Below are 72,089 nucleotides of genomic sequence, written 5' to 3'. Positions count from 1 at the left end.
AAAAATATTTTCTTTTAATTTCTTCCAAATATCCAAAAAATATTTTTATTCTTTCAAAATTGGAAAGGAAATTCAAAATTCAAAAAATATGTCATTTTTTAGAAGCATTTCTTTCATTAAGAAGGGTCCAACTTCATTTTTGTAAAAGTAGCCCAATAGAGCAAAATTTTTGTTTTTGATTGTAAATAAGAAGGTGATGTCATTCTTGTCTAAAATAGTTGAATGTCCCCAAAAGGGCGCCGGAAGGCCGTTTTTGCAAGAACAACCACTTTAGTAGTTTTTTTTAGGTTTTGGCCATTTAGCAAACACAGCCTTAAAATCTTCTTCCCCAATGTGATGAAAGGTCGTATTTGCAAAGCCGGATTTTTTTATGAAATTTTTATAACCTTTTTCTTGAGTCCAAATGAGTCATAACCTTTTAAATTAAATCACCCTAATAAATGTGCAGGATGAGCACAGATGAAAATGAACCCTTTGCAGCTCTTGAAGAGATCCCCTTACAACTCCACATGTGGTGGAATGACCTAGGAAAAGGTAGCCGAGGAACTGTGATAAAAGTTTTGGGTGGTCTTGTCGGACTTTTTAACATCAAGCCAAGATTGGACGTGATTGAAGCCTTGATACCTTTTTGGGATCCGACTCGCAATGTGTTTCGCTTTTCTGATTTTGAGCTCACACCCACGCTAGAGGAAATTGCGGGTTACGCCGACCTTAGCGGAAACTTTAGAAGTCGGTACCCGGTGTCTCCGAGATCAGTATCTCCTCACAAGTTTCTGGATATGTTGAGTATTAGCCGGGATATTCAGGATGGGAATTTATCTGAAGGGTTTTGCACTTTCCAGTTCCTATACCAATGCTATGGCGATCCCCAAGGTTTTGAAGCACCAAATACTGGTTTGACCCATGCCAGAAATAAAGATAAATGGGAGGCAAGGCGGGGTTTGGTTTTTATAGTAGCATTCTTGGGTGTTATAATATGTCCGCGAAAAGACGGCAACATAGAATTGGGCCTCGTGGGAATGGTTGATGTCGCAATCAAGAAAGCTAATGGCACATTAGTACCCCTAATCTTATCTGAGATTTACCGAGCCTTGACCATTTGTCGAGAAGGGGGAAAATTCTTCCAAGGCTGCAACTTACTACTACAACTGTGGATACTGGAACATCTCTGCCACCGTGTCAGGTATATGAACTACGGCATGACCGGTTTGGATTGCATCAAAGAATTTGAAAGCCGAGTGGCGGGGGTTGAATTTCCAGAGGGTACCGAAGCTTGGTTTGCCCGTTTGAGTTCTTTAACTTCGGATAAAGTTGAGTGGACGTTTGGATGGCTCCCTGCCACCGAAGTCATATACATGTCAGCTAAAGTGTGCTACTTTCTCCTAATGGGCATCCGGAGCATTTAACCATATGCTCCTCACAGGGTTTTGCGCCAACTGGGAAGATTTCAAACCGTCCCCCATGACGAAGATTTGAGTATACATGTTGTCAAATTGGGCCCTAAGGCTGTATTTCTAGAAGGAGGAGTTCGCCAAGTTTGGAATGAGTGCAAATTTCTCGAACCCAAGACTATGGTGCGGGATCTAGCTAGAGGTGAGGTGGACCCCAATTATATGGTTTGGTTTGGCAAAAGATTTCAAATTCCTCGAGAGCCCGAGAGACCTGCTAAGAGACCTCATGTCCAACAATTCACTAACGACTCGCATGAGCAGTGGGGCTGGTTGACAAAAGAAGAAAGCTATAGGGCTAAGATAAGTAAATTAGAGTGACAAATCAGGGACCTCAAATTTGGCCACAGTATCCAAGCTGCCGCAGATGAAGGGGAAAAGAAAAAGCTAACTCAGGAAAATGAGGCTCTCAAAGCTCAAATCCATAAAATGAGAATGGCCCTAGAAACCCAGAAAGAAGCCGGGCAGATGAAAGGCTTATAAGCGGTCTGAGAAAGAAGGTACTTGAGTGTCAAGATGACCTAGAAAAATCTGAAGCTAGTCTAGCAAAAGCCCGAGCACAGTTGGCAGAGAATGCAGAAGGGCGGGCAGAGTTTGAGCGACAAATGAAAAGAAAATATGAGGGGACAATCGCCAACTTAAAGAGAAAGCTAATCACCCTTGAAAATGAGGCGGACAAACAGGCCATGAATTTTAAAGCCGATAGGGAACGTTGTTATGCTTTGATGGCCCAAATGGACAAAGATATCCAACAATTGCGGAATCAAAATCACCATGACACTCAAGTGTTGGAAGCCCGGAGTCAGCAAATTGGGCGTTTACTTCAGGAAAAGGGTATTGTCCGAGAGAGGGTTAGAGCCATTGCCGACTACATCGTCATGAAATGTCACGCATGTGAGGATATGACTCATACCACTTTCTTCGCTGCTGTAATGACATTTTTCATCCAGATAATGAATGATTTGAGGCGGCTTCAAGGGGATCTTGCACGTAGGCCCGTGAGACCGAATGATGTCCCACGAGCCCCAGTAGTCTAAGCATTGATGTATTCATGATTTTTCACTTATTGAGTCTGTATTTTGGAAATTATTTTTTTTAGGCTGTTGGTAGTTTTAAAATTCCAAGAAAATGAGCAGTTTGAAGTCTTTGTAATAGAAAGTTTAGGAGTTTATTAATGAAAATTTAAAAATTCCCAAAAAATTGTTTCTTTTTCGCACTTGTTTTCTTGAACTACGTAATGATCTGATTCACGCGGCGTCGTGATACGTAGGCAATCCTCATCGGATCCGGTCACGTTTTTAACTTCAAATAAAAAATAAAAAAAGTGGAAAGAAAAAGAAAATTGGAAAAAATAAGCAGAGCCGGGATGAAACATGCAGCCATTGCGAAACATGTAGAAGCATATTTAACTGTATAGGTGTATTACACCCCAACGTGCGATTTCCTATGTGTTAATTGCTTCAAACTAACTGGTTTGTTGTCTTCCAATTCAGAGGTTCTATAGAAAGGTGGTTGGTTTTGTGGTAGTCTGGCTTCACATTCATACTTCACAAGGTCAAAAGGAAGCGTTGAAATGTCTTAGGAAATTCCTCTGCCTACAGTTCCTATTCCAGAGGATAGTCTGATCTCGGCCGTCACAACTTCTGAGTCAGCAACGGCTGAGGAAAATAGAATTCTGCATCTCCGCATGATGGAAATGTGGGACGCCTGGGCCAATGGAAAAGAACCTCCAAGTGCGATCCCTGGATTCCCTGAGCTTTTCCCCAGGACAAGTGGGACCTCCAACATCCCCATAAGTTATCCAAATACCCCACTGAGTCTCGCCCCCAGGTTTTAGCTTCAAGCGCGGCTTCAAACATATTCACTGTACCACCTTGTTCAGCTACGACACAACCTGCTTTCCCCAGGCCTAACTTTGATTCATCTTCCTTCACATTTAAAGCACCATCTTTCCAAGTGGAACCTCCTCAGTTTCATACTTATACTTACCCTCAACCACCCCAATTTGAGTTTGTTGCGGGGCAAGAAAAGACCACCAAAACTCCCGAGCAAGAAGAGATTGTGAGGAAGATGAGGAGTATGGAACAGAGTCTCAAAAGCATACAAGGCTTGAGCGGACAGAAAAGTGTATCCTATGCTGATTTATGCATGTTCCCTCATGTGCACCTACCATTGGGATTCAAAACCCCAAAATTCGAGAAGTACGATGGGCATGGTGATCCTATTGCTCATCTCAAGAGATATTGCAATCAGCTATGAGGAGCCGGTGGAAAAGAAGAACTACTCATGGCCTATTTCGGAGAAAGTCTAGTTGGCATCACATCTGAGTGGTACATGGACTAGGATATATCATGCTGGCACATCTGGGACGATCTTGCTAGAGATTTCGTCAGGCAGTTCCAGTACAACATTGATATTGCTCCAGATAGGAACTCATTGACAAACTTGAAAAAGAAATCCTCAGAAAGCTTCCGAGAGTATGCAGTTAAATGGCGTGAGCAGGCATCCAGGGTAAAGCCTCCGATGGATGAAGTTGAAATGGTCACAGTTTTCCTTCAAGCTCAGGAAGCTGACTACTTCCAGAATATGATGTCCGCAATGGGTAAACCGTTCGCTGAAGCTATCAAGATTGGCGAAATGGTTGAAAATGGGCTAAAAACGGGTCGAATTCTAAGCCAATCTGCTATCAGAGCTATCTCCCAAGCCATTCAGGGTGGGTCTGGAGGAATAGCAAAGGGAAAGAAAAGGGAAGAAACATTCCTGGCAGCGTCGGGTACAAGGAGAAACTATACTCCCAGATCCCTTTTCTCAGAGAGGACCCCGCAACACTATTACCCTCACCAAGATTTAGCCTATACTATTCAGCCATACTTGGTCATGAATACTCAGCCTTATGTCCGGCCACAACAACAAGCCAACAGAAATCAAGCTCCATTTCCTAGAAACCAACCTCCTTACCAAACCCACTACAACCCCCGTCCTCCACAAAATAATTTCCGCCCTCATGAACCGCCCAAGAGACCGAATTTCACACCAATTGGCGAAACCTACTCCAGCTTGTTACCGAAGCTTGTTCAAATGGGTCTGCTACAGTCTGTTCCTCAAACCAGGCAAAACCCAGCATCACCCGCTTACAGAGCCGGTACCCGATGCGCCTATCACTTAGGGGCAAAAAGGCATGCCACGGATGATTGCTGGACTCCGAAGAGAGCCGTGGAGAACTTGATAGAACAAAGGAAGATAGTGTTGAAGGATGAAGAGGTTCCCAATGTGACCAACAACCCACTTCCAGCCCACAACAACGGGCCGGTAATTGGAATGATTTGTGAGGATGAGGAATTTGACCCAGCATTGAAGGCCATCATTGATATTGCTGACAAAGAAAAGAAACCAAAAGTTGCCTCGAAGCAAGATAAAGGGGAGAAAAAGAAAGAAACTACCCCTCCAAAGTCAGAGAAGAACATGGAAGTTGAGACCGGGGTAACGCCTCTCAAAGATGTTGTTCTCTACGTCCCTCAAGGTCGTAAAGAAAAGCAGATGACATTGAGTCCTCTGAGGAGATTCGAGCTGAACAAAACAACCCAGATGTATGTGCCTAAGGGGGTTTATGTGATGCGGGGTCCAATTAAACCATCAAGGCTGAATGAGCCCGTGGTTATTGGACGCGCGCCACAGAAGCCCATGAAAGATCCTACCGTTGTGCCTTGGAACTACAACAAAACGGTGGTGACCTATAAAGACAAAGAAATCCCAGGAAACGTTCAAGAAAATAACCCTGTTGAAAAGTATTCCAATTTGGAAGAGGTGAACAACACTACTAGAAAGCGCTTCCCACCTAAGAAGCCCGTAAGTGCCGAAAAAGCGGAGGCTTTCTTCGAGAACATGAAAATGGCAGATTATGAGGTGATTGACCAGCTTCAAAAATTTACCGAACAAGTCTCCTTGTTGGCTTTGTTGATGAACTCCGCCGAACATCAGAAGGTATTGATCCAGACCCTTAACGAAGATTATGTGCCTGTTGACATTTCCGTAGAGCAGTTGGAGAGAATGGCAGAAAAATTCTTCGCATCCAACCAGATGCCTTCAGCAAAAATGATTTACCCTCAGAAGGGGCCGCACATAACAAAGCCTTGCACCTAACAGTCAAATGCGAAGGGCACTACGTGAAAAGGGTGATGTTGGACGGAGGCTCTGGAGTAGACATTTTCCCACTTTCAACTCTACAGCGCATGGAAATTGGGACCGAAATAATCCGACCCAACAATGTCTGTGTACGTGCCTTCGATGGCATCAAAAGGGACACAATTGGAGAGGTCGATCTAATTCTGACCATCGGCCCAGTAGACTTTGAAGTAACCTTCCAGGTTCTAGACATGGACACATCATACAACTTTCTTTTGGGGAGGCCATGGATTCATGCAGTGAGGGCTGTACCCTCTACCCTTCATCAGATGGTGAAGTTCGAGCATAAGAACCAAGAGATCGTGGTCCACGGAGAAGATGAGCAATCAATTTATCGGGACCCATCAGTCCCATGTCTTGAAGCAAGAGAGGGGAGTGAGCACATAGTTTATCAGGCTTTTGAAATTGTGGTTGCAGACCAGTACAAAGAAGGAAAACCTTGCCCCCAACCTTTCCTTTCTAATTCATCAATCATGGTGGCCAAAGAAATGATCCGACATGGCTTCAAACTAGGGAAGGGACTTGGGAAATCATTGCAAGGGATAGTTGAACTTATCACCCAGCCCACCAGTGAAAAATTCTTCGGGGTAAGCTTCAGACCCACTCTAGCTGATATAAGATGGGCAAATGATAGAAAGAAGGATGATTGGGTCTTGCCTCAGCCGGTTCCGCATCTTTACAGAACGCTTGTCACGCCAAAATACCAGAAGAAAGAAGAAAATGAGGCCTTTACTGCCGAAGAGATTGAGGAGATCTATGGGGCAATGAGAAAGATACTATATGAAACCCACATGGTCCAACCAGGGGAGGGCTCAAGCACCGCTGAGGTGCTGTATATGGGTCCCAATGCCAAGCTGCAGAATTGGAAGGCTACGCCATTCCCAATCAGGCGGGAGTCCCGGTAGACTTGTCCTGCCACTTTTTCTGCATCACGAGTTATGTCAGGGTGTAACTCGAATGTTTTTCTTTAGTTTCTTGTCTTTTAATTACCAATGTGAACCCTGTTATCTTCAAAATTCAATGAAATGAAATTAATATTTCATCGTTCATCTCTCTTCATTCTTTCTGATTTTGTTACTTTTTTTTTATTTTTTCTTTCAGTTCTAATAATACGGCTTTAAATAACATGACATGCTTGCGGACTTCATGCCTAGATCCAAACACGCTGTCTAACTGTGAAATAATGAACCAAGAACCAGAATATGATGAAGAAGAGATTTTTAAGGAAATAAATCGAGAATTGGAACAATTTGAGAATAAACCTAAGCCAAACTTAAATGAAACCGAGCCAGTTAATTTGGGTAGCTCTGAAGAAGTCAAAGAAACCAAGATAAGCATTCATACAGATGAAAGAACCAGGGACGCATTGATCCAACTTTTGTTTGAATTCAAAGATGTGTTTGCTTGGTCATACAATGACATGCCAGGATTAAGTGTCGATCTAGTGGTCCATAAATTGCCAACCTACCCCGATTATTCCCCTATCCAGCAAAAATAGAGGAAGTTCAAAGTTGATATCAATGACAAGATTAAAGAAGAGGTCATCAAACAATTAAAGGCGGGGGTGATTCGAGTGGTCCGATACACCACATGGCTAGCTAATATAGTTCCTGTGCCAAAGAAAGATGGGAAAATCCGGGTGTGCGTTGACTACCGAGATCTTAACAAAGCAAGCCCCAAGGACAATTTCCCTTTGCCAAACATCCACATCCTTGTTGATAACTGCGCCAAACATGAAATACAGTCTTTTGTGGATTGTTACGTAGGATACCACCAGGTGTTGATGGATGAAGAAGATGCAGAAAAGACCGCTTTTACCACACCATGGGGCACTTACTGTTATAGAGTCATGCCATTTGGTCTGAAGAATGCCGGGGCAACCTACATGAGGGCCATGACTGCCATTTTTCATGATATGATGCACCAAGAGATAGAGGTGTATGTGGACGATGTAATCATCAAATCCAAAACCCAGGACGACCACGTTCGGGACTTGAGAAAATTCTTTGAGCGGTTGCTCAAATATGATTTGAAACTGAACCCAGCCAAAAGTGCATTTGGAGTACCATCCGGCAAACTCTTGGGATTCATAGTCAGTCGGAGGGACATCGAGTTAGATCCAACAAAGATAAAGTCTATTCGGGATTTGCCTCCTCCAAGAACCAAGAAAGATGTTATGAGTTTTTTGGGAAGATTGAATTACATCAGTCGTTTCATCGCTCAGTTGACCTCCACGTGCGAGCCCATATTTAAGTTGTTAAAGAAAGATGCGGCAATCAAATGGACATTTGAATGTCAAGAAGTTTTTGATAAAATCAAGGAATATCTGTCGAATCCGCCAGTCTTGGTCCCATCTGAGCCAGGGAGGCCTTTATTCTTGTACCTGACCGTCTTGGAAAATTGTTTTGGTTGTGTCCACGGGCAACATGCCGTGACCGGAAAGAAGGAGCAGGCCATTTACTATCTGAGCAAGAAGTTTACTAGTTATGATGCCAAGTACACTTTATTGGAAAGAACTTGTTGTGCTTTGACATGGGTCACTCAGAAACTGAGGCATTATTTGCAAGCTTACACCACCTACCTCATAACCAGGTTGGATCCTTTAAAGTACATATTTCAGAAACCAATGCCCACTGGGAGATTAGCGAAGTGGCAGATCTTGCTCACAGAGTTTGATATAGTCTATGTCACTCGCACGACAATGAAAGCCCAAGCGTTAGCAGATCATTTGGCTGAGAACCCGATTGATGATGAGTACCAACCTTTGAGAACTCATGCTTGGAAAATGTTCTTTGATGGGGCGGTAAACACAAAAGGTGTTGGAATTGAGGCAATTTTGATCTCACCCACTGGTCAGCACTATCCAGCCACAGTTCGGCTTTAGTTCTTTTGTACAAACAACACCACCGAGTATGAAGCTTGCATTATGGGTATAAACATGGAAATCGACCAAAATGTCGAAGAGTTGTTGATTTTGGGAGACTCAGATCTGATTATCCGGCAAGCCCAAGGAGAATGGGAAACCCGAGATGTTAAGCTTATCCTTTACAAAAAGCATGTGGAAGACCTCAGCAAGCGATTCAAGTCAATAGAGTTCAGGTACATTCCTCCTTATCACAACGAATTAGCCGACACACTTGCTACTTTGGCCTCAATGCTGCCATATCCCGGCAATGCTCACATAGATCCCTTGGAAATTCAAATCCGGGAAAGGCATGGTTATTGTAATACAATTGAAGCAACACCAAATACCCAACCATGGTACCATGACATCAAAAAGTTTCTGAAAACTAAAGAATACCCCGAGCAAGCCAGTAGAGACCAAAAGAGAACCATTAGGCGGCATGCGAGTGGTTTCTTTTTGAGTGGGGATGTCTTATACAAGAGAACTCCGGACCTCAATTTGGTAAGATGTGTTGACACAGAAGAGGCTGGAAGAATCATGCATGAGGTACACGCGGGAGTATATGGGCCCCACATGAATGGGTATGTTTTAGCAAAGAAAATCCTTCGAGCGGGTTATTACTGGATGACCATGGAAAAGGACTGTTTTAGTTTCGTTCGGAAGTGTCATCAGTGTCAGGTGCACGGTGATTTGATTCATGCACCTCCCACAGAACTGCATCCCATGTCTGCACCTTGGCCATTTGTTGCCTGGGGCATGGACGTCATTGGGCCAATCTAGCCAAAAGCCTCAAATGGACACAGATTCATACTAGTTGCCATTGAATACTTTACAAAATGGGTTGAAGCAATCACTCTCATGTCTGTCACCAAGAAAGCTGTGGTAGATTTCGTGCACTCCAATCTTATCTGTCGTTTTGGCATTCCTGCAACTATTATCACAGACAATGCTGCAAACTTGAATAGTCATTTGATGGGAGAGATATGTGAGCAATTCAAGATAATGCACCGGAACTCTACTCCTTATCGGCCTAAAGGCAATGGTGCCGTTGAAGCAGCAAACAAAAACATCAAAAAGATTTTGAGAAAGATGATTCAAAGTTCCAGGCAGTGGCATGAAAAGTTGTCGTTTGCATTGTTGGGATATCGCACTACTGTGCGCACATCAATTAGAGCCACCCCGTATCTTTTGGTTTATGGCACGGAAGCCGTAATACCCGCCGAGGTCGAAATCCCCTCTCTCCGAATCATTGTTGAAGCTGAAATTGAAGACAGTGAGTGGGTTAAAACCCGTCTGGAACAATTAACCTTGATCGATGAAAAACAAATGGCTGCGGTCTGCCACGGGCAGTTGTACCAACAAAGAATAGCTCGTGTCTATAACAAAAAAGTGCGACCTAGAAATTTTGAAGTGGGCCAACTCGTTTTAAGGCGTATTCTTCCCCATCACCAGGAAGCAAAAGGAAAATTCCCTCCTAATTGTAAGGGCCCATACGTCATCAGAAAGATATTGCCAAGAGGAGCATTGTATCTGGGCGATATCGAAGGAAATGATCCTAAAACAGCTGTAAATGCAGATGCGGTCAAAAGGTACTATGTCTAATCCTTCTGCAGCAATAACATTATCCAATTGGGATGACGAAGGCTTTCATTCTCGTTACCCCAAACACTCCAATCCTTTGCTAACCCTTTGAGTCGTTTACCTTTCTTTCAGTACCCTCTTTGGAACCTGAAAGTATTATTTATAAAAAATAACAAAAAAAGAAGAGAAAACAAAACAGAAAAAACAAAAGAAAAATCAAAAACAAAGTTTCCTGAACTACGTCTGACTTGATTCCGAAAGGATACGTAGGCAGCCTCTCTCTGGGGTTCAGTCACACCAAAATAAAAATCAAAATTCCTTCAAAAGTGAAACTGGGGCAGATGTTGTAATGGTCCCGCGGTAATTCCGTTTGAATGGTTCCAAAGTTGTAATTCGATCCAAATCATTTTTACCCAAATCCTTTCAAGTCCTTCCGATCAATCGGTGAGAATGTTCAAGGATCAGAGAATACAGCTACTTGGATCCGATGCAATAAAAATGAGAGAAATAAAATGAGAGAGTTTTATTGGTGAAAACTCACACGGGCACCATAAGGCAACGGTGAGCAAACAAATTGAAAATGAGAGAGCCTGTTTAGTGAATAACTCGTAAAAAGTGCTATCAGGCGACGGTGAGAAGAGAAATGAGAGAGGTCGATTGACGAAAACCTGCAAAGGGTGCCGTCGATCAAAAAAAAGACACCCCCACCATTGAAAGAGTCCTAGCCAGGTTTCTCGATTTGGAGATGTGGTTCACAATGAGTTGGATAGTTGTGCATATCGGGTATCCAGTCCAAGAAGCATGTCATGTCTATTGAAGTCTGCATGCACCCCAGATAAGTCCTTCTTTCCCCCAAAAAGGACGCTTCTCCTTAAATTCATTTTTTTTTCTTGTCCTTTCTTTACTTTTCCTTGAATCCCTTTCGGTCTAACTCTATTCCGAAACTAATACGAAGAAAAGGTGGCAAGATTGGTTTTACAGGGTTTTGATTAATAAAGCCAAGTCCAAAGAAAAGTACCCAGCCTCAGTGGGTCCATCAAGTCGATCCCAACTGGCCATGATAGCCGATGCTCTGAAATCAGAGTTATTGAAAATGAAAAGAAATCCAAAGTCAAAAGTCCCTAGATGCAGATTAAATGGAAAGGGTCAAAGCCTTATACGGTTGAGCCGTCATGATAAATTTTGAAAGTTGAGTTCCTCGATTTTAGGAGAGAGACCAATCTTTAGTAAAAGCCAGCAAGCGGCAGAGTTTCTCGCCAAAAGAGTTGGGCCGAGATCGAGTTGATCAAAAACAATGAAGTCCACAAAACCGACCACCGTTTCAAACTAACAATTGTTCTTTGTTTGAAAATTGAAACAGGTGTAATCCAAAGCAACAGTGCAAGAAGCAGATGCAACCAAAATGGAAAAGAAATGTGCAAGCGTTAGGAATAGTTTAGCAACAATAATCAATCCAAAAGGGAAGTCTTCCTCCAAATTCTTTCCTGCATTCTTTTTACTAAAAAAATGAATTGAAAGAAAATAGATAAAAAGAAAATAAAAAAAGGGGGTAGTTTAGAAGCCCTAAAATCAATCTTTCGTTTTTTTGCCGACATTAGGGCTCCAATCCCTAAGTTGAGATTTTAGACATAGGGCCTCCATTCCCTAGTCGCCTTTACCAATATTAGGGCTCCAATCCCTAAGTTGAGATTTTAGACATAGGGCCTCCATTCCCTAGTCGCCTTTACCAATATTAGGGCTCCAATCCCTAAGTTGATATTTTAGACGTAGGGCCTCCATTCCCTAGTCGCCTTTACCAATATTAGGGCTCCAATCCCTAAGTTGAGATTTTAGACATAGGGCCTCCATTCCCTAGTCGCCTTTACCAATATTAGGGCTCCAATCCCTAAGTTGAGATTTTAGACATATGGCCTCCATTCCCTAGTCACCTTTGCCAACATTAGGGCTCCAATCCCTAAGTTGAGATTTAGACATAGGGCCTCCATTCCCTAGTCGCCTTTTGCCAACATTAGGGCTCCAATCCCTGAGTTGAGATTTTAGACATAGGGCCTCCATTCCCTAGTCACCTTTGCCAACATTAGGGCTCCAATCCCTGAGTTGAGATTTTAGACATAGGGCCTCCATTCCCTAGTCGTCTTTAGCCGACATTAGGGCTCCAATCCCTGAGTTGAGCGATTTTCTTTTAGCCGACATTAGGGCTCCAATCCCTGAGTTGAGAGACTTTCTTTTAGCCGACATTAGGGCTCCAATCCTTGAGTTGAGCAATTTTCTTTTAGCCGACACTGGGGCTCCAATCCCTGAGTAGAGCGATTTTCCTTTAGCCGACATTAGGGCTCCAATCCTTGAGTTGAGCAAGTTTTCTTTTAGCTGACATTAGGGCTCCAATCCCTGAGTTGAGCAATTTTCTTTTAGCCGACATTAGGGCTCCAATCCCTGAGTTGAGCAAGTTTCCTTTAGCCGACATTAGGGATTCAATCCCTGACTTGAGCAATTTTCCTTTAGCCGACATTGGGGCTCCAATTCCTGAGTTGAGCGATTTTTCTTTTAGCCGACATTAGGGCTCCAATCCCTGAGTTGAGCAATTTTCCTTTAGCAGACATTAGGGCTCCAATCCCTGAGTTGTGCGATTTTTCTTTAGCCGACATTAGGCTCCAATCCCTGAGTTGCGTCTTTTAGACTTGAGGTTTCCAATCCCCTCATCAATTCTGTAGATTTTTATGGCAATTAACTCACGAAATTTTCCTAGTGAAACTGGGGCAGAAAAATTTCGTTCGTTTGTTTGTTTCATTGTCTGAGCAGGTTTGACCTCGAGGCACAGGGATCGAGATGACCTATGGAGTGAGTCTCAATCCAGAATAAAAGAAAGGAAGAAAAGAACAAAAGAAGATGAGCCCAAATACTGGAACAAACAAAGTGCGTATCGCTCAAAATATGATTGAAGTCACGAGCTCCGCCAATCCCGCTTCACTCAATGCAACAGAAATAAACAAGCGCCTACAACTTGCGAGCATCAAGATTCAGATCGAAGTCTACAAGCAGAATCAGCTAAGACTCAAGATCATTTTGCGAAAGAATTATAGATAGGAATCTTGTAACTAGTAGTTGATAGTCATAGCTAGCTTAGTTTTAATTCTCCTTTGGTGTAATAAGGAGGTCGGTAAAGCAGTAGTAACAACATGCAACAACAGTAACAGCAGCATCGCAGTTCCATGGTAGTCCCAACTACCAAAACTTCCCGAACTACATTGACCTGATTCCTGTTTAGCCCAGGATATGTAGGAAACCTTTGAAACAAAGGTTCGGTCAAATCTTTCAAAAAAAAAAATCTTCACCCGGAGTATTCCAATGGGCAAAAATCGCTCATATCCGCTCACTTTATCTTTGCACTAAAACTCTTCGTGTTTTCGGACAAAGAGGGGCAGTTGTGAGCACGTGATTTTTGCCCTATATGAGAATTACTTCCAAAAATTCAAAATAAAACAATTTTCCTTTGTGTGAAATTTTTTATAATTATTTGTATGTTTGCCTGTGCATGTTAATGTGTTAAATTAATAAAAAAATATAAAAATATGTCGCATTTGCATTTGATATTTATTTAAGTTTTTTTTACAAAACGAAAAAATCATAAAAAAATAATGTACGTTGCATTTTAGCATTTAACGTCCAAATTGTGTGATTTTATCGTTAATTGCTACTTAAATGTGTGATAATTGTTATTAGGAGTTAATTAGTATTTTGAGATAATTTTGGGTTTTATAATTTAATCTTAGCATTTTTAGCTTTATTAATTAGGAAATTGAATAAATAGAAAAGAACAAAAAAATAGAAGAAAATCGGATTGGGCCTTTTCTTCAAATTTAAACCACAAGCCTAAAAGAAACAAACCATACCGGGTCAACCCGACCCGGTCCGCCCCATAACCCCAAATATCCAACTCCCCCTCTTCATTTTCATTTTCATTTTCCCAAATAAAAAAAAACAAACCCTAAAAAACCATCTACCCGCCCCCCTTTATCTTCTTCTCCGTCGTCCCAAACGACCCCAACACGAGTAGCAACCATGGTTGCCTCCTCATCTTCATGCAAACATACACACACACATAGCAACACATACACAACACAGCCACCCTCGTCGTCGACCACAACGCAGCGTTGCTGTTGCTGCTTCGTCCAGCTTCGTCCAAATAACCCCTCGCCGTGAAGCTCAAGCTATGAACGACCAAACGACCCCTGACCTCTCTAACACAACCAGCTTCGTCGAGCTCCAGCAGCCATCCCTGCTGCTTCATCTTCTGCTTCGTCTTCGCCTCATCGCCATGGCTGCCACTGCTTGCTCGACGACCATGGCTGCCACTGCTTCGAGCTCCAGCCACATCGCCTCAAACAGCCCAAAGGTTGCACAGTTGTCCTTCGCCTCCAGCCACGAACGACCACAGCTCGATCGTCACGTCCAAATGAGCATTGTCGCCTCCATCGCCCGTCCAGTTGAGCAGCGTTACTGCTGCTGCTTCGTTCTTCTTCTTGTCAAAACAAACGGACCAGTGCCGCCACTGCTGCGTTCCTACTCGTCGAGTTATTTTCCGGGCAGATTCGAGTTATTTTGGTTTCAAAGTTTCCAGGCAGATTTGTTTCCATTCGAGTTCGTCGTTGTTCCGATCCGGTTAGTTGGTTTAAGTTTCAGTTCTGTCCGTATTTTGTTTGATATTCTCGGATCTGAAATCAGTATATGTTTGATTCTTTTCTTGTTCGTTTGTTTGTCATTTCTTGATTATTTCTACAGCTTGTTTTTATTCATTTTTCTTGTTTAGTTTTAAATACAGAAGTGTGTTAGTTTAATCACTTGAATCCTTCATCTTGGTTGTAATGTTGTTAGATTTAATTTGAAGTTCAATTGATTATTGGGTCTAGTGATTTGAATCTACTTATTTGTTGTGTTTCAATTTGTTACTGTTATTGAATCTGAAAGTATGTTTGTTGTTAAAAATGTTGTTTAATTTGTTACTGTTATAGAATCCTTAATCTTTGTTTTGATGATATTTGACATAATCTAAGTTTCTAGCTTAAATTTATTGATGAAATTTGATTAGGAATTGGTTATAGCTGTCGTAATCGGTTAATTGATTAGGATTTGGATATAGCTGATGGGGGTGTTATGGTAATTTTAAATTATTTTAGGGGTAAAATGGGAAATGAGCCTTAATTTTGAGTGCTCCGTCCACTAGGCATTAATAATATTACAATAGTACATGGTGGGGGACAAGACATGGGGTAGTGGGAGGTTAATACATTGTTTAATATGGTGGGGGACAACACATAATGGAGTGGGAATAATGCATTTGTTTAATATAGTGGGGGACAAGACATAATGGAGTGGGAATAATGTATTTGTTTAATATAGCGGGGGACAAAACATGTAGGCATGAGGAACAAGGGAATTAAATAAGAAAAATATTAAGTAGTGGGGGCAAGACATGTAATTATGGGAATATTTCGGGTTACTGGTTCAAGACAAGAGTCTTGGTTATAAATAGAGTCATTTTTTACACAGTGTAGGAGGAGGATAGAGGAGAAAGTTGAGAGAGTTGACTGAATTTTGAGAAATCAGAATTTGAGAGTAAAAAGAGAAAAACAAGCTGAACTTTTACTTGAATAATTTCAGGTTGCTTTTCCTTAGTGTTATTCAAAAATCAGTAAACTACTACGTCTTGTATCCGTCTCTCTTCTGCTTTGACTGCGATTGCATTCTGGTACTGCTGGTTTTCAATCTGTTACTGAGTTATTCTACTAGTCGTTACTGGTTTTGCTGTTGCTGAATCTGTTGTTGCTGTGTATTTACGCTACTACTGCTTTTACTGATCTTCCTCTTCTTTTACTTCCAATACCAGGTACATGGCCGTAACCTTATCGATATTGTAAGCTGAATTGTTAAAGCATGAATACATATGAAGAATGGAACTTTGAAGTTTTAATTTAGGTTTTTTTTCCTTTGTCTCTTTTACTGATTGTGTTTAGGTTATCTCATGTATTATTATTCTGTAAATTTCGGTTGCTTTGCATAACTAGGCATCTTGTAGTGATGTATTAAATAATACTCTGTTTTAGTTTGGTTATTAGGTAGTATATGTTTAAGCATGCTCATTACTGTCAAACTGTTTAACAATTGGAGTAAGAGGAAAATAACATAAGTTGGTCTTTAGTGAATCGACTTGGTAAAACTGGTTAGTTCACTAGCTTGAAGGTTTTAATATTGTCAACAGTAGGTTAATCGTGAACATGTAGCTAAATTTAGTTAAAGCATGAATTTAAATTAATTTCGTGAATTAGGCATTATGGCATGATTTGAGTTCAAACAATACGAGTTAACGTTTGAATTTAATAAACTTTCGAATATGCATTAGTAATTAAGATTGATTCTAGTTTCAAATAGTCGTAAATAATTAATTCCAACGATTCAAGTCATCTAACAATGCGAGTTTAATCTAATTATAGGATAATTAGTTTCTTTTGAACATATTATTTGTCGATTCCGTAGTCTATTTATAATTTCAATTTTAGTAATATTCCTTTCCGTTAACATTTGTCTTAATCTAGCACTTAATATGTTACGCCCTTTTTTTAAGCATGTAACTAATTAGGATTTTTTCTTTTTTCTTTTATAAACGAATTTAATAGAAATGTAGTCACTTTAGGATATCCTTAAAATAAATGAGGCGAGCCTCGCCAAACAAAGATGCATAAACTGCGGGGCCCTCAATAGATGTTAATAATTACTTAGATTTCGGGAGTGGCCATTTAGCGAACTTCACGGCTTTCCCCAAAGATAATAACACGTTAGACTCTTTAGACACGATTTTAATTAAATTATATGCTTAAATTCGGGTGCGCATTTATGTGACCCAAATCCAAATCTCAACGGAGTCGGAACGTATTAACAACCACGGGTGCATTGATTGTGACGTGATTCGAGATGCATTTTCACGATGTTGCAATTCTATTAAAAAATAATAATAAAAGCGGTTTAAACTTAATAAAAGCACACAAGTCATAACATGTATAAAAATCAGATATTTAGCCATTACAACAATTTAAGCGACCGTGCTAGAACCACGGGATTCGGGGGTGCCTAACACCTTCCCTCGGGTCAACAGAATTCCTTACTTAGAATTTCTAGTTCGCAGACTTCATTTGGAAAGTCAAATATTTTCCTCGAATTGGGACTCAAGATAAATCGGTGACTTGGGACACCAAAAGCCAAACCTTTCCCAAGTGGCGACTCTGAATTAAATAAATAATCTCATTTCGAGTATTGTCACTTAAATTGAAAAAACTCCCTCACGCATTTACCCTTCGGCGTAGGCGCGCAAAAAGGAGGTGGGACAACATGCACCATCAATTATACTTTGTGGAATCGCTCAATGAGAATTGCTTTATGAGGAAGAAATAAGCTAGGGCTCATAGAAGGAATAAAGAAAAAGGATAAATTTAGTCCAAATCTATGGGAACAATGGGGGAGATACAATACATTGTACTTTACTGGTTGATGAATGTTGTAATTCCACATTTTATTGGAGGAGTTGTGTTTGGATCTAATAGGAAAAGCTCAACTTATTAATTGATGGATCTAGGTATTACAATCTACACAAGAAAATTACAACTCTTCACCAAGATACTTCCCCTGTCTCTGTGTATTATACAAAAATAAAGGACCTTTGGCATTAGTTTGAGGCATTAGTCCCAGTACCGTGTGATTGTGAAAATGCCGAGACTATATTGTCCATATGAGAAGGCAAAAGTTGTATCAATTTATTATGGAATTAAGTGACTCGTATTCTTAAGAACGAAGTCAAATATTAATGACATATTCTTTGTCTTCAGTTAGTAAGGCATACTCCATGTTTATGAGTGACGAAAATTAGAGATCCATAGCCGCTACAACAAGAAATTTAGGTCTAAGATCCTCTTCGCTCTGAGAATTATGAGTCAATTGCTTTGTTTACCTCTAGGGATGGTGGGTTTCAATCAAGTTTTCAGCCTAGTAATTTTCAATCTAATAACCTTCAATAATCTGGTGGATATCAGAAACCAAAGAGAAACTATACTAAATTCTGCGAAATTTGCAAAAAGAAAGGTTAAACTTCATTTTTGATTGTCTATGAACACATAAGACCGAATAAGAAAGTTTGTTGACCAAGGGGAAGGTGTGATCACTCTCGCATTTCTAGCACAATTGCTTTATAAATTAATTTTTGGATATTTCCTATATTTTATTAATCTTAATGATTGCTCATGATCCGCTTGAATACGGATTGATTTTTGGAGCCTATCTTAAAATACTTAACAAGTCACGCGAATGTTTCCTCGTCTCTTTGGGTGTCATGGCCATGTTATGTGAAGGTGTATATATTAAAAGACAATCATAACTATTAATGTATTCTGTGTCATTTGGTTAAGTAATGAGAACACGTACTTTACCTTTTATTAAGGGTCATGACTATCTTACGCGAACGTGAAATATCAAAGACAATATATAATTATTTGAAGCACGCCTAAAGCTTTCTATCAAGTTTGAAGTTATTTGAGATGTTGATTAATAGGTGATGGGCTATTTAAATATTCATTATTATTGGGCTCATAAATCTTAAAACTATTAAGTGTCAAAATTATTACTTACCAAAGTGGTCTTATTAATTGATTCATGTTATGAAATATTATATTACGGCAGAATTCTATACTTTTTAAAGGAGTAATACCCACTATACTCTTCTCCATTATGTAGATAATAATCTACTACACCTAACTATTATGTTTGTAATGATACGATAAGTCGTTTTGAGTTTTAGCTTCCCATTTTATTTTTTAATAACTTACGTAGTGTTATTTGATAATTTATGACTTACGTGCATTGTCCATTTTGATTTCCAAAAAGTTTAAGTGTGATTTTTTCAAATAAAACTTATTTTTTAATCTTAAAAGTTGTTAGAGTTGACCACGGTCAATAATCTTGGAAAATGACCTTCAATCAGTGTTTTGCTAATTCCAGTAGAGTCGTATGATGATTTTGGATTTGTACACATGTTTGGTTGGAGTTCTCGGGGAAAAATTAGAAGTTATGAACTTTGAAATCTTTGATTTTTGACATGTAGTTCTTGATTCTTGACGGTATTTTGGTTTTTTTTAGACCACGAGCAAGTTCATATGAAGTTTATATACTTGTGTGAATGTTTGGAGTGAGTCTTTGGGGCTCAAGTGAGCTTTGTAGTGGTTTTCGGCCATTTTTGCACAATTTACAGTAGTTGATGTGTTGCTAGTGCGTTGTGCATCGCGAATGCAGATCTAGTCTCGCGTTCGCGAAGGGTTAATTAGGAAAATGGTATTTCACACCTCGCGAATGTGAGGGGAATCTCATCATTGGGAGGGCCTGGGGTGATTTGTCCTTCACGAACGTGGTAGCCCTCACGCGAATGCATAGGCATGAGATCTAGGGGCTAGAAGATGGTTTTTCATCACGAACGCGACCTATGGATCACAAATGAGGAGGCTTGGGGGCGATAGCCTTCGCGAAAGTGATAGGTGCTTCGTGAACGTAAAGAGCACCTGACGCCCAGGTATAAAGGGCTGAAAATCGGGATTTAACCTATTTTTACCTTTTTGAGAGGATGTTCATCCCAACTTTATAGGTTAGTAACTTAAACTTCTTTTTGATTTGTTTCCGTGTTTCTTCACAGATTTTTCCCGCTAAATCTAGTATTTTTAAGTGTAAAAATTGAGGTTTTGGAAAAGATTTATGAGGGTTAATTTTGGACCTCCATTTGATGCAAATAACATATTTGGACCGGGGGAGAATGAGTAAACAGGAATTGATCACAATTTTGGATTTCGACAATGTGGGCCTGGTTGATTTTTAGTTGACTTTTTCAAATGTGAAAAAGAACGAAACTTCTTTATACTAGGGTAATTTTTAAAGCTTGTTTTGATTTATTTGAATACTGATTGTCTAGATTTGAGTAGTTTAGAGGCTTGTTCTAAGGGAAATGTGGTTTTGGAAGGTTGAATTATTCCAGAAAGAGGAAAGTGTCTTGGTTAACCTTAATTTGAGGGAATTAGGATACAATCGTATATATTTCCTACGTGCTATACGTTTTAGGGACTGTGTATCTGTAAGGTGATGAGTGTATATACATTTGTTATGGGTTAAACATGGGGTAAATGTAACGACCCGGCCGATCGTTTCGAGAGTTATAGCCCCATTCTCCCATTTTTCTACTTCATTCGTGTTCTTCAGCTGTATTATGTCTTACCAGGTTAGTTGGTTCGGGTCCGGAGTAGTTTTGGAGTGAATTAAGACATTTAGTCTTTTGTGAGAAGGTTTAAGTTGGAAAAGTTGACCGGATATTGACTTATGTGTAAATGACCTCGGATTTGAATTTTGATGGTTTCATTAGCTCTGTTAGGTGATTTTGGATTTAGGAGCGTGTCGGGAATGTGATTTGGAGGTCCGTAGTAGAATTAGGTTTGAATTGGCGAAAGTTAGAATTTGGCGATTTTGGTCGGCAGTGGAAATTTTGATATCAGGGTCGAATTGGATTCCTAAATATTGGAGTAGGTCCGTGGTGTAATTTTTGACTTGTGTGCAAAATTTGAGGTCATTCGGACGTGTTTTGGTAGGTTTCGGCATCGTTTGTGGAATTCGGAAGTTTAGAGGTTCTTAAGTTTGAATCCGAGGGTATTATGACATTTCGATATTGTTCTGAGTGATTCGAAAAATTTGACTAAGTTCGTATGATGTTGTTGGATATGTTGGTATGTTTGGCTGAGGTCCCGAGGGCCTCGGGGTGATTTTGGGTAGTGATCGGAGTGTTTGGAGTTGAAAAAATGCACTTGAAGCTGTTGTTGCTGGTGTTTCCGCAACTGCAGAGTGGGAACCGCAGGTGCGAGGTTGCAGAAATGGATTTTGGGGCGCATGTGCGCAGTTGGATCGCAGGTGTGGCTTGGTCCTCGCATCTGTGATTACCGCATATGCGGCCAGGTGATCGTAGAAGTAGAGTCAGCTTTTTTAATGAAATTCCGCAGAAGCGGAGCCCTATTCACAGATGCGGTTCCGCAGGTGCAATTTTGCTGGGCAGAAAAACCCCAACTCGAGATTTTGTTCTCTATTTTCAATTTTGGACTTGAGGAACTCGGAAGAGAGGCGATTTTTTGAAGGATATTAAGGAGCAACGTTGGGATAAGTGTTTCTAATGGTATAAATTTCATGAATCTATAGCTTTATTCATCATATAATTAGGGATTTGAGCTAGATATTAGGGGATTTAGGGCTTGAGAATTGGAGAGTGAATATTGAGGATTTGAGTGACCAAATTAGGCCGGATTTTGATAAATTTGGTATGGTTAGACTCGTGAGTGAATGGGCTTTTGGGTTTTGTAACTTTTGTCGGATTTCGAGATGTAGACCCGGGGCCGGGTTTGAGCTGATTTCGGATTTTGGCTATGAATTGGTGTTTTTCTCGTGGAAGTTATTCCTTTAGCCTATATTGATCGTATTGTATTGTTTGAGGTAAGTAACACTTTCAAACTTGGTTCTGAGAGTTCGAAACCCCGAACTATGTGTTATGTGGTTAGTATTGAGGTGACACACATGCCAAGTATCGGGCGTGCAGATGTGCACCGTGAGAATCATGACTTGGTTCATTTCATGGCACCGTTTGATGACTCTTTCTTGTTGATATCTGTGTTTCCATTATATGATAAAGTAATTGAGCTGTGAACATGCTAGATATCATGTTAGGGCTTTACGCCGATACTGTTAGGACCCCTAGTGGTCGTTTCTTGCTAACATCTCACTGATTTCGTTGTTATTTTATGCTCAGTCATATTCATGCATTTCATATCATATCTCAGTCTTAGTTGTTATTATTGGCATATCATATCATTGTTTCCGGGCTAGTTTTCATTACATTGTTGGCCCGTGAGTGAGACTGGAGAGTGATGACTGAGCGAGGCCGAGAGTCTGATAATTAGTGACAGTTATGGGATCGGGCTGCATGTCGCAGCGGTTATAAAGATATGTGATAGAGCTTGGGCTTCAAGAGTCCCTCCGTAGTCTGTAACACACCTCCAATGAGCGCGGATGATATTATTGAGGGATGGATTTCCTTGGACATAGATTTGTCCGAAGTATTGATATATGGAGATGGATTTCTCCATAGGGTTGGATTACCCTTTTTCCTTGATACCGGGTGACTTACAGTCAGAGTTGTATATGTTCCGGGATGGATTTCCCTGGGCCAGATGAACATATACGGTGCCAAGTGGTTCAGTATCTATATATACCAGGAGATGGATTTCTCCACAGGGTTGGATTGCCTTTTTCCTCGGTGCTGAGTGACTTACAGTCAGTGTTGTATATGTTCCGGGATGGATTTCTCTGGGCCGGATGGCCATATTCAGTACCGAGTGGTTGAGCACTTGAGAGCGGGAGTACATTGTGTATTTTATACAATTAGTGTATTGGCATGTAGAGGTAGTTGAGTTATATATTTTAAACTGTTCAGATCTATATTTACCTTATTGCTTTGAGCTGTCTATTTAACTGAAAGCATGCCTACATTATTGTACGTTGAATCTATTTTATCAGTTGAGGTTACATTCGTCACTACCTTTTAGTCCATAGTTTGGACTCGTTACTTACTGAGTTGGTGTACTCACGTTACCCCCGTACCTTGTGTGTATATCCATGCACTTTTGGTCCCAGTGACAGTCGTTGATCTAGGTAATAAGCTTAAGAAAGTATTGAGGTATTTGCACGACGTCCGTTGGCCTTGACTCTCCCTCTTTATCTCTAGATGTATTTCAGTCTATTTTCTTTAAACAGTGTAATGGGCTATGTTCTCCTCTAGACGCTCATGAACTCAGTGACACCCCAGTTTTTGGCAGTTGTATCGAAATTTAGATTTTATTTTGTTTTTAAAAAATGTTCCTTATGAATTATCGCTTCCGTGTTTATTATTTAAAAATACTTATGCGGTGTTTGATTATTGAGTTGAGGCTGGCCTAGTTCCACGATAAGCGCCATAACGACGGATTGTGTTTTGGGTCGTGACAAGTTAGTATCAGAGCCTATGTTACATAGGTATCACGAGTCATGAACGGGTTTAGTAGAGTCTCACGGATCGGTGCGGAGACGTCTGTACTTATCTTCGAGAGGCTGCAGAACCCTTAGGAAACTTTACATTCTTGAATTCTTGTCATGGATATCTGTTGATTCTGCTAACTAAACTTCTGTTATTCTATTCTCTCACAGATGGTGAGAACACGTGCTACCGGTTAGGGCGGACAACCACCAGTACCACCAGAGGGGCTGAGGTCGCAGTAGAGGACGTGGAAGGGGTAGGGGTAAAGCCCGCTCAGCAGTTAGGGCGGCACCGAAAGACCCACCAGTTGCCCCAGTTCAGGATTAGGTTCCGGTTATAGATGCACCAGCGGGTCGCAATAGCTTTTACCCGATATGAAGGTCGGATTGAATTCCTCAGGGAGCTAGTGGTGGAGTTGGATTGTTTGTCTATCCTAGAGATGTGTTTGTACTCCTAATGTCACTTCAAACATTTTTGGGTTTTCAAATTATAACTATTTTTGTAAAACTATTGATTAACACTAAATTATGCTACGAGAATATTGCTAAGTTGTATCTAATAGGAAGAAGGGCACTAGGGTCGTGACACTACCTAGGTGGCTAATTGACGGGTAGATGTTACTAAGGTTCGATTGACATAATTGGGGTTTATGCTATAACCGTTGCACAATTTTACCCACTCTCACACCTCTCGGTAGAGAAAGTGACTTTGCTCAATTGACTCTCTCGAGAATAAATGGGTAGGCAAATTAGACCAAGCAACTAGGGTTCAAGTAGGGTAATTACTCTCTCGAGATTTAACCCGTTAATTGAGACTATCATTTCTCATGAGTCCATCCCAATTCCTTGTTGGGTCAATTTTGGGGTTATAGACTCTCTTTCTCAAGAAGAGTTAAACCCACAAAGCTTGAATCAGTGTTTACAACCACCAATTCTAGATTAAAACATAAAATCAACCTAAATAACAAACACCCATAGTCAATCTAACACTAGATGGCAACACCCATCAATTACCCACACTAGGGTTGAGCCACAACCCTAGCTAATGGGTTTAGCTACTCATGCTAGATAAGGAAATTGAAGAAATACATGAAAAACTAAGCATATTAATTAATTGCTAAAATTAAATTGCAAAAATTTATCGTAAATGTAAAGCAGAAGTGCCAAAAATAACTACAAAATACGTTCTCACGAGCGCAACTCTCTACTGATGTATCTGATTACCTAAAAAATGGTAAAATATTCTATTTATTCTAGGCTGGAAAAACTGGACAAAAATACCCCTGTGGGGTCAGTGCGGGCCGCATTAAATGGACCACGGCCGCATTGGGCTCACTCCTGCTTCTCTGAACTTGGACTCCGCGGACCGCGTAGAATGGACCGTTGCCACGAAGGGAGCTGGCACGGTCCGTGTAACCACGACCGCGGACCGCATGGCACTAGCTTTGCAAACTCAATATCTCTGAACCTCATGACCGCGGACCGCACAAAAGAGTAGTGCGTCTGCGGAGCCTTCACCGCGGACCGCGAGATGTGTACCGCGGCCGCGCTTCTTCTATTCCTGATTCACCAACTCTCTGAACCACTTAGTGCGGCCGCATTCCACTTTACGCGGTCCACACTAGGCCTTCTTTTCTTAATATTTCTTGGTCTTTGATACTTGAGCAGGTTTCACTCCTTTTTGAGCCGATCTTTGACATTTCGTCACTTTGTCGATCAAACCTGCGATCAAGCACAACTTGTGAGCTTTTTAGGACTATTTTATAACAATATATGATCAAAGCATAGGCAAGTAGGAGCATAAAATATGTTAAAATCCTAACTTATCAATGTGCTGTAAGTGCCTAGCCTAACCTCGGCGAAGTAGTGACGAGGCTAGGACCAGACTACCAAATAAACTTGTGCAATATAGCTTACAAAAATAATAGGAAGCAGATAACAATGATGGCAACAATGATCAACCAGTGATATAAATAGCAGGCAACAAGAACACCATAAAATGTTTCTCAACAAATAATAGATACAAGTGCAATCAATTTATCAAGTCCTTCAAATATAAATCTTTCGCCCATAAATCCTTCAAGTAATAATCTCTAAGATAATATGCTTTTCAATGAATATATTTCGAATATATTTCCTATAAATAAATATATTTCTAATAAGCATCTTTCGAATATAATTCTTTCGAGTAAAGGTCACCTTGTGACGCCTCATTCACTTAACATAAAGTAGAGTACAGCTTCCAACCCAATTAGGAAATCAACAAGAAAAGATGAAGTTATTTTTAGAAATCATTTGATAAAGAAGATACCCTTTTCAATTAAAGTACAATATCGAATAAATCTTTACCTTTAATACGAGAAATCAATAAATCAAAACATAGTAGAAATTCCTTTTTAAGTAAAGTACAACCTCAAATGGTTTAAGGAAAATTTAGTTGAGAAATCAATTGAGTTAAAAATGTAACAATTGTTAAAATTTGGAGTATTGAACATAAGAAAAAAGGTAAAAACAGAATATCAAGAGAATTATAAAGGAATGAAAATCCAACCACTAACAAGAATAAGAAAAACAAAGCCAGATTTCACTTTCTTTTCACATCTTGTTGCAAGCGTGCAACCCGATCCCATTTCCTGTATCTCGTGGCAGGCGTGCCACCCGCTCCCATTTCATGTATCCCGTGGTAGGCGTACCACCCGCTCCCATTTCATTATATCTTGTGGTAGGCGTACCACCCACTCCCATTTGATTATATCTTGTGGTAGGTGTACCACCCGCTCCCAGTTACAAGCCAACAATAATCACAAGGAATTCCAGCAAGGGAACAAGAGAAATATAACAACTTTTTGGCAAGGAACAATGATATTTCAACAACATCCCGTCAAGGGAACAATACTATCAAAACAAACATCCCGACAAGGGAACAATGATGATAATAACATATGAAGTGCAATAAACCACAACGGAGTCATAACAATTATAATACAAGACTCACGGGCATGCTTGACACCAATGTATAAATACTCGTCACCATGCCTATACGTCGTACTCCACAATTAACATGTAGTAAATAAGACACAACTCCTAATCCCTCAAGCTAAGGTTAGATCAAACACTTACCTCGCTTTGCAACCAATTCAAAATTCCAACAAGTCTTTGCCTCGCGAATTCGTGCCCGAAATTCGCAAATCTGGTCATAAATAATTCGATTCAATCAATAAAAATTATAAGAATTAATTCCATATGAAATTCTACATTTTCCATTAAAAATTCGAAATTGCACTCAAAATTCGCCCGTGGGGCACACGTCTCGGAATTCGATGAAAGTTGCGAAATATGAAACCCCATCCAACCCCGAGTCTAACCATTCCAAAATTACTAAATTTCGACAATATTTCGACCCTTAAATCCTCAAATCTATCCGAGAGGGTTTTCAAAATCTTCCAACTAAATTCACAGATTTAATACCAAAACTAGTAATAGATTCGGGTAATCTAACCAAAATTAAGTTAAGAACACTTACCCCGTTGTTTTCTCTGAAAATCTCCCTAAAATCGCCTCTCCCCGAGCTCCAATTTGAAAACATTCTGTTCAGAAAAAGTTCGGACTGTTCATGTACTGTTCACAGGTACTGTTTACGGGTACTGTTCACTGGTACTGTTTACGGTTACTGTTCACATGCTGTGGAAAAAATCAACAGTTGTCCAAAGAGAAAATTCAGCAGTCTTTTTATATTCGTTAACCTTACGAAATCCACCTGAGGCCCTCGGGACTTCAACAAAATACACCAACAAGTCCTAAAACATGATACGGACCTAGTCGAAACCTCAAATCGCATCAAATAATGCTAAAACCGTGAATCACACCCCAATTCAATCCTAATGAAATTAAGAACGTCCAACTTCTATATTCGATACAAAAACATATCAAATCAAGTCCGATTGACTTCAAATTTTGCACACTAGTCACAAATGACATAGCGAAGCTTTGAAAATTTTCAGAACTGGATTCCGACCCCGATATCAAAAAGTCAACTCTCCGGTCGAACTTAAGAAATCATTAGCCTTAGATTTCTAGATTCCGTTAAATGGCAATAATGTTATCTAGGGACCTCCAAATTCACTTTCAGGAATATGACCAAGTCCCAATGCACGATACGGAACTACCAGAATGGTCAAAACTTTTATCCGGGTTCGTTTGCTCAAAATATTGACCGAAGTCAACTCAATTGAGTTTTTAAAGCTCTAGTTCACAATTTAATCCATTCTTTTTACATAAGAACCTTGCGGAAAATTATACGGACTGTGCACGCAAGTCAAGAAATTATTGATAGCGCTTTTCAAGGTCTTAAAATATATAGATAATTATTTAAATTAAAGATGACATTTTGAATCATCACACAACCTTTGCTATAGGAGGTAAAAATTCCAATATTGAACCCTTTAAATCACGAATCCACCTCTGCTTGAGAGTACTAAAGGCCAATGGCCAAGGCCCAAGCATGTATATAAAAAATTTCAAGGTTACTCTCGGCCGAATTTAACTACACTTTCTTATTAGCAGACTAATTTTGTTCAAGAACAAATTAACCTTCCTTGTTTTTGGCATTTCTATATTATGAAATATGAAATATCGCCAAAGTAAAAATTGGCAATTAAAACTATAGATTATCAGGAAATTATAAAAGCTAAAAAGGAAAGAACATGAGCAATTATAAAATTAGCCGGTCAACTGGAACTAATTATATGCGTTAGCCAAAAAGTGTATAATATATATATATATATATATATATATATATATTATATTTATATAATAAATATGTATACAAAAAATATATATATTATCGACTGTTATTTTTTGAAGCGATTAAAAATATACATTCGCGCGAGAAGGCCCATAACTACGATTACATAAGCAACATGTATTCCCAACTCCTTAGAGATGCCACTTTTCCCAACATTTATTCACTTTTTCCTGTTTTTGCTTTGTTACTTTATTTGCTGATTAGTAGGTCATCACTCATCACTGAAGTACGATCTTAATATTTGTAACTTGAGGTTCATTTCCTTAATTTGTCATTTTGTTGCCTTTATATTAATTCATTTAGCAAAAGTCAATGCAAATTTTAGTTCTTATTTCATAGAAGAGACATTGCATCAAATAAGTTTTTTCAAACTTTTCTGTTCCTATTATTACAATTTACATTTTGAGATTGTTCAACAAGTAGTACAAATCCTTAACCTACTACAGTGATAAGACAGTTTTCACAGGATTCACTATCATTTAATGTAGTTTAGTTTGACTAAGTATGAAATTTGAAAACATAAAAAAGAATTGCAACTTGCGGTCTTAACTAAATGAGTGCACGCAAGAAATGATTTTGTAATTTTGTGGTCTTAAACACGTCATGTCTTGCCTATATGAATGTTATTAAGGATAAAATAAAAATATTAGACTTGAGAAACTTACTAAATATTACAAGTACGATATTCTTCATTAAACTGAATTAAAAGAAGGTAATTAAGACACGTAAATTGAAATAAAGGAATTTATAAATATGTTTTCTCAAAGATAATTTTTTCCTCTGTCAACTCCAAAACAATAGCTCTTTTTTCACTTTTAGTCTGTGCCAAAAACTATTTATATTCGGTAGCCGAAAAGTGTATAAAATTTATATATGACATACATAATATAAATATATAAAAAAATATACAAAAATATATAATTTTTTCGCTTTTATTTTTAAAGCAGCTATACAATGTCATTTTCCCAAAACAATATGTTACTTGGGCCAATCATGCAACTTCTATTCTGAGGAGCTAGATATTGGGCCACCATGGACATTAGCTAAGCCCAGGAGACTTGAGTACATTAACGGGGGAAGTGCACGGTTAGCCACTAATAATATATGTATTTATTTTTAAGCTACTGTTTAAAATATCTTTAGTCTTTAGCCACTGCTTCAATAAACTTTACCTGCCCGGACGAAAATACCCTTCTGCTCATAAAGTTCATGACCAAGTATCCTTAACTTTTGAACTTGCAACTCTAAGTTCGGGACTTCAAGACTACATGTCCTTAACTTTTGAACTTGCAACTCGAAGTTCAGGACCTATTGTCCTTAACTTTTGAGCTTGTTAGTCTAAGTTCAAGACTTATTGACCTTAACTTTGGGGCTTACCCTAAGTTCAGGACCTATTGTCCTTAAATAGGTCCTGAACTTTTGAGCTTGTTAGTCTAAGTTCAAGACCTATTGTCCTTAACTTTTGGGCTTCTTACCCTAATTTTAGGACCTATTGTCCTTGACTTTTGAGCTTGTTAATCTAAGTTCAGGACTTCAGGACCTATTGTCCTTAACTTTTGAACTTCGAATTGTAAGTTCAGGATCTATTGTCCTTAACTTTTGTGCTTGTTAGTGTAAGTTCAGGACCAAGTGTCCTTAACTTTTGAACTTGGAACTCGACGTTCAGGACAAGTGTCCTTAACTTTTGAACTTGTAATTCTAAGCTAAGGACTACATATCCTTTATCACTTTTCTAAAATTTAGTTTCATAGAAAATTTTGATAGACTGTCAAATATTTGTTTCGTTTATTCTTGTGCAGTTCTTTACTACCAAACCTTACGCCTGTGACTTCCAGCCTTCCCAAATATCCACCAAGCAAAGAAATGGATGCAAAACGGCGAGACGAAGAATCTCGAAGGTCTAGTTGTCTGGATCCTTTTATATCCACTCTTAATATTTCACGTTTGTATATTTAAATGTATTATTTTGTATAGAGAAGAAATGACTCTTGTCGAGATAGCTATTTGCTGTGTATACCTTTTTATATTTCATCAGTATTTCTTGTCGATGTCCATGCCAAGGCTACTGACGGTGAGATAAGCGAGGGTTTGGGAAGGAAAGCAATGGAAGAAAAGGTATAAATATCTTTTCATATTAATTTTAATAGAGTAGCGATTATTTTTGCTCAACATTAAAATTGCCAGATAAAAAATAAATACTATCTTAAATAGCGGCTATTCCACGCCATTTTTACTACATTAACATCATACCAATTCCAACCCAATCCAGCTTGTGGATCCAGACCACAGTCAAGAGATTAGATACAATTCAACCGACTCAGGCATCAATGAACAACAAACTCCAAATTGGATAGTGAGATACGTTTTTAAGCCTTTAATCATCAAATGATAGCCTGACTGATCAATTCGCAACACTATCTAATAACATCCAACTAGTGCATACTTAAACAATTTATAAACAGTTGAGAATCTGAAAATTATTACTATATAGAAATAAATTTAGAGTATATATAACATCTACACTTGCTAAATAATGTTTAAGTTTGTTGAGAAAGGTGTGATTTGAAGCTGTAACTACTCAAGGGCATTTTTAGTCTATTTATGTTGAGTATGTTAAGTCAGTTTTACACTCTAAATGAACCATATTTTACTATTGTTTTAAATACAAAATGATATCAAAATATTATAATTGATGTTCTTTTGCTTTGCAGGAACTAATCCAAGTTATGAAGAGACTATGGAATGTTTAGGAGTCAATAATCCATATAAGGTCAATCAAAAAGAACCCAAATGAAAATAAGCAAGAAAGAGGCAAAGGAGGACTAGACAAGAAGCCACCGCGATCGCGGTCGACTGCGGATGGAACGCGGTAGGCCAAGCGATTGAGGCAGAATGGTTGCATTTCACCGCGATCGTGCTGCGTTCTGCCACGGTCGATTGTGTAATCGCCCAGAAATTTGGGGACTAAAGTGTAAATCGGGGGAAACTTATCCTAACCTTATAAACTCAACAAACTCGCCCAAGCAAAGGTTAAACTTGTTTTTAGACTGAATTGGAGGCAAGAACAAGTGTGAGAAGATCAAGCAACCATTAGAGTTTTTCAATCCTCTCTTTGTTATCTTTATTTGCACATTATGAATACTTTTGTGATTTTATCTTGTTTTGCTATGAGTAGCTAATTATTTAGTCTAGGGTTTTGATGGAACCTGTTGAGGATGAACTTTTTGTTATATTAATAGAGTTTGCCCGGTTTAATCTCTATTTGTTCAACTACGTTCTTGTTGTAGTTAATTAATATGATCCTCAATTAGCTGTGCCTATTTAGTATGTATTACTCGGGAGAGAGTGCATATTTATGTAGTTGTTGAATAACACCACTCCCAAAGTATATGAGAGATCAATAACCGAGGGTTTAAAGGTAGGATTAGGGATAACGAAACCTTGGGTGTAATCTAAAGTGAGCTGTAATAAAATCCAGCTAGCGTAACTTGGGAGAGTGCGTCTAGTAAATTGTCGTAATTACTCGGGAGAGATTTACGGTAGTAAGAGTGGTCATGATCGATAGAGACGATTAGACAATTCTATGCGAAACATAATACGAAGGGATTCCATCAATAGGGGAAATCATAACCTTAGATCTTTCTCTTATTTGTTACAATTCAATCATAGTTAGATTTTAGTTTACTTAACTTTATTCAGTTATAGCTAGATCATAGTTAGATTTTAGTTTACTTAACGTTATTCAGTTATAGCTAGTAAGAATATCACCAATTGTTATTCAGAATATCTGGAAAGTTGATTACGAAGAATTTAGTGAGTCTAACAAGAGTAATTGGTAGGTTAATTCCCTGTGGATTCGACTCTGGGCTAAATACCCTGATTATATTTGCAACGACCGCTTGTCTTTTTTATAAATCATAGTTGGGCATGATCAAATTTTGGCGTCGTTGCTAGGGAATTAACGGTGTTATCAACTTAGTGTAGTTAGTTTTCTTTATTTTCAAATCTATACATTGAAATTTTAACGTTTGTTGACTTGGTTGTACAGGAGCATGCCTAGAAACTCATCGAGAACTGGTGAAGTATTTGAAGTATTATCAGATCCCGAGATGGCATAGTATTCGGGGTGGACAACCAGGAATGAACCTATCACTCCAGTAGTTCACTCAGTGCCCTTAGATCTGTCCAACACTCTTGTTGAAAATATGGCCACCTTAATGACACAAATGAGTATACTCACCAAAAAGGTGGAAGAGTCAGGGCAGAAGCAGCAGGTGCATATTGGAGATACTACCAATGGGGGCTTATGCACATCTTGCATTAGTCAGCCAATTGGTAACCAATGGAATGCAGAAAGTGATCATCATCACTACCCTGAGGACATCAATTATGTGTTTAATTATGGGGGCGAGAGTCAGGGTAGTCAAAATTGGGGTCAACAAAATCAACCATACAGGCCAGTCCAGCCACACCTCAACAATGGAAATATGGGAGGCATGCGACCTCACAATAATGTAGCGCCCCACCAAAGGCCACAGGGATACAACAATCAAAATCAGCAGCAGGGTTATCATCCTCCTCAGTAGCAACTTGGTGGGAGATAGAATGATGGGTTTACTAGACTCGAGGCAATGATGCAGCAGGTTATTGGGTCAAATGCGAAAATGATGAAAGGGTAGATGCACGTGAGTCAGCTATAAAGAATATTGAAATGCAGATGGACCAGATTTCTATGTCTTTGAATAATCATCCTCATGGGACATTGCCTGTAGACACGCAGGTAAATCCAAAAGATCAAGGCTCGAAGCAGCTGATGGCAGTGAGTCTACGTAATGGCAGAGACTTAGACTTGGAACAAGAAAGGGCTCGAGAAAGCAGACAAGATGAGATACTTGTACCAGTGCCAATTGAGCTAGATGATTCAATGAAACTGACAGAGGTGACAGTATAGTCTGCCTAGGAATAAACCAACACACAGATTGAGGCTGAGACAGCCTAGGAACCAGTAGCTGAGGTGGTGTCTAACAAAGAGAAAACCCAAATCATTGGGAAGAAGAGACCTCCAGCACCATTCCCACAGAGGCTGGCCAAATATCAGAAAGAGGAACTATACAAGAAATTCTTGGAGATGCTGAAACAAATCCAGGTAAATATTCCATTGATTGATGCTTTGAACGAGATGCCTAGTTATGCAAAAATGATGAAGGGCTTGATGTCCCAAAAATTCGATTTCCAAAACTTGGCCACAGTGACTCTAACTCAGACCTGCAGTGTTATGGTTACTAGACCAGTTGCTGAAAAGTTGTCTGATCCAGGAAGTTTCACAATTTCCTGCACCATTGGTAACTTTGACTTTGCCAAGGCACTTGTGATTTGGGGGCTAGCATAAATCTTATGCCCCTGGCGATCTATAAGAGATTGGGGATTGGAAGAGCTAGACCCACATCTATGTTATTGTAGCTGGCTGACAGAACTATGAAAAGACCTTCTGGTATCTTGGATGACGTGTTGATACAGGTAGGGGAATTTGTGTTCCCTGCAGATTTTGTGATTCTGTATTGCAAGGTGGATGGGGAAATTCCCTTAATTTTGGGAAGACCGTTCTTGGCCACAGGGCGAGCTTTCATTGATTGTGAAACTTGGGAGCTAAAGATGAGGTTGAACGATGAGGAGATAACATTCAACGTGTAGAAATCCATGAGGCAACCAAGTGAATTCGCCAATTATTCTCTTATTGATGTCGTGGATGTAATCGTGGAAGAGGATTATGAGACACTGACTATTGAAGATTCTCTTGCTGCATGTCTTGTGAATCTAGATGAGGTGAACGGGGGAGAATTAGTAGAATGGGTGCTAACTTTATAGGACAGAGGGTTTTGGGATAGAACACTTGAATTCGAGCCCCTGCACTTAGAAAACGGAGAAACTCCTCCACCCAAGCCATCCATATAAGAACCACCAAAGCTGGAGTTGAAGCCACTGCCCGCCCATCTCAGGTATGCATTCCTAGGACCTAACTCCACATTACCTGTTATTATCTCATCTAGTTTGTTAGATGTGCAGGCACAACAGCTTTTGCAGGTACTCAAGGAGTGCAAGACTACCATTGGGTGGACCATGGCAAATATTAAGGGGATCAACTCGACATATTGTATGCATAAAATTCTGCTGGAAAAGGGCCACAAACCTTCTAGGGAGCACCAACGAAGGCTGAACACCAACATGAAGGAAGTGGTAAAGAAAGAGGTGATTAAGTGGTTGGATGCGGGAACCATTTTCCCCATCTCTGACAGCAACTGGGTTAGCCCGGTGCAATGTGTTCCTAATAAGGGTGGTATGATGGTGGTAAAAAATAATAACAATGAGTTGATCTCTACAAGAACCGTCACATGCTGGCGAATTTGCATGGACTACATGAAATTAAATTTGCGCCACCCGGAAAGACCACTTCCCACTTCCCTTCATCGATCAAATACTTGAAAGACTGGCAGAGAGGTCCCACTTCTGTTTTCTGGATGGGTATTCAGGGTACAACCAAATCTCTATTGCACCTGAGGACAGAGAGAAGACCTCCTTCACATGTCCATATGGAATTTATGCTTTTCGGAGGATGCCCTTTGGCCTATGCAATGCACACGCCAAATTCCAAAGGTTCATAATGGCCATATTCACTGACATGGTCGAATACATAATGGAGTTATTCATGGATGATTTCTCAGTGGTGGGAAACTCATTTGATGAGTGCCTTACAAATCTGACCCGAGTGTTGAAAAGATGTACTAAGACTAACCTGGTACTTAATTGGGTAAAGTGCCATTTCATGGTACAAGAGGGTATAGTCTTAGGATACAGGGTATCAAGCAAGGGAATCGAGGTGGATTGTGCAAACGTTGATGTGATAGCAAAGCTTCCACCCCCCACATCAGTCAAGACAATCAGGAGCTTCCTCGGGCATGCCGGTTTCTACCAAAGATTCATAAAAGACTTCTAAAAATTACCAACCCTCTCTATAAGTTGTTAGAAAATGATCACCCTTTTATATTTTCTAATAATTGCAGGGTAGCATTCGAGGAGTTGAAAAAAAGGCTAGTCACAACACCCATCATTGTTGCCCCCGAACTACACTGTGACTGAAAAGGAGATGCTGGCTGTGGTGTTTTCATTCGACAAGTTCAAATCGTACCTGATTGGCTCTAAAGTAATTTTATATACTGATCATGCCGCTCTCAAGTACTTGATTAAGAATAAGGAGTCCAAACCGTGCCTGATTCGTTGGGTGTTGTTACTGCAAGAGTTCGACCTGGAGATTCGTGACCTTAAGGGCACAGAAAACCAAGTCGTTGATCATATATCACGACTTTGAAGGAGCTGAAAACTCAGTTGAGGTAGAGGATATTCTGAAAACCTTTCGATACGACCAGCTACTCGCTACAAGCCTTGAGAAAGTGCCATGGTATACAGACTTTGCAAATTACCTGGCAAGCGGTATAGTTCCCTATGACCTTTCCTCTGTGCAAAAGAAAAAGTTTTGTCGTGACTGCCGTATGCATTACTAGGATGAACCTTATCTATTTCGAATATGTGTTCACAATATGATCCGGAGTTGTGTCCCCGAGATAGAACAATCTTCTGTTTTGCAGGCATGTCACGCATAGGCATATGGTGGGCATTTGGGAGGAGTCAGGACGGTAGCAAAAGTGCTAGAAGTCGGGTTCTACTGGCCAACAGTGTTTAAGGATGCACATCAATGGGTGAAGGGCTGTAATGAATGTCAGCAAACCAGGAACATTTCCCGTCGCCATGAGATGCCCATAAACCCAATTCAAGAGGTTGGCAATAAGTACATACTTGTTGCTGTGGATTACGTGTCCAAATGGGTGGAAGTTGCAGCACTCCCCCCCCCCTCCAATAATGCAAGAGTGGTGGTGGGGTTTTTGAAGAAGAATATATTCGCCCATTTCAGGACCCCGAGAGCTATTATCAGTGACAGAGGCACTCACTTCTGCAATTGAGCCTTCAAGAAATTGCTAGCAAAGTACGATGTGCGCCACAAGGTGGCAACACCATATCATCCTCAGACTAGTAGACAGGTCGAAGTGTCTAATAGAGAGATAAAGAGTGTACTGACTAAGACTGTGAATGCCACAAGAACTGATTCGGCAAAAAAGCTAGATGATGCACTCTAGGCCTACAGAACTGCTTTTAAAACACCAATTAGTATGTCACCATACAAGTTGGTGTTCGGGAAGACGTGCCAATTGCTAGTGGAACTAGAACATAGAGCTTGGTAGGTAATGAAATAGCTAAAACTGGACATTGAGGCTGCAAGAACAAATAGTGTCATAGAATTGCATGAGTTAGACGAGCTCTGATTTCTTGCTTTCGAGAGCACAAGGTTGTACAAGGAGAGAATGAAGAGGTTGCACGACAAGAACATTGTTGAGCAAAATTTCAATCCCGAAGATATGGTGTTGCTTTATAACTCACGATTAAGTCTATTTCCGGGTAAACTCAAGTCAAGATAGTTTGGACCATTTCGAGTGGTAGAAGTGCTCCCTTCAGGTGTCGTAGAGATTGCCTCAGAGAAAGACTCTCATACATTTAGAGTCAATAGGCAAAGATTGAAACTATATGTGGGCATGGATGAACCCAAGGGAGTGTCAGTGATCCATCTGACTGAACCTTAGAGGTCGAGCGAGCCTTAAATGCGCTCATTTGAGTCGTACCGCGACATTAAATCAGGCGCTGCATGGAAGGCAACCCATGATTTCTTTTGTTTTCTTTTCTTTTATTTAATATTATACCCGATATATAGGAAACTAACATCCTTATAATAAAAAAATAAAAAAATAAAAAATATGCTCGTGACCGCGAATGCGGTGGGACCGCGGCGCGACGGCGGTAAATGACGAGTATTCTGTTTTAGGATTTCTCGATCCACCGCGACCGTGACACGACCGAGGTAAAACAAGATCATTCTGTTTCACGCCCTTTCACTCGCCGCGGCCGCGGTGGGATCGCGGTCGACCGCGGTAATTCGCGAAACGTCTGTCGCCCAGGTAAGTCACGTTTTTAATTTTTTTTTTTAATTTTTTTCTTTTCTTCTCCTCTTAAACACCAAAATACACCCTCCCACCCTCACTTTCTCCATTACTCTCTCTCTCTCTACAAACCCTAACCCAATATCTCTCTCTCTTTCTCCTTCTTCTTCTCTCCAAGACATAACCCCTTCTTCTCACACACACATACATACACACCTCTACAAGACTCCATCTTCCTCAACCTCAATTTCTACAAGCGCAGGTATGTCAAGCTTCTCCTCTCCCTTCTTGTGATTTTTTATTTTGCAATTTTCATGTTGGAAGTGTATAGTATTTATAATTAGATTTTGTTTTGGTTTTATTTTCTGCTTTTTAGTGGGTTATATGAAAACAATGTTGTAGATAAGAGGGAGGTTATGTTGTGTAAAGTTCACTGTGGTGGGGTGGAATGGTGAAGTGAAAATGGTTGATTTGGGGGAAGAGTTTATGCTTCCATTGGGCAAAAATTACGTGCTCATAGATATAAGTGGAGTGTAGCTTATCTCGTTCCAATTAACATGCACCATCAATTATACTTTGTGGAATCGCTCAATGAGAATTGCTTTATGAGGAAGAAATAAGCTAGGGCTCATAGAAGGAATAAAGAAAAAGGAGAAATTTAGTCCAAATCTATGGGAACAATGGGGGGAGATACAATATCATTGTACTTTACTGGTTGATGAATGTTGTAATTACACATTTTATTGGAGGAGTTGTGTTTGGATATGATGGGAAAAACTCAACTTATTAATTGATGGATCTAGGTCTTACAATCTACACAAGAAAATTACAACTCTTTACCAAGATACTTCCCTTGTCTCTGTGTATTATACAAAAATGAAGGACCTTTGGCATCAGTTTGAGGCATTAGTCCCAGTGCCGTGTGATTGTGAAAATGCAGAGAATATATTGTCCATATGAGAAGGCAAAAGTTGTATAAATTTATTATGTAATTAAGTGACTCGTATTCTTAAGAATGAAGTCAAATATTAATGACATATTCTTTGTATTCAGTTAGTAAGGCATACTCCATGTTTATGAGTGACGAAAATTAGAGATCCATAGCCACTACAACAAGAAATTTATGTTTAAGATCCTGTTCGCTCTGAGAATTATGAGTCAATTGCTTTGTTTACCTCTAGGAATGGTGATTTTCAATCAAGTTTTCAGCCTAGTACTTTTCAATCTAATAACCTTCAATAATTTGGTGGATATCAGAAACCAAAGAGAAATTATACTAAATTCTGCGAATTTTGCTAAAAGAAAGGTTAAACTTCATTTTTGATTGTCTGTGAACACATAAGACCGAATAAGAAAGTTTGTTGACCAAGGGGAAGGTGTGATCACTCTCGTATTTCTAGCACAATTGCTTTATCAATTAATTTTTGGATATTTCCTATATTTTATTAATCTTAATGATTGCTCATGATCCGCTTGAATACTGATTGATTTTTGGAGCCTATCTTAAAATACTTAACAAGTCACGCAAATGTTTCCTCGTCTCTTTGGGTGTCATGGCCATGTTCTGTGAAGGTGTATATATTCAAAGACAATTATAACTATTAATGTATTCTTGTCATTTGGTTAAGTCGTGAGAATACGTACTTTACCTTTTATTAAGGGTCATGACTATCTTATGCGAACATGAAATATCAAAGACAATATATAATTAATTGAAGCACGCCTAAAGCTTTCTATCAAGTTTGAAGTTATTTGAGATGTTGATTAATAGGTGATGGGCTATTTAAATATTCATTATTATTGGGCTCATAAATCTTAAAACTATTAAGTGTCAAAATTATTACTTATCAAAGTGGTCTTATTAATTGATTCATGTTATGAAATATTAGATTACGGCAGAATTCTATAATTTCTAAAGGGGTAATACCCACTATACTCTTCTCCATTATGTAGATAATAATATACTACGCCTAACAATTATGTTTGTAATGATATGATAAGTCGTTTTGAGTTTTAGCTTCCCATTTTATTTTTTAAGAACTTACAAAGTGTTATTTGATAATTTATGACTTACGTGCATTGTCCATTTTGATTTCCAGAAAGTTTAAGTGTGATTTTTCAAAGAAAACTTGTTTTTTTAAACTTAAAAGTTGTTAGAGTTGACCACGATCAATAATCTTGGAAAATGACCTTGAATCAGTGTTTTGATGATTCCAGTAGGGTCGTATGATGATTTTGGACTTGTACACATGTTTGGTTGGAGTTCTCGGGGAAATATTAGAAGTTATGAACTTTGAAATCTTTGATTTTTGACATGTAGTTCTTGATTCTTGACGTTATTTTGGTTTTTTGAGCCCACGAGCGAGTTCGTATGAAGTTTATATACTTGTGTGAATGTTTGGAGTGGGTCCTAGGGGCTCAAGTGAGCTTTGTAGTGGTTTTCGGCCATTTTTGCACAATTTACAGTAGTTGATGTGTTGCTAGTGCGTTGTGCATCGTGAATGCGGAGCTAGTCTCGCGTTCGCGAAGAGTTAATTAGGAAAATGGTATTTCACACCTCGCGAATGTGAGGGAAAGCTCATCACTGGGAGGGCCTGGGGGGATTTGTCCTTCACGAACGTGGTAGCCCTCACGCGAATGCGTAGGCATGAGATATAGGGTCTAGAAGATGGTTTTTTATCTCGAACGCGACCGATGGATCACAAACGAGGAGGCTTGGGGGCGATAGCATTCACGAAAGTGATAGGTGCTTCGTGAACGTAAAGAGCACCTGACGCCCGGGTATAAAGGGCTAAAAATCGGGATTTAACCTATTTTTACCATTTTTGAGAGGATGTTTATCCCAACTTTATAGGTTAGTAACTTAAACTTCTTTTTGATTTGTTTCCGTGTTTCTTCACAGATATTTATCCCTAAATCTAGCATTTTTAAGTGTAAAAATTGAGGTTTTGGAAAAAAATTTATGAGGGGTAATTTTGGACCTCCATTTGATGCAAATAACATATTTGGACCGGGGGAGAATGAGTAAACATGAATTGATCACAATTTTGGATTTCGACTATGTGGGCCTGGTTGATTTTTAGTTGACTTTTTCAAATGTGAAAAAGAACGAAACTTCTTTATACTAGGGTAATTTTTAAAGCTTGTTTTGATTTATTTGAGTATTGATTGTCTAGATTTGAGTAGTTTAGAGGCTTGTTCTAAGGGAAATGTGGTTTTGGAAGGTTGAATTATTCTAGAAAGAGGAAAGTGTCTTGGTTAACCTTAATTTGAGAGAATTAGGATACAATCGTATATATTTCCTACGTGCTATACGTTTTAGGGACTGTGTATCTGTAAGGTGACGAGTGTATAAACATTTGTTATGGGTTAAACATGGGGTAAATGTAACGACCCGGCCGGTCGTTTCGAGAGTTATAGCCCCGTTCTCCCATTTTTCTACTTCATTCGTGTTCTTCAGTTGTGTTATGTCTTACCAGGTCAGTTGGTTCGGGTTCGGAGTGGTTTTGGAGTGAATTAAGACATTTAGTCTTTTGTGAGAAGGTTTAAGTTGGAAAAGTTGACCGTATATTGACTTATGTGTAAACGACCTCAAATTTGAATTTTGATGGTTTCATTGGCTCCGTTAGGTGATTTTTGATTTAGGATCGTGTCCGAAATGTGATTGGAGGTCCGTAGTAGAATTATGTTTGAATTGGCGAAAGTTGGAATTTGGAAACTTTGGTCGGCAGTGGAAATTTTGATATCAGGGTCGAATTGGATTCCTAAATATTGGAGTAAGTTCGTGGTGTTATTTTTGACTTGTGTGCAAAATTTGAGGTCATTCGGACGTGTTTTGGTAGGTTTCGGCATCATTTGTGGAATTCGGAAGTTTAGAGGTTCTTAAGCTTGAATCCGAGGGTATTATGACATTTCGTTATTGTTTTGAGTGATTCGAAAGTTCGTATGATGTTGTTGGATATGTTGGTATGTTTGGTTGAGGTCACGAGGGCCTCGGGGTGATTTTGGGTAGTGATCGGAGTGTTTGGAGTTGGAAAAATGCACCTGAAGCTGATGTTGTTGGTGTTTCCGCACCTGCGGAGTGGGAACCGCAGGTGCGAGGTCGCAGAAGTGGATTTTGGGGCGCATGTGCGCAGTTGGATCGCAGGTGCGGCTTTGTCCTCCTATCTGCGATGACCGCATATGCGGTCAGGTGATCGTAGAAATAGTGTCAGCTTTTTTAATGAAATTCCGCAGAAGCGGAGCCCATTTCACAGATGCGGTTCCGCAGGTGCAGTTTTGCTGGGCAGAAAACCCCAACTCGAGGTTTTGTTCTCCATTTTCAATTTTGGACTTGAGGAACTCGGAAGAGAGGCAATTTTTCGAAGGATTTTAAGGAGCAACGTTGGGGTAAGTATTTCTAATGGTATAAATATCATGAATCTATAGCTTTATTCATCATATAATTAGGGATTTTGAGCTAGAAATTATGGGATTTATGGCTTGAGAATTGGAGAGTGGATATTGAGGATTTGAGTGACCAAATGAGGCCAGATTTTGATAAATTTGGTATGGTTAGACTCGTGAGTGAATGAGCTTTCGGGTTTTGTAACATTTGTCGGATTTCGAGGCGTAGACCCAGGGGACGGGTTTGAGCTGATTTTGGATTTTGGCTATGAATTGGTGTTTTTCTCGTGGAAGTTATTCCTATAGCCTATATTGATCGTATTGTATTGTTTGAGGTAAGTAACGCTTTCAAACTTGGTTCTGAGGGTTCGAAACCCCGAACTACGTGTTATGTGGTTAGTATTGAGGTGACACACATGCAAAGAATCGGGCGTGCAGGTGTGCACTGTGAGAATCGTGACTTGGTTCATTCCATGGTACCGTTTAATGACTCTTTCTTGTTGATATCTGTGTTTCCATTATGTGATAAAGTAATTTAACTGTGAACATGCTAGATATCATGTTAAGGCTTCACGCCGATACTGTTGGGACCCCTAGTGGTTGTTTCTTGCTAACATTTCACTAATTTCATTGTTAATTTGTGCTCAGTCATATTCATGCATTTCATATCATATCTCAGTCTCAGTTGTTATTATTGGCATATCATATCATTGTTTCCGGGCTAGTTTTCATTACATTGTGGGACCGTGAGTGAGACTGGAGAGTGATGACTGAGCGAGGTCGAGAGTCTGATTATGAGTGACAATTATGGGATCGGGCTGCATGCCGCAGCGGTTATAAAGATATGTGATAGCGCTTGTGCTTCAAGAGTCCCTCCGTAGTCTGTAACACATCTCCAATGAGCGCGGATGATATTATTGAGGGATGGATTTCTTGGACATAGATTTGTCCTAAGTATTGATATATGGAGATGGATTTCTCCATAGGGTTGGATTACCCTTTTTCCTCGATACCGGGTGACTTACAGTCAGAGTTGTATATGTTCCGGGATGGATTTCCCTGGGCCATATGGCCATATACGGTGCCGAGTGGTTCAGTATCTATATATACTTGGAGATGGATTTCTCCACAGGGTTGGATTGCCTTTTTCCGCGGTGCTGAGTGACTTACAGTCAGTGTTGTATATGTTCCGGGATGGATTTCCCTGGGTCGGATGTCCATTTTCAGTACCGAGTGGTTGAGCACTTGAGAGCGGGAGTACATTGTGTACTTCATACAATTAGTGTATTGGCATGTAGAGGTAGTTGAGTTATATATTTTAAACTGTTCAGATCTATATTTACCTTATTGCTTTGAGCTGTCTATTTACGTTGAATCTATTTTATCTGTTGAGGTTGCATTCGTCACTACCTTTTAGTCCATAGTTTGGACTTGTTACTTACTGAGTTGGTGTACTCACGTTACCCCTTACACATTGTGTGTAGATCCATGCACTTTTGGTCCCAGTGACAGTCGTTGATCTAGGCAATAGGCTTAAGAAAGTATTGAGGTATTTGCACGACGTACGTTGGCCTTGACTCTCCCTCTTTATCACTAGATGTATTTCAGTCTATTTTCTTTAAACAGTGTAATGGGCTATGTTCTGCTCTAGACGCTCATGAACTCAGTGACACCCCACTTTTTGGCAGTTGTATCGAAATTTGGATTTTATTTTGTTTTTAAAAAATGTTCCTTATGAATTGTCGCTTCCGTGTTTATTATTTAAAAATACTTATGCGGTGTTGGATTATTGAGTTGAGGCTAGCCTAGTTCCACGATAAGCGCCATCACGACGGATTGTGTTTTGGGTCGTGACAAGTTGGTATCAGAGCCTATGTTACATATGTCTCACGAGTCATGAACGGGTTTAGTAGAGTCTCACGGATTGGTGTGGAGACGTCTGTACTTATCTTTGAGAGGCTGCAAAACCCTTAGGAAACTTTACATTCTTGAATTCTTGTCATGGATATCTGTTGATTCTGGTAACTAAACTTCTATTATTCTATTCTTTCACAGATGGTGAGGACACGTGCTACCGGCCAGGACGGACAACTACCAGTACCACCAGAGGGGCTGAGGTCGCAGTAGAGGCCGTGGAAGGGGTAGGGGTGCAGCCCGCTCAGCATCTAGGGCGGCACCGAAAGACCCACCAGTTGCCCCAGTTCAGGATTAGGTTCCGGTTGTAGATGCACCAACGGGTCGCAATAGATTTTACCCGATATGAAGGTCGGAATTGAATTCCTCAAGGAGCTAGTGGTGGAGTTGGATTGTTTGTCTATCCTAGAGATGTGTTTGTACTCCTAATGTCACTTCAAACATTTTTGGATTTTCAAATTATAACTATTTTTTGTAAAACTATTGATTAACACTAAATTATGCTACGAGAATATTGCTAAGTTGTATCTAATGGGAAGAAGAGCACTAGGGTCGTGATACTACCTAGGTGGCTAATTGACGGGTAGATGTTACTAAGGTTCGATTGACATAATTGGGGCTTATGCTATAACCGTTGCACAATTTTACCCACTCTCACACCTCTCGGTAGAGAAAGTGACTTTGCTCAATTGACTCTCTCGAGACCAAATGGGTAGGCAAATTAGACCAAGCAACTAGGGTTCAAGTAGGGTAATTAATCTCTCGAGGTCTAACCCGTTAATTGAGACTATCATTTCTCATGAGTCCATCTCAATTCCTTGTTGGGTAAATTTTGGGGTTATAGACTCTCTTTCTCAAGAAGAGTTAAACCCACAAAGCTTGAAGCAGTGTTTACAACCAACAATTCTAGATTAAAACATAAAATCAACCCAAATAGCAAACACCCATAGTCAATCTAACACTAGATGGCAACACCCATCAATTACCCACACTAGGGTTGAGCCACAACCCTAGCTAAGGGTTTAGCTACTCATGCTAGATAAAGAAATTGAAGAAATACATGAAGAACTAAGCATATTAATTAATTACTAAAATTAAATTGCAAGAATTTATCGTAAATGTAAAGCAAAAGTGCCAAAAAATGGCTACAAAATATGTTCTCACGAGCGCAACTTTCTACTGATGTATCTGATTACCTAAAAAATGGTAAAATGTTTTATTTATACTAGGCTGGAAAAACTGGATAAAAATACCCCTGGGGGGTCAGTGCGGGCCGTACTAAATGGACCACGGCCGCACTGGGCTCACTCCTGCTTCTCTGAACTTGGACTCCGCGGACCGCGTAGAATGGGTCGTGGCCGCGAAGGGAGCTGGCACGGTCAGCGCAAACACGACCGCGGACCGCATGGCACAAGCTTTGCAAACTCAATCTCTCTGAACCTCATGACCGTGGACCGCACAAAAGAGTAGTGCGGCCACGGAGCCTTCACCGCGGACTGCGAGATGTGTACCGCGGCCGCGCTTCTTCTAGTCCTGATTCACCAACTCTCTGCACCTAGTGCGGCCGCATTCCACTTTACGCGGTCCGCACTAGGCCTTCTTTTCTTAATATTTCTTGGTCTTTGATACTTGAGCAGGTTTCACTCCTTTTTGAGTCGATCTTTGACATTTTGTCACTTTGTCAATGAAATCTGCGATCAAGCACAACTTGTAAGCCTTTTAGGACTATTTTATAACAATATATGATCAAAGCATAGGCAAGTAGGGGCATAAAACATGTTAAAATCCTAACTTATCAATGTGCTGTAACTGCCTAGCCTAACCTCGGCGAAGTAGTGACGAGGCTAGGACCAGACTACCAAATAAACCTGTGCAATATAGCGTACAAAAATAATAGGAAGCAGATAACAATGATGGCAATAATGATCAACCAGTGATATAAATAGCAGGCAACAAGAACACCATAAATGTTTCTCAAAAAATAATAGATACAAGTGCAATCAATTTATCAAGTCCTTCAAATATAAATCTTTCGCCTATAAATCCTTCAAGTAATAATCACTAAGATAATATGTTTTTCAATGAATATATTTCGAATATATTTCCTATAAATAAATATCTTTCAAATAAGCATCTTTCGAATATAATTCTTTCGAGTAAAGGTCACCTTGTGATGCCTCATTCACTTAACATAAAGTAGAGTACAGCTTCCAACCCAATTAGGAAATCAACAAGAAAAGATGAAGTTATTTTTAGAAATCATTTGATAAAGAAGATACCCTTTTCAATTAAAGTACAATATCGAATAAATCATTACCTTTAATACGAAAAATCAATAAATCAAAACATAGTAGATATTCCTTTTTAAGTAAAGTACAACCTCAAATGGTTTGAGGAAAATTTAGTTGAGAAATCAATTGAGTTAAAATGTAACAATTGTTAAAATTTGGAGTATTGAACATAAGAAAAAAGGTAAAAACAGAATATCAAGAGAATTATAAAGGAATGAAAATCCAACCACTAACAAGAATAAGGAAAAAAAAGGCAGATTTCACTTTCTTTTCACATCTTGTTGCAAGCGTGCAACCTGATCCCATTTCCTGTATCTCGTGGCAGGCGTGCCACCTGCTCCCATTTCATGTATCCCGTGGTAGGCGTACCACCCGCTCTCATTTCATTATATCTTGTGGTAGGCGTACCACCCACTCCCATTTCATTATATCTTTTGGTAGGCGTACCACGCGCTCCCAGTTACAAGCCAACAATAATCACAAGGAATTCCAGCAAGGGAACAAGAGCAATATAACAACTTTCTGGCAAGGAACAATGATATTTCAACAACATCCCGTCAAGGGAACAATAATATCAAAACAAACATCCCGGCAATGGAACAATGGTGATAATAACATATGAAGCGCAATAAACCACAACGGAGTCATAACAATTATAATACAAGTGTAACGACCCGATCGGTCGTTTTGAGCTCCGGCGCATCATTCAGCAGTTTGAGGCCATGAGCAGCTTCATCTCAGGTATATTGACTTGAGTGTATGGTCAGAATTAAAATTCAGGAAGTTTGGAGTCAAATCTTAATGAAAATTCTCATTTTGAAAGCTTAAAATTGAAGAAATGAACTAGGATTGGAATTTTAAGTAAAAGACCTCGGAATTGGGATCCGAAGGTTCCAGCAGGTTCGTATGATGATTTCGGACTTGGGCGTATGCCCGGATCGGGTTTTGGATAACCCGGGAGTGTTTTGGCGCCTATTGTGGAAGATAGCATTTTAGAAGAAATTGCATCAGTTTGGCTTAAAATGCATTTTAGTGTTATTGATGCCCGTTTGGAATTTCGAGACTGGGAGTAGCTCCGTATGGTGATTTTGGATTTGGGAACGCGATCGGAAGTGAATTCGGAGGTCCGTAGGTCATTTTGGAGTCGTTTGGCTAAATATAGAAATTTGAAGGTTTTTGAGAAAATTCGACCGGAAGTGAAAATTTTGATATCGGGGTCGGAATGCAATTCCGAAAGTTGGAGCAAGTCCATAATGTCGAATGTGACTTGTGTTCAAAATTTGAAGTCATTCCTGAATGATTTTGGTAAGGTTTGAGACACTTAGTCTCTTTTAAGGAAGCTTAAGTTGGAAAAGTCAACCGGATATTGACTTATGTGTTAGAGCGCTCGAAATGTGAATTTTATGGTTCGGATAGCTTTGTTAGGTGATTTGGGACTTAGGAGTGTGTCCGGAATATTTTTGTGATGACCGGTGTAGAATTAAGCTTGAATTGGCAAAGTTAGTATTTTGGCGAATTTCGGTTGATAGGTAAGATTTTGATCCGAGGCTCGGAATGGAATTCTGAGAGTTGTTGTAGCTTTGTTATGTCATTTTGGACTTGTCTACAAAATTTGAGATCATTCGGACTAGTTTTGACGTGTTTCGACATCGGATGTGAAAATTTGAAGTTTCAAAGTTCATAGGCTTGAATCCGAGGTGAATTTAATATTTTTGCGTTGTTTTTGGTGATTCGAAGGAACAACTAAGTTTGTGTCATATTGTGGGACTTTTTAGTATACTTTGTTGGGATCCCATGAGGCTCGGACAAATTTTGGAAGAGTTTTTGGAAGAGTTTTGCCGTTTTGAGCATAAATGTAATGATCTAAAGGTTCATTTTTAGTTCTAGAGATCCAAATTTGATTCCGAGACTTTCGGAATTTTGATAATGAATTATAGGACTGATCTGGAAATTTTAGTCTAATTTCATCAAGTCGCGATTGGGTTTTTGACGTGAAACATGAGTAATTGTTTAACGAGCGAAATGGATATCGCACTGGGCAAATGAGCTCCTAATTGAGTTTCGATTGAAGGGCTGTGTTCGTATTATTATTTGTGACTCATAGGAACCAGAATCGTCTAATTACGAGTTCGTATGATGCAGTTAGAGCCATTTTTGTGAAAAATGGCTGTGCTGCAATTTAAATTGGCTGTTGGTGTATTTTTTTAGCAGCAGTGAACAGTAACCCGCGCATGAACAGTACCGCGCGGGTGAACAGTAATTCCGAAAATCTGGGCAGTGAGTTTATATCCGATTTTGGGTCATTTTCACCATTTTCAGTCATTTTGAGAGCTTTTGGACGGGGATTGAAGGGAATTTCAACTGAGATCGATTGGAGGTAAGTTTTATGAGTTAAATACATGATTTTATTGAAGAATCATCCTTGAAATCCATGAAAACATAGCCAAATTATAAGAAATTAGGGCTTAAGATTGAAATTCTAAAATGAAGATTTGAGGGGTCATTTGAACTCCGATTTTGGTAAATTTTATATGTACGGACTCGTGGTGAGACGAGGAATCCGGTGATGTAACTTTCGTAATTTTTCGAGAAGTGGGCCCGGAGCTCGGGTTTTGCAAATTTCGTAATTTTCGATATTTTTTTGAGTCTTTTCGATTGGATTATATTCCCCTAGCCTGTAGTAATATATTCCTTGTTGTTTTGGCAAGATTCGACGCGCGAGGAGGTCGATTCGAAAGGAAAGGGCATCGCGGAGTAGACTTTTGGCCGTCTTGAGGTGAGTAATAGATGTAAATGTTGTTCTGAGGGTTTGAAACCCCAGACTTTCACATCGTAATGCTATATTGAGGCGTGACACGCACTCCATGACGAGTGCGGGATCGGATACTATTGGGGATTGTGACTTGGTCCATCCCGTGTGATGTTTATACTATACTGGTGATTGATACACATACTTCATTGATATTACTGGGCTTGATGCCATGTTTGGGGCCTTGTGCCGATTTGTAAAATCCTTCGAGGATTGATATTACTGCTTAGCATGATTTGCATATCATTTAATTTCAGTCCAAGGTTTTAAATGTTGTTTTGCAAACTCAGCCATAATTCTAAGTGTTGAAAACTTAAATGATATTTTTAAATGTATTCCGGGCTGGGAACTTCTGTTTTGTAAATGCCCAAGGGGCTTATTATATTATTTTCTGGACTGATTATAAAGTGACTTGAAACAGTGGTAACAATGACACTGTGTGATATACTTGAAACAGTGGTAACAATGACACTGGATGATATACTTGAACAGTGGTAACAATGGCACTGTATGATATAAATTGGTCAGGTAACAATGGCTGACCGGTCAGGTAACAATGACTGACCAAGATATTGCGCTTGGGCTGTAGGAGCCCCTCCGGAGTCTGTACACACCCCTAGTGAGCGCCGTCGACGATAAATAAATATGGATGGCTCGGGCTGTACGCCGCAGTAGGTACTGGAATGTACCATCATATGCATTGCATTGCATTCATGTATTTCTATTTATACCGTTATTTAGCTGCTCAGTTCCATATGTTGCTGTATATTTGGATTTTAGCTTACTTTGTGTATTTACTGGATTTTCTTATCTTCGGACTGTAGTTACTTTTATTACTCACTGGGTCGGAGTACTCACTTTACTCCCTGCACCTTGTGTGCAGATCCAGGGCAGTCTCAGGCTCAGTAGATCCAGTTGATCAGCAGATCCAGCTTCTGGGAGTATCGAGGTAGCTGCACGGCGTTCGCAGCCATTGATCTTCTCCCTCCTATCCTATCTCTTTATTTCCGCATTATCAGACTTTGGATATACCATGTATTAGGATGATATTCTGTATTCTAGAGGCTCAGATTCGTGACACCGGGTCCTAGTGAGATTATATTGTGTATTTTGTTAAATTCTTCAGTACTTTAATCTTGCTTAATTGATATTTCTTTCCGCTATTTTTGATAAATTGGGTTAAGTGTTGAATAATGGTCGGGCTTGCCTAGTAGTGTGCTGGGCGCCATCACGACCGGGATTTGGGTCGTGACAAAGTTGGTATCAGAGCCTAGGTTACTTGGTCTCACGAGTCATGAGCCGGTTTAGTAGAGTCTCGCGGATCGGTACGGAGACGTCTGTACTTATCCTCGGGAGGCTGCAGAACCTTTAGGAAAACTTCACATTCTTGAAATCTTATCATGCGTCCTTGATTCAGCTTGAAAAGAAACTTTTGAAATTCCTTCCACGTGATCGTATGCACCAACGGGCGCTCAGTATCAGATGTGTCTCGATGGCTTTGATTCCCCGATCGAGGGGCGAGGTGTAATCTCTGTGAGTTTGAAGTTAGACCAGTCTGGAGGACTTGAGGCCAAATCTTTGCCAATGGCTTGAGCACCGAGGTGCTGATTTTGTGAGCAAGTGTTTTGAACTCATATGTTCATTATTGTCCTTGTTAGCCGGAATGGCGGTTGGATATCCACGTGATGAGTATGTTAGTGTTGCGAGGTGTATTTGTACGACTTGGTAGTGGCGAAGAAGCCTACTGGATAGTAGATGAACTGTTAAGTGATTCGTTTCTTATTGTGATCTGTTGAGTAGCCCGAGTTATGGGCGCGTGAAGAATATTTTTCGTGTCTCCTAGTTAGATAAGTCTGGGAGCTGAGATCGCTTCCGTAAATGTATTATGACGAAATCGTTGAGTCAAGGAGACCACCTTGAAGGTCTAAAATGTAAAAGAAAGAATATGTTCCTACTTGGTTGAATAGCCCAATAATGGAGAGTTGAAGGGTATTTTCTATGTGTTATGATTCAAATAGGTGCAACGCGTGTCCATGTATCAATTTAGATTTATATAATTGATATGCATTGTGATGCTTTGTCAAGTTGTGGATGTGTTGTTAGGATGGTTTTGGTGATTCTCTGGCAGGTGGATAGGACCAATTACAAAGGAGGCTCTGCCGAAATATTTGAAAAATTTAGGACTTAGTAAAAAAAATTGGTCGCCTAGAGAGTGGGCTTAACTATTGTGTGAGTAAATGCAAGAATTGCAGAAGAGTTAAAATTCCAGATGATTCGTGTTTCCACAAGCTTATGATGGAGTGAGTTAATCGCACCATGATATTACGACAGCAATAGAGTATATGTGTTGTGATCTATGGCTTCGAGCCAAGTTGGGGAGCTTGTTGTTGATAAGCTGATTGCACAGTTTATTACCTACGTGAATTCTAGTTATTGGCGTATTGGTGGGTTATTGTAGCTACAGCAAAGGACCATGAGTGGTAATTTGAGTAAATGAATTGTTGGATGCATGCTATGGTTAGCCTTATTGGCTCATATTTAGACTTGAGGAAAGATTCATGATTTATGCCTCGTATAGGTGCAGGCTTCGAGGGAAGTGATTCCGTTGGGTGCTTTATCGAGATGGTATTCATATGTTATAAAATTTAGTAGAGTTGGTTGCATTCGGGGCCAAGTCAGAGCTGGGTGACTCTAAATAGCAGTCCTAGTGAATTCAAGAGGCAAAGTGTGGTGCCTGATGATTCTGAGTCTATAAGTACAGTTAAGAGTCAAGCTTTTGAAGCAGCTTATGAAGAAAGACACAGAATGTTCTATGATGTTTTGACTTGCGGTGTAGCATTGAGAGACATGAAATGGTCATGGTTTTTGAGACAGCATGGTCTCATGATTTAAGGTCACTCGGGGTGAGTGCGGTTGGAATAAGTTAGGTGTTGAAGGGAGATATTATTATTTCTAAGGCAATCAAGGATAAACTGGAAGGAAGTAGATTGATTAGCCATAGTTGAGTTGGCATATTGGTGTCAGTGATCGGTTCGTTCAGCGTGATCGAGTTATGCATGTGATTTGTGGCGGTGCGTGTGAGGCTTGTCGGCTGTAGTGATTGATGTTATTCTGAATCATTCTTCTGTTAGGGCCTGTTATGAGTAGGCGGATCCCGAAAAGGGTTATGGCGGCTTGGACCACTACTTAGAGATTGGCATATTCGACGGTTATGAGAATTCGCCTGTATGTTGCTATAGTTCTCCTAAAGTGAGTTAAATGGAAGGTCTTATGTGATGAAGTATTAGCCTATCGTCGGTTCCAGAGTTGTGATGGAGAACGTGTCTATTGTATATCGGCACATGAGGTGCAGTGAGTGGTATGGAATTTGAAGTAAGGACCAAGGTCGCAGTTTGGTCAATGAATGTGATGTCAAGAGCTCGGATGAGCAGGAAAGGAGTTTCAGTGTTTTGAGTAAGATAGGTATTGGCGTCAGTATCACCTGAGATCGGTGTTCTGTGAGAAAGGCCTTGCATCCTGGTTAGGGATTCCTGATCGCTTTTTAGTGTTAGTGCAGCCGGTGGTTTGAATGTGTGAACCCGTTAATTATTTCAGAAGATGGTGGGAGCTTGTCCCACAGGAAGATTGTATAAGTGTGACATGTAGTCACTTGATTAATTAGAAATTTAAACCAAGTATGAGGATTTTTGGTAATATCATCCATTTGAGAATTTATGCCTGGAGGGAACTCTGCTTATTGGGTTATAGACCTATGAAATATTATTGGCCTAGCTTGGCACGATAAGGATCGACTTGAGGTTAGGGGGATAGATTTAAATGTGGAAGTGAGCCTTACGTCAGGCCAGTTGTGTTTATTTCAGCAATGCGCTCTTTATGGAAGGATAGTCGCGGTCTTATTTCGTGGTCAGATAATTCATGTAAAGATATATTGCGATGTATGAGTTGTGAGACGGCTTGGTAACTTCCTTATGTGTTGAGGTTCCGCTCAGCGGTGATGTTATATGAGCAGGATGGCTCTTGAGACTTAGATCATATATCGCACCTCAGTTGTGCTTGAGTTGTAGCATATAACGCTATATGTTTCCTTGGGAATGGTATTATGCACCTTAGTGTGTTTATGACCGATATTCCGTATTTGGATGTGGTGAGCTATTCAGCTCGACGTGTATCTCATTATGTGAGTCCTATATGTGGATCGGGTGGCACGCCGCCATGGGTATGTTGTTTGGATCGGGTTGTGCGCCGCAACAGTGTGATGTTCAGTTCATAGCCCATATTTGCTTTTATGTGTTCTGTTTCCCTATTTTTTGAGGAAGTCCATGTTAGTGTGCGAGTTGAGTAGTTCCTCCCAGAGTTCGCCTTCCTTTTGTATTGCGTTCGAATTGGTAGCCCACTGGCACATTGTGGCATCTTGTGGGATTTTTGATTATGTCTGAGGTGACTTATTGCCTGAGCAGTTCGTACTAGGTGAGACGAGGTTACTAGATTTGGGGTTAGTGCGAACTGATTATATGAAGTATATTATAGATCAAAGATCACTCTTTGGTTTGAGACAAGGTAATGGAACTTGTCAGGAGTATAGATCCAATGAATTGTTGATTTAACAGTTGATTATGAATTTCGGCACATCTCTTCAGTCGTATCGGTGTTGTAAAAACTAGAGCAAGACCTATGTAGGTCATGAGATGCAATGGAAGCATCACATTTGTGGAATTTCGACAATTATGTTTAAAGAATGTTATTGTGGTCCTATAAGTAAAGTGATGCAAAGTGTGAATTCAGCAAAGTTATGCAGCCATGTTGGGTACAGCGTGTGGAGATTGATATGGTGGTCGTATGATGGAAACAGGCTTGGCAGGAAATTCAGGATGTTGGAATTGGACCTAATGGCTTATTTGCTTGAATAAATAAGTGTATCTACAGAATTATCGAGCTAATATGCTCAACGGAGTAGTGGTAGCATGGGAAGGTGCATGATGTGTTAAACAAGTGATGTCAGACTACTTTAGTGTAGTTCTCAGCACGTTCGAGGACGAACGTATGTTTAAGTGGGGGAGATTGTAACGACCCAATCGGTCGTTATGAGCTCCGGTGCGTCATTCAGCAGTTTGAGGCCATGAGCAGCTTCATCTCAGGTATATTGACTTGAGTGTATGGTCAGAATTAAAATTCAGGAAGTTTGGAGTCAAATCTAAATGGAAATTCTCATTTTGAAAGCTTAAAATTGAAGAAATGAACTAGGAATGGAATTTTGAGTAAAAGACCTCGGAATTGGGATCCGAAGATTCCAGCAGGTTCGTATGATGATTTCGGACTTGGGCATATGCCCGGATCGGGTTTTGGATAACCCGGGAGTGTTTTGGCGCCTATTGTGGAAGATAGCATTTTAGAAGAAATTGCATCAGTTTGGCTTAAAATGCATTTCAGTGTTATTGATGCCCGTTTGGAATTTCGAGACTGGGAGTAGCTCCGTATGGTGATTTTGGATTTGGGAATGCGATCGGAAGTGAATTCGGAGGTCCGTAGGTCATTTTGGAGTCGTTTGGCTAAATATAGAAATTTGAAAATTTTTGAGAAAATTCGACCGGAAGTGGAAATTTTAATATCGGGGTCGGAATGCGATTCCGAAAGTTGGAGCAAGTCCATAATGTCGAATGTGACTTGTGTGCAAAATTTGAAGTCATTCCTGAATGATTTTGGTAAGGTTTGAGACACTTAGTCTCTTTTAAGGAAGCTTAAGTTGGAAAAGTCAACAGGATATTGACTTATGTGTTAGAGCGCTCGAAATATGAATTTTATGGTTCGGATAGCTTTGTTAGGTGATTTGGGACTTAGGAGTGTGTCCGGAATATTTTTGTGATGACCGGTCTAGAATTAAGCTTGAATAGGCAAATTTAATATTTTGGCGAATTCCGGTTGATAGGTAAGATTTTGATCCGAGGCTCGGAATGGAATTCCGAGAGTTGCTGTAGCTTTGTTATGTCATTTTGGACTTGTCTGCAAAATTTGAGATCATTCGGACTAGTTTTGACGTGTTTCGACATCGGATGTGAAAATTTGAAGTTTCAAAGTTTATAGGCTTGAATCCGAGGTGAATTTAATATTTTTGCGTTGTTTTTGGTGATTCGAAGGAACAACTAAGTTTGTGTCATATTATGGGACTTGTTAGTATACTTTGTTGGGATCCCATGAGGCTCAGACAAATTTTGGAAGAGTTTTTGGAAGATTTTTGCCGTTTTGAGCATAAATGTAATGATCTAAAGGTTCATTTTTAGTTCTAGAGATCCAAATTTGATTCCGAGACTTCCGGAATTTTGATAATGAATTATAGGACTGATCTGGAAATTTTGGTCTAATTTCATCAAGTCGCGATTGGGTTTTTGACGCGAAACATGAGTAATTGTTTAACGAGCGAAATGGATATCGCACTGGGCAAATGAGCTCCTCATTGAGTTTCGATTGAAGTTTTGTGTTCGTATTATTATTTGTGACTCATAGGAACCAGAATCGTCTAATTCCGAGTTCGTATGATGGAGTTAGATCCATTTTAGTGAAAAATGGTTGTGCTGCAATTTAAATTGGCTGCTTGTGTATTTTTTTAGCAGTAGTGAACAGTAACCCGCATGTGAACAGTACCGCGCGGGTGAACAGTAATTCCGAAAATCTGGGCAGTGAGTTTATATCCGATTTTGGGTCATTTTTCCATCATTTTCAGTCATTTTGAGAGCTTTTGGACGTGGATTGAAGGGAGTTTCAACTGAGATCGATTGGAGGTAAGTTTTATGAGTTAAATACATGATTTTATTGAAGAATCATCCTTGAAATCCATGAAAACATAGCCAAATTATAAGAAATTAGGGCTTGAGATTGAAATTCTAAAATGAAGATTTGAGGGTTCATTTGAACTCCGATTTTGATAAATTTTATATGTACGGACTCGTGGCGAGACGAGGAATCCGGTGATGTGACTTTCGTAATTTTTCGAGAAGTGAGCCCGGGGCTCGGGTTTTGCAAATTTTGTGATTTTCGATATTTTTCGAGTCTTTTCGATTGGGTTATATTCCCTTAGCCTGTTGTAATATATTCCTTGTGGTTTTGGCAAGATTCGACGCGCGAGGAGGTCGATTCGAAAGAAAAGGGCATCGCGGAGTAGACTTTTGGCCGTCTTGAGGTGAGTAATAGATGTAAATGCTGTTCTGAGGGTTTGAAACCCCGGACTTTCACATCGTAACGCTATATTGAGGCGTGACACGCACTCCATGGCGAGTGTGGGGTCGGATACTACTGGGGATTGTGACTTGGTCCATCCCGTGTGATGTTTATACTATACTGGTGATTGATACACATATACTTCATTGATATTACTGGGCTTGATGCCATGTTTGGGCCTTGTGCCGATTTGTAAAATCCTTCGAGGATTGATATTACTGCTTAGCATGATTTGCATATCATTTAATTTCAGTCCAAGGTTTTAAATGCTGTTTTGCAAACTCAGCCATAATTCTAAGTGTTGAAAACTTAAATGATATTTTTAAATGTATTCCGGGCTGGGAACTTCTGTTTTGTAAATGCCCAAGGGGCTTATTATATTATTTTCTGGACTGATTATAAAGTGACTTGAAACAGTGGTAACAATGACACTGTGTGATATACTTGAAACAGTGGTAACAATGACACTGGATGATATACTTGAACAGTGGTAACAATGGCACTGTATGATATAAATTGGTCAGGTAACAATGGCTGACCGGTCAGGTAACAATGACTGACCAAGATATTGCGCTTGGGCTGTAGGAGCCCCTCCGGAGTCTGTACACACCCCCAGTGAGCGCCGTCGACGATAAATAAATATGGATGGCTCGGGCTGCACGCCGCAGTGGGTACTAGAATGTACCATCATATGCATTTCATTACATTCATATATTTCTATTTATACCGTTATTTAGCTGCTCAGTTCCATATGTTGCTGTATATTTGGATTTTAGCTTACTTTGTGTATTTACTGGATTTTCTTATCTTCGGACTGTAGTTACTTTTATTACTCACTGGGTCGGAGTACTCACTTTACTCCCTGCACCTTGTGTGCAGATCCAGGGAAGTCTCAGGCTCAGTAGATCCAGTTGATCAGCAGATCCAGCTTCTGGGAGTATCGAGGTAGCTGCACGGCATTCGCAGCCATTGATCTTCTCCCTCCTATCCTATCTCTTTATTTCCGCATTATCAGACTTTTGATATACCATGTATTAGGATGATATTATGTATTCTAGAGGCTCAGATTCGTGACATCGGGTCCTAGTGAGATTATATTGTGTATTTTGTTAAATTCTTCAGTACTTTAATCTTGCTTAATTGATATTTCTTTCCGCTATTTTTGATAAATTGGGTTAAGTGTTGAATAATGGTCGGGCTTGCCTAGCAGTGTGTTGGGCGCCATCACAACCGGGATTTGGGTCGTGACAAAGTTGGTATCAGAGCCTAGGTTACTTGGTCTCACGAGTCATGAGTCGGTTTAGTAGAGTCTCGCGGATCGGTACGGAGACGTCTGTACTTATCCTCGGGAGGCTGCAGAACCTTTAGAAAAACTTCACATTCTTGAAATTCTTATCGTGCGTCCTTGATTCAGCTTGAAAAGAAACTTTTGAAATTCCTTCCGCGTGATCGTATGCACCAACGGGCGCTCAGTATCAGATGTGTCTCGATGGCTTTGATTCCCCGATCGAGGGGCGAGGTGTTATCTCTGTGAGTTTGAAGTTAGACCAGTCTGGAGGACTTGAGGCCAAATCTTTGCCAATGGCTTGAGCACCAAGGTGCTGATTTTGTGAGCAAGTGTTTTGAACTCATATGTTATTTTATTGTCCTTGTTAGCCGGAATAGCGGTTGGATATCCACGTAATGAGTATGTTAGTGTTGCGAGGTGTATTTGTACGACTTGGTAGTGGTGAAGAAGCCTACTGGATAGTAGATGAACTGTTAAGTGATTCGTTTCTTATTGTGATCTGTTGAGTAGCCCGAGTTATGGGCGCGTGAAGAATATTTTTCGTGTCTCCTAGTTAGATAAGTTTGGGAGCTGAGATCGCTTCCGTAAATGTATTATGACGAAATCGTTGAGTCAAGGAGACCACCTTGAAGGTCTAAAATGTAAAAGAAAGAATATGTTCCTACTTGGTTGAATAGCCCAATAATGGAGAGTTGAAGGGTATTTTCTATGTGTTATGATTCAAATAGGTGCAACGCGTGTCCATGTATCAATTTAGATTTATATAATTGATATGCATTGTGATGCTTTGTCAAGTTGTGGATGTGTTGTTAGGATGGTTTTGGTGATTCTCTGGCAGGTGGATAGGACCAATTACAAAGGAGGCTCTGCCGAAACTTTTGAAAAATTTAGTACTTAGTAAAAAAAAAAATTGGTCGCCTAGAGAGTGGGCTTAACTGTTGTGTGAGTAAATGCAAGAATTGCAGAAGAGTTAAAATTCTAGATGATTCGTGTTTCCACGAGCTTATGATGGAGTGAGTTTTCACCATGATATTACGACAGCAATAGAGTATATGTGTTGTGATCTATGGCTTCGAGCCAAGTTGGGGAGCTTGCTGTTGATTAGCTAATTGCACGGTTTATTACCTGCGTGAATTCTTGTTATTGGTGTATTGGTGGGTTATTGCAGCTACAGCAGAGGACCATGAGTGGTAATTTGAGTAAATGGATTGTTGGAGGCATGCTATGGTTAGCCTTATTGGCTCATATTTAGACTTGAGGAAAGATTCATGATTTATGCCTCGTATAGGTGCAGGCTTCGAGGGAAGTGATTCTGTTGGGTGCTTTATCGAGATGGTATTCATATGTTATAAAATTTAGTAGAGTTGGTTCCATTCGGGGCCAAGTCAGAGCTGGGTGGCTCTCAATAGCAGTCCTTGTGAATTCAAGAGGCAAAGTGTGGTGCCTGATGATTCTGAGTCTATAAGTACAGTTAAGAGTCAAGCTTTTGAAGCAGCTTATGAAGAAAGACACAGAATGTTCTATGATGTTTTGACTTGCGGTGTAGCATTGAGAGACATGAAATGGTCATGGTTTTTGAGACAGCATGGTCTCATGATTTAAGGTCACTCGGGGTGAGTGCGGTTGGAATAAGTTAGGTTGTTGAAGGGAGATATTATTATTTATAAGGCAATCAAGGATAAATTGGAAGGAAGTAGATTGATTAGCCATAGTTGAGTTGGCATATTGGTGTCAATGATTGGTTCGTTCAGCGTGATCGAGTTATGCATGTGATTTGTGGCGGTGCGTGTGAGGCTTGTCGGCCGTAGTGATTGATGTTATTCTGAATCATTCTTCTGTTAGGGCCTGTTATGAGTAGGCGGATCCCGAAAAGGGTTATGGCGGCTTGGACCACTACTTAGAGATTGGCATATTCGACGGTTATTGAGAATTCGCCTGTATGTTGCTATAGTTCTCCTGAAGTGAGTTAAATGGAAGGTCTTATGTGATGAAGTATTAGCCTATCGTCGGTTCCAGAGTTGTGATGGAGAACGTGTCTATTGTATATCGGCACATGAGGTGCAGTGAGTGGTATGGAATTTGAAGTAAGGACCAAGGTCGCAGTTTGGTCAATGAATGTGATGTCAAGAGCTCGGATGAGCAGGAAAGGAGTTTCAGTGTTTTGAGTAAGATGGGTATTGGCGTCAGTATCACCTGAGATTGGTGTTCTGTGAGAAAGGCCTTGCATCCAGGTTAGGGATTCCTGATCACTTTTTAGTGTTAGTGCAGCCGGTGGTTTGAATGTGTGAACCCGTTAATTATTTCGGAAGATGGTGGGAGCTTGTCCCACAGGAAGATTGTATAAGTGTGACATGTAGTCACTTGATTAATTAGAAATTTAAACCAAGTATGAGGATTTTGGTAATATCATCCATTTGAGAATTTATGCCTGGAGGGCACTCTGCTTATTGGGTTATAGACCTGTGAAATATTATTGGCCTAGCTTGGCACGATCAGGATCGACTTGAGGTCGGGGGATAGATTTAAATGTGGAAGTGAGCCTTACGTCAGGCCAGTTGTGTTTATTTCAGCAATGCGCTCTTTATGGAAGGATAGTCGCGGTCTTATTTCGTGGTCAGATAATTCATGTAAAGATATATTGCGATGTATGAGTTGTGAGACGGCTTGGTAAATTCCTTATGTGTTGAGGTTCCGCTCAGCGGTGATGTTATATGAGCAGGATGGCTCTTGAGACTTAGATCATGTATCGCACCTCAGTTGTGCTTGAGTTGTAGCCTATAACGCTATATGTTTCCTTGGGAATGGTATTATGCACCTTAGTGTGTTTATGACCGATATTCGGTATTTGGATGTGGTGAGCTATTCAGCTCGACGTGTATCTCCTTATGTGAGTCCTATATGTGGATCGGGTGGCACGCCGCCATGGGTATGTTGTTTGGATCGGGTTGTGCGCCGCAACAGTGTGATGTTCAGTTCATTGCCCATATTTGCTTTTATGTGTTCTGTTTCCCTGTTTTCTGAGGAAGTCCATGTTAGTGTGCGAGTTGAGTAGTTCCTCCCAGAGTTCGCCTTCCTTTTGTATTGAGTTCGAATTGGTAGCCCACTGGCACATTGTGGCGTCTTGTGGGATTTTTGATTATGTCTGAGGTGACTTATTGCCTGAGCAGTTCGTACTAGGTGAGACGAGGTTACTAGATTTGGGGTCAGTGCGAACTGATTATATGAAGTATATTATAGAGCAAAGATCATTCTTTGGTTTGAGACAATGTAATGGAACTTGTCAAGAGTATAGATCCAATGAATTGTTGATTTAACAGTTGATTATGAATTTCGGCACATCTCTTCAGTCGTATCGGTGTTGTAAAAACTAGAGCAAGACCTATATAGGTCATGAGATGCAATGGAAGCATCAGATTTGTGGAATTTCGACTATTATGTTTAAAGAATGTTATTGTGGTCCTATAAGTAAAGTGATGCAAAGTGTGAATTCAGCAAAGTTATGCAGCCATGTTGGACACAGCGTGTGGAGATTGATATGGTGGTCGTATGATGGAAATAGGCTTGGCAGGAAATTCAGGATGTTGGAATTGGACCTAATGGCTTATTTGCTTGAATAAATAAATATATCTACAGAATTATCGAGCTAATATGCTCAATGGAGTAGTGGTAGCATGGGGAGGTGCATGATGTGTTAAACAAGTGATTTCAGACTACTTTAGTGTAATTCTCAGCACGTTCGAGGACGAACGTATGTTTAAGTGGGGGAGATTGTAACGACCCGATCGGTCGTTATGAGCTCCGGTGCGTCATTCAGCAGTTTGAGGCCATGAGCAGCTTCATCTCAGGTATATTGACTTGAGTGTATGGTCAGAATTAAAATTCAGGAAGTTTGGAGTCAAATCTAAATGGAAATTCTCATTTTGAAAGCTTAAAATTGAAGAAATGAACTAGGATTGGAATTTTGAGTAAAAGACCTCGGAATTGGGATCCGAAGGTTCCAACAGGTTTGTATGATGATTTCAGACTTGGGCGTATGCCCGGATCGGGTTTTGGATAACCCGGGAGCGTTTTGGCGCCTATTGTGGAAGATAGCATTTTAGAAGAAATTGCATCAGTTTGGCTTAAAATGCATTTCAGTGTTATTGATGTCCGTTTGGAATTCCGAGACTGGGAGTAGCTCCGTATGGTGATTCTGGATTTGGGAGCGCGATCGGAAGTGAATTCGGAGGTCCGTAGGTCATTTTGGAGTCGTTTGGCTAAATATAGAAATTTGAAGGTTTTTGAGAAAATTCGACCAGAAGTGGAAATTTTGATATCGGGGTCGGAATGCGATTTCGAAAGTTGGGGCAAGTCCATAATGTCGAATGTGACTTGTGTGCAAAATTTGAAGTCATTCCTGAATGATTTTGGTAAGGTTTGAGACACTTAGTCTCTTTTAAGGAAGCTTAAGTTGGAAAAGTCAACCGCATATTGACTTATGTGTTAGAGCGCTCGAAATGTGAATTTTATGGTTCGGATAGCTTTGTTAGGTGATTTGGAACTTAGGAGTGTGTCCGGAATATTTTTGTGATGACCGGTGTAGAATTAAGTTTGAATAGGCAAAGTTAGTATTTTGGCGAATTCCGGTTGATAGGTAAGATTTTGATCCGAGGCTAGGAATGGAATTCCGAGAGTTGTTGTAGCTTCATTATGTCATTTTGGACTTGTCTGCAAAATTTGAGATCATTCGGACTAGTTTTGACGTGTTTCGACATCGGATGTGAAAATTTGAAGTTTCAAAGTTCATAGGCTTGAATCCGTGGTGAATTTAGTATTTTTGCGTTGTTTTTGGTGATTCGAAGGAACAACTAAGTTTGTGTCATATTATGGGACTTGTTAGTATACTTTGTTGGGATCCCATGAGGCTCGGACAAATTTTGGAAGAGTTTTTGGAAGATTTTTGCCGTTTTGAGCATAAATGTAATGATCTAAAGGTTCATTTTTAGTTCTAGAGATCCAAATTTGATTCCGAGACTTCCGGAATTTTGATAATGAATTATAGGACTGATCTGGAAATTTTGGTCTAATTTCATCAAGTCGCGATTGGGTTTTTGACGCGAAACATGAGTAATTGTTTAAAGAGCGAAATGGATATCGCACTGGGCAAATGAGCTCCTCATTGAGTTTCGATTGAAGGTTTGTGTTCGTATTATTATTTGTGACTCATAGGAACCAGAATCGTCTAATTCCGAGTTCGTATGATGGAGTTAGATCCATTTTAGTGAAAAATGGCTGTGCTGCAATTTAAATTGGCTGCTTGTGTATTTTTTTAGCAGTAGTGAACAGTAACCCGCATGTGAACAGTACCGCGCGGGTGAACAGTAATTCCGAAAATCTGGGCAGTGAGTTTATATCCGATTTTGGGTCATTTTTCCATCATTTTCAGTCATTTTGAGAGCTTTTGGACGTGGATTGAAGGGAGTTTCAACTGAGATCGATTGGAGGTAAGTTTTATGAGTTAAATACATAATTTTATTGAAGAATCATCCTTGAAATCCATGAAAACATAGCCAAATTATAAGAAATTAGGGCTTGAGATTGAAATTCTAAAATGAAGATTTGAGGGTTCATTTGAACTCCGATTTTGATAAATTTTATATGTACGGACTCGTGGCGAGACGAGGAATCCGGTGATGTGACTTTCGTAATTTTTCGAGAAGTGAGCCCGGGGCTCGGGTTTTGCAAATTTTGTGATTTTCGATATTTTTCGAGTCTTTTCGATTGGGTTATATTCCCTTAGCCTGTTGTAATATATTCCTTGTGGTTTTGGCAAGATTCGACGCGCGAGGAGGTCGATTCGAAAGAAAAGGGCATCGCGGAGTAGACTTTTGGCCGTCTTGAGGTGAGTAATAGATGTAAATGCTGTTCTGAGGGTTTGAAACCCCGGACTTTCACATCGTAACGCTATATTGAGGCGTGACACGCACTCCATGGCGAGTGTGGGGTCGGATACTACTGGGGATTGTGACTTGGTCCATCCCGTGTGATGTTTATACTATACTGGTGATTGATACACATATACTTCATTGATATTACTGGGCTTGATGCCATGTTTGGGCCTTGTGCCGATTTGTAAAATCCTTCGAGGATTGATATTACTGCTTAGCATGATTTGCATATCATTTAATTTCAGTCCAAGGTTTTAAATGCTGTTTTGCAAACTCAGTCATAATTCTAAGTGTTGAAAACTTAAATGATATTTTTAAATGTATTCTGGGATGGAACTTCTGTTTTGTAAATGCCCAAGGGGCTTATTATATTATTTCCTGGACTGATTATAAAGTGACTTGAAACAGTGGTAACAATGATACTGTGTGATATACTTGAAACAGTGGTAACAATGACACTGGATGATATACTTGAACAGTGGTAACAATGGCACTGTATGATATAAATTGGTCAGGTAACAATGGTTGACCGGTTAGGTAATAATGGCTGACCAAGATATTGTGCTTGGGCTGTAGGATCCCCTCCGGAGTCTGTACACACCCCCAGTGAGTGTCGTCGACGATAAATAAATATGGATGGCTCGGGCTGCACGCCGCAGTAGGTACTAGACTGTACCATCATATGCATTGCATTGCATTCATATATTTCTATTTATACCGTTATTTAGCTGCTCAGTTCCATATGTTGCTGTATATTTGGATTTTAGCTTACTTTGTGTATTTACTGGATTTTCTTATCTTCGGACTGTAGTTACTTTTATTACTCACTGGGTCGGAGTACTCACTTTACTCCCTGCACCTTGTGTGCAGATCCAGGGAAGTCTCAGGCTCAGTAGATCCAGTTGATCAGCAGATCCAGCTTCTGGGAGTATCGAGGTAGCTGCACGGCATTCGCAGCCATTGATCTTCTCCCTCCTATCCTATCTCTTTATTTCCGCATTATCAGACTTTTGATATACCATGTATTAGGATGATATTCTGTATTCTAGAGGCTCAGATTCGTGACATTGGGTCCTAGTGAGATTATATTGTGTATTTTGTTAAATTCTTCAGTACTTTAATCTTGCTTAATTGATATTTCTTTCCGCTATTTTTGATAAATTGGGTTAAGTGTTGAATAATGTTCGGGCTTGCCTAGTAGTGTGTTGGGCGCCATCACGACCGGGATTTGGGTCGTGGCAACAAGACTCACGGGCATGCTTGACACCAACGTATAGATACTCGTCACCATGCCTATACACCGTACTCCACAATTAACATGTAGCAAATAAGACACAACTCATAATCCCTCAAGCTAAGGTTAGACCAAATACTTACCTCGCTTTGCAACCAATTCAAAATTCCAACAAGCCTTTTCCTCGCGAATTCGTGCCCGAAATTCTCAAATCTGGTCATAAATAATTCGATTCAATCAATAAAAATTATAGGAATTAATTCCATATGAATTTCTACATTTTCCATTAAAAATTCGAAATTGCACTCAAAATTCGCCCCTGGGGAACACGTCTCGGAATTCGATGAAAGTTGCGAAATATGAAACCCCATCCAACCCCTAGTCTAACTATACCAAAATTACTAAATTTCGACAATATTTCGACCCTCAAATCCTCAAATCTATCTGAGAGGGTTTTCAAACTCTTCCAACTAAATTCACAGATTTAATACCAAAACTAGTAATAGATTCGGGTAATCTAACCAAAATTAAGTTAAGAACACTTACCCCGTTGTTTTCTCTGAAAATCCCCCGAAAATCGCCTTTCCCCGAGCTCCAATTTGAAAACATTCTGTCCAGAAAAAGTTCGGGACTGTTCACATACTATTCACAGGTACTGTTCATGGGTACTGTTCAGGGGTATTGTTTACGGGTACTGTTTATGGGTACTGTTCACATGCTGTGGAAAAAATCAACAGTTGTCCAAAGAGAAAATTCAGCAGCCTTTTTATATTCGTTAACCTTCCAAAATCCACCTGAGGCCCTCGGGACTTCAACAAAATACACCAACAAGTCCTAAAGCATGATACGGACCTAGTCGAAACCTCAAATCGTATCAAATAATGCTAAAACCGTGAATCACACCCCAATTCAAGCCTAATGAAACTAAGAACGTCCAACTTCTATATTCGATACAAAAACCTATCAAATCAAGTCCGATTGACTTCAAATTTTGCACACCAGTCATAAATGACATAACGAAGCTATGAAAATTTTCAGAACTGAATTCCGACCCCGATATCAAAAAGTCAACTCTTCGGTCAAACTTAAGAAATCTTTAGCCTTAGATTTCTAGATTCCGTTAAATGGCGATAATTTGATCTAGATTGCGGCCGCAGAGCCTTCACCGTGGACCGCGAGATGTGTACCGCGGCCGCGCTTCTTCTAGTCCTGATTCACCAACTCTCTGCACCTAGTGCGGTCGCATTCCACTTTACGCGGTCCGCACTAGGCCTTCTTTTCTTAATATTTTTTGGTCTTTGATACTTGATCATGTTTCACTCCTTTTTGAGCCGATCTTTGACATTTCGTCACTTTGTCGATCAAACCTGCGATCAAGCACAACTTGTGAGCCTTTTAGGACTATTTTATAACAATATATGATCAAAGCATAGGCAAATAGGAGCATAAAACATGTTAAAATCCTAACTTATCAATGTGTTGTAAGTGCCTAGCCTAACCTCGGCGAAGTAGTGACGAGGCTAGGACCAGACTACCAAATAAACTTGTGCAATATAGCGTACAAAAATAATAGGAAGCAGATAACAATGATGACAACAATGATCAACCAGTGATATAAATAGCAGGCAACAAAAACACCATAAATGTTTCTCAACAAATAATAGATACAAGTGCAATCAATTTAACAAGTCCTTCAAATATAAATCTTTCGCCCATAAATCCTTCAAGTAATAATCTCTAAGATAATATGCTTTTCAATGAATACATTTCGAATATATTTCCTATAAATAAATATATTTCTAATAAGCATCTTTCGAATATAATTCTTTCGAGTAAAGGTCACCTTGTGACGCCTCATTCACTTAACATAAAGTAGAGTACAGCTTCCAACCCAATTAGGAAATCAACAAGAAAAGATGAAGTTATTTTTAGAAATCATTTGATAAAGAAGATACCCTTTTCAATTAAAGTACAATATCGAATAAATCATTACCTTTAATACGAGAAATCAATAAATCAAAACATAGTAGAAATTCCTTTTTAAGTAGAGTACAACCTCAAATGGTTTAAGAAAAATTTAGTTGAGAAATCAATTGAGTTAAAAATGTAATAATTGTTAAAATTTGGAGTATTGAACATAAGAAAAAAGGTAAAAACAGAATATCAAGAGAATTATAAAGGAATGAAAATCCAACCACTAATAAGAATAAGGAAAACAAAGGCAGATTTCACTTTCTTTTCACATCTTGTTGCAAGCGTGCAACCCGATCCCATTTCCTGTATCTCGTGGCAGGCGTGCCACCCGCTTCCATTTCATGTATCCCGTGGTAGGCGTACCACCCGCTCCCATTTCATTATATCTTGTGGTAGGCGTACCACCCACTCCCATTTCATTATATCTTGTGGTAGGCGTACCAACCGCTCCTAGTTACAAGCCAACAATAATCACAAGGAATTCCAGCAAGGGAACAAGAGTAATATAACAACTTTCTAGCAAGGAACAATGATATTTCAACAACATCCCGTCAAGGGAACAATACTATCAAAACAAACATCCCAGCAATGGAACAATGGTCATAATAACATATGAAGCGCAATAAACCACAACGGAGTCATAACAATTATAATACAAGACTCACGAGCATGCTTGACACCAACGTATAGATACTCGTCACCATGCCTATACGTCGTACTCCACAATTAACATGTAGCAAATAAGACACAACTCCTAATCTCTCAAACTAAGGTTAGACCAAACACTTACCTCGCTTTGCAACCAATTCAAAATTCCAAAAAGCCTTTGCCTCGCGAATTCGTGCCCGAAATTCTCAAATCTGGTCATAAATAATTCGATTCAATCAATAAAAATTATAGGAATTAATTCCATATGAAATTCTACATTTTCCATTAAAAATTCGAAATTGCACTCAAAATTCGCGAGTTGGGCACACGTCTCGGAATTCGATGAAAGTTGCGAAATATGAAACCTCATCCAACCCCGAGTTCTAACCATTCCAAAATTACTAAATTTCGATAATATTTCGACCCTCAAATCCTCAAATCTATCCGAGAGGGTTTTCAAACTCTTCCAACTAAATTCACTGATTTAATGCCAAAACTAGTAATAGATTCAGGTAATCTAACCAAAATTAAATTAAGAACACTTACCCCGTTGTTTTCTCTGAAAATCTCCCTAAAATCTCCTCTCCCCCAGCTCCAATTTGAAAACATTCTGTCCAGAAAAAGTTCGGATTGTTCACGTACTGTTCACAGGTACTGTTTACGGGTACTGTTCCCGGGTATTGTTTACGGGTACTGTTCACATGCTGTGGAAAAAATCAACAGTTGTCCAAAGAAAAAATTCAGCAGCCTTTTTATATTCGTTAACCTTCCGAAATCCACCTGAGGCCCTCGGGACTTCAACAAAATACACCAACAAGTCCTAAAATAAGATACGGACCTAGTCGAAACCTCAAATCGCATCAAATAATGCTAAAATCGTGAATCACACCCCAATTCAAGCCTAATGAAACTAAGAACGTCCAACTTCTATATTCGATACAAAAACCTATCAAATCAAGTCCGATGACTTCAAATTTTGCACACCAGTCATAAATGACATAGCGAAGCTATGAAAATTTTCAGAACTGGATTCCGACCCCGATATCAAAAAGTCAACTCTCCGGTCAAACTTAAGAAATCTTTAGCCTTAGATTTCTAGATTCCGTTAAATGGCGATAATGTGATCTAGGGACCTCCAAATTCACTTTCGGGAATATGACCAAGTTCCAATGCACGATACGGAACTACCGGAATGGTCAAAACTTTTATCCAGGTTCGTTTGCTCAAAATATTGACCGAAGTCAACTCAATTGAGTTTTTAAAGCTCTAGTTCACAATTTAATCCATTCTTTTTTACATAACAACCTTCCGGAAAATAATTCGGACTGTGCACGCAAGTCGAGAAATTGGATCATCACACAACCTTTGCTATAGGAGGTAAAAATTCCAATATTGAACCCTTTAAATCACGGATCCACCTTTGCTTGAGAGTACTAAAGGCCAATGGCCAAGGCCCAAGCACGTATATAAAAAATTTCAAGGTTACTCTCGGCCGAATTTAACTACACTTTCTTATTAGCAGACTAATTTTGTTCAAGAACAAATTAACCTTCCTTGTTTTGGCATTTCTATATTATGAAATATGAAATATCGCCAAAGTAAAAATTGGCAATTAAAACTATAGATTATCAGGAAATTATAAAAGCTAAAAAGGAAAGAACATGAGCAATTATAAAATTAGCCGGTCAACTGGAACTAATTATATGCGTTAGAGCGTATAATATATACATATATATATATATATATATATATATATATATATATATATTATATTTATATAATAAATATGTATACAAAAAATATATATATTATCGACTGTTATTTTTTGAAGCGGTTAAAAATATGCATTCGCGCGAGAAGGCCCATGACTACAATTACATAAGCAACATTTATTCCCAACTCCTTAGAGATGCCACTTTTCCCAACATTTATTCACTTTTTCCTGTTTTTGCTTTGTTACTTTATTTGCTGATTAGTAGGTCATCACTCATCACTGAAGTACGATCTTATATTTGTAACTTGAGGTTCATTTCCTTAATTTGTCATTTTGTTGCCTTTATATTAATTCATTTAGCAAAAGTCAATGCAAATTTTAGTTCTTATTTCATAGAAGCGACATTGCATCAAATAAGTTTTTCAAACTTTTCTGTTCCTATTATTACAATTTACATTTTGAGATTGTTCAACAAGTAGTACAAATCCTTAACCTACTACAGTGATAGGACAGTTTTCACAGGATTCACTATCATTTAATGTAGTTTAGTTTGATTAAGTATGACATTTGAAAACATAAAAAAGAATTGCAACTTGCGGTCTTAACTAAATGGGTGCACGCAAGAAATGATTTTATAATTTTGTGGTCTTAAACACGTCATGTCTTGCCTATATGAATGTTATTAAGGATAAAATAAAAATATTAGACTTGAGAAACTTACTAAATATTACAAGTACGATATTCTTTATTAAACCCAATTAAAAGAAGGTAATTAAGACACGTAAATTGAAATAAAGGAATTTACAAAATATATTTTCTCAAGGATAATTTTTTTCTCTGTCAACTCCAAAACAATAGCGCTTTTTTCACTTTTAGTCCGTGCCAAAAACTATTTATATTCGGTAGCCGAAAAAGTGTGTAAAATTTATATATGACATACATAATATAAATATATAAAAAAATATACAAAAATATATAATTTTTTCGCTATTATTTTTAAAGCAACTATACAATGTCATTTTCCCAAAACAATATGTTACTTGGGCCAATCATGCAGCTTCTATTCTGAGGAGCTAGATATTGGGCCACCATGGACATTAGCTAAGCCCAGGAGACTTGAGTACATTAACGGGAGAAGTGCACGGTTAACCACTAATAATATATGTATTCACTTTTAAGCTACTGTTTAAAATATTTTTAGTCTTTCGCCACTTCTTTAATAAACTTTACTTGCCCGGACGAAAATACCCTTCTGCTCATAAAGTTCATGACCAAGTGTCCTTAGCTTTTAAACTTGCAACTCTAAGTTCGGGACTTCAGGACTACATGTCCTTAACTTTTGAACTTGCAACTCGAAGTCAGGACCACATGTCGTTAATTTCGGTGCTTGTAACTCTAAGTTAAGGACTACTTGTCCTTAACTTTTGAACTTGTAAGTCTAAGTTCAGGACCTATTGTCCTTAACTTTTGAGCTTGTTAGTCTAAGTTCAGGACTTATTGTCCCTAACTTTTGGGCTTACCCTATGTTCACGACCTATTGTCCTTAAATAGGTCCTGAACTTTTGAGCTTGTTAGTGTAAGTTCAGGACCTATTGTCCTTAACTTTTGAGCTTGTTAATCTAAGTTCAGGACTTCAGGACCTATTGTCCTTAACTTTTGAACTTGGAACTGTAAGTTCAGGATCTATTGTCCTTAACTTTTATGCTTGTTAGTGTAAGTTCAGGATCAAGTGTCCTTAACTTTTGAACTTGGAACTCGACGTTCAGGACAAGTGTCCTTAACTTTTGAACTTGTAATTCTAAGTTAAAGACTACATATCCTTATCACTTTTCTAAAATTTAGTTTCATAGAAAATTTTGATGGACTGTCAAATATTTGTTCCGTTAATTCTTGTGCAGTTCTTTACTACCAAACCTTACGCCTGTGACTTCCAGCCTTCCCAAATATCCACCAAGCAAAGAAATGGATGCAAAATGGCGAGACGAAGAATCTCGAAGGTCTAGTTGTTTGGATCCTTTTATATCCACTCTTAATATTTCACGTTTGTATATTTAAATGTATTATTTTGTATAGAGAAGAAATGACTCTTGTCGAGATAGCTATTTGATGTGTATACTTTTTTATATTTCATCAGTATTTCTTATCGATGTCCTTGTCAAGGCTACTGACGGTGAGATAAGCGAGAGTTTGGGAAGAAAAGCAATGGAAGAAAAGGTATAAATGTCTTTTCATATTAATTTTAATAGAGTAGCGGTTAGTTTTGCTCAACATTAAAATTGCTAGATAAAAAATAAATACCATCTTAAATAGTGGCTATTCCACGCCATTTTTACTACATTAACATCATACCAATTCCAACCCAGTCCAGCTTGTGGATCCAGACCACAGTCAAGAGATTAGATACAATTCAACCGACTCAGGCATCATTGAACAACAAACTCCAAATTGGATAGTGAGATACGTTTTTAAGCCTTTAATCATCAAATGATAGCCTAACTGATCAATTCGCAACATTATCTAATAACATCCAACTAGTGCATACTTAAACAATTTATAAATAGTTGAGAATCTGAAAATTATTACTATATAGAAATAAATTTAGAGTATATATAACAACTACACTTGCTAAATAATGTTTATGTTTGTTGAGAAAGGTGTGATTTGAAGCTGTAACTACTCAAGGGCATTTTTCGTCTATTTATGTTGAGTATGTTAAGTCAGTTTTACACTCTAAATGAACCATACTTTACTGCTGTTTTAAATACAAAATGATATCAAAATATTATAATTGGTGTTCTTTTGCTTTGCAGGAACTAATCCAAGTTAGGAAGAGACTATGGAATATTTAAGAGTCAATAATGTGGATATAAGGCCAATCAAAAAGAACCCAAATAAAAATAAGCAAGAAAGAGGCAAAGGAGGATTGGACAAGAAGCCACCGCGATCACGGTCGACTGCGGCTGGAACGCGGTAGGCCAAGCGATTGAGGCAGAATGGATGCATTTCACCGCGGTCGTGCCGCGTTCTGCCGCGGACGCGGTCGATTGTGTAATCGCCCAGAAATTTGGGGACTAAAGTGTAAATCGGGGGAAACTTATCCTAACCCTTTATAAACTAAACAAACTCGCCCAAGCAAAGGTTAAGCTTGTTTTTAAACTGAATTGGAGGCAAGAACAAGTGTGAGAAGATCAAGCAACCATTAGAGTTTTTCAATCTTCTCTTTGTTATCTTTATTTGCACATTATGAATACTTTTGTGATTTTATCTTGTTTTGCTATGAGTAGCTAATTATTTAGTCTAGGGTTTTGATGGAACCTGTTGAGGATGAACTTCTTGTTATATTAATATAGTTTGCCCTGTTTAATCTCCATTTGTTCAACTACGTTCTTGTTATTGTTAATTAATATGATCCTCAATTAACTGTGCCTATTTAGTATGTATTACTAGGGAGAGAGTACCTATTTATGTAGTTGTTGAATAACACCACTCCCAAAGTATATGAGAGATCAATAATCGAGGGTTTAAAGGTGGTATTAGGGATAACGAAACCTTGGGTGTGATCTAAAGTGAGCTATAATAAAAGCCAGCTAGCGTAACTCGGGAGAG

The 72,089-nt window shown here is 39.4% G+C and overlaps 2 protein-coding genes across 2 annotated transcripts; both read left to right on the top strand.

Annotated features, from left to right (window-relative positions):
- The first annotated feature begins 4,085 nt into the window (after positions 1 to 4,085).
- Positions 4,086 to 5,588, top strand: LOC138882774 (uncharacterized). Its single transcript, XM_070163405.1, has one exon. It carries the CDS (start codon positions 4,086 to 4,088, stop codon positions 5,586 to 5,588), a length of 1,503 nt encoding a protein of 500 aa, XP_070019506.1.
- A 26,665-nt stretch (positions 5,589 to 32,253) lies between these two features.
- On the top strand, positions 32,254 to 33,739 carry LOC138882773 (uncharacterized). Its single transcript, XM_070163404.1, has 4 exons — positions 32,254 to 32,542; positions 32,692 to 32,987; positions 33,195 to 33,416; positions 33,509 to 33,739. Exons 1-4 carry the CDS (start codon positions 32,254 to 32,256, stop codon positions 33,737 to 33,739), a joined length of 1,038 nt encoding a protein of 345 aa, XP_070019505.1.
- Positions 33,740 to 72,089: the final 38,350 nt, after the last annotated feature.

This window comes from Nicotiana sylvestris, chromosome 12, assembly GCF_000393655.2.
Source record: "Nicotiana sylvestris chromosome 12, ASM39365v2, whole genome shotgun sequence".
NCBI classification, from domain to species: Eukaryota; Viridiplantae; Streptophyta; class Magnoliopsida; order Solanales; family Solanaceae; genus Nicotiana; species Nicotiana sylvestris.
Note: the sequence above shows the minus strand (reverse complement) of the source record. Positions and strands in the feature narration are given on the sequence as shown.

Coding starts and splice junctions, on each gene's coding strand:
- LOC138882774 (XM_070163405.1), top strand. CDS start 4,086: ATGGTTGAAAATGGGCTAAAAACGGGTCGAATTCTAAGCCAATCTGCT.
- LOC138882773 (XM_070163404.1), top strand. CDS start 32,254: ATGGCCACCTTAATGACACAAATGAGTATACTCACCAAAAAGGTGGAA. Junction 32,543..32,691: donor CAACAATGGAAATATGGGAG/GCATGCGACCTC, acceptor ATGATGCAGCAG/GTTATTGGGTCAAATGCGAA. Junction 32,988..33,194: donor ATTCAATGAAACTGACAGAG/GTGACAGTATAG, acceptor AAACAAATCCAG/GTAAATATTCCATTGATTGA.